General features: G+C 45.1%; 1 protein-coding gene across 7 annotated transcripts; it reads right to left on the bottom strand.

The window, feature by feature from the left end:
• Positions 1 to 44,886: 44,886 nt before the first annotated feature.
• On the bottom strand, positions 44,887 to 60,819 carry atox1 (antioxidant 1 copper chaperone). 7 transcript variants are annotated; one of them, XR_005943779.1, is made up of 6 exons: positions 60,012 to 60,262; positions 57,577 to 57,652; positions 54,389 to 54,545; positions 49,188 to 49,231; positions 48,767 to 48,865; positions 44,887 to 45,364 (listed from the first exon to the last, which is right to left on the bottom strand). XR_005943779.1 is itself a non-coding variant. In XM_041193481.1 (4 exons), exons 1-3 carry the CDS (start codon positions 60,695 to 60,697, stop codon positions 54,421 to 54,423), a joined length of 207 nt encoding a protein of 68 aa, XP_041049415.1. In that variant the 5' UTR covers positions 60,698 to 60,819; the 3' UTR covers positions 44,887 to 45,364; positions 54,389 to 54,420. The 7 variants fall into 7 exon arrangements, 4 of the variants coding, with proteins under 4 accessions (XP_041049415.1, XP_041049414.1, XP_041049411.1 ...); XR_005943778.1 differs by lacking the exon at positions 48,767 to 48,865 and having other exon boundaries at positions 60,012 to 60,261; XR_005943777.1 differs by lacking the exon at positions 49,188 to 49,231 and having other exon boundaries at positions 60,012 to 60,259.
• Between the last annotated feature and the right edge of the window lie 11,270 nt (positions 60,820 to 72,089).

Raw genomic sequence — 72,089 nt, 5'->3', positions numbered from 1 at the left:
ACTCACAAGGCATTCAGTTGCTAATTATCAGTTAGCTAGCTAAGTACTTATTTGAACGTATAAAAGAGAAAACACTGCCTCTTACTTTGTCCCTCATTTTCTTTAATTTAGTTTAATTGGTTGCACTCAAGAGGGTAAAAGAGGAAACAGGTGAGACAAGTTATTTCTCTACAGAGTTTTATGGGCCAAAAATAAAACTCTGTTGGGAGAAGCCAATCTTAGTTTTTCAGGCAGGTATTGTGACTTTATCAGTCCTCATGGCATTAAAGAAAAACAGGAGAGTTCTCCCATTTATCACTTTGCCAACATTATAAAAACACAGATTGTCTAATTATTGTCACATTCTGTTTGTAATGTGCACAAATTGTCAGCCATGTTTCTTACAGAATTACTGCATTTCAGAAACGTCCTTCATTGGCTGTTAAAGCTTTTGGGAATTCCTGAGGTGATGGGAGGTGTGTTCCAATGTATTTTTTTTACACTTAAATTAGTATAAAATTCTGAGAAAAAATGAAAATTAATTATTTTGCATGTATGTTCATTTAAAGTATCTGCTGCAATGTGAGGCCTTCACGAGACAAGCTGAAAATCTGATCGACTTTGACTACTAGATTTGGAGACTGCAACAGCTGATGAATATACTGCATTCCTTCTCATGGAGAAGATTGAATAAACCACCAGGAAATGCTAATTCTTTGGAGTAGGATTGTTGTAGGGGACCTGGGTGTTGGGGGTGCAGTGGGGAGTGCACAACTCAAAAGCAGAAATAATGACTTGAATCTACGTAGTGCCTATAATTTAGTGAAATGTATCAAGGCACTTAACAGGAGTGTTACCTGACAAAAATTAACATGGATCCGAAGGACATATTAGAACAGGTGACCAACATCACGGTCATAGAGATGGGAGTATCTTAAAAGAGTAGAGAGAAATGGAGAGAAAGAGGTCTTCATGGAGTACGTTTGCCAACTGTAGTTAAATGTATTCCTGGAGGTTTCATCACATGACTTGCTTCCATGTTCCTGCCATTTGTTGGCCAACACCATCCATCCTCAGTATAAAAGCAAAAGACTGCAGATGCTGGAAATTTGAAACAAAAACAGAAAATGCTGGAAAAACTCAGCAGGTCTGGCAGCATCTGTGGAGAGAGAAACAGAGTTAATGTATGACTCGAATGGTCATACGGTCAGAGGGGTCAGAAGGGTCAGAATGGTCAGAACGGTCATACGGATTTGAACCGTTAACTCTGTTTCTCTCACCATCCATCCTTGTGATGTACTGCCTTCCTGTATCAACTGGAAAGCAAAAAGACTGATTACCCAATTGTATGATGCTTGATGCCTTGATTATTAGCCAAACAGCCTTTCTTCCCCCTCAATTTTAATTTTTTTATGCCTGGTAAAGATAAATGTTCAAAGAAATTTTTTTTAAAAATACCTTTTTTAATGATCTGATGATGTTTCTCCAGGGTTGCACACAGCAGTGTCCTGGGGCAGAAAATTTCGAATGCGGGTGGGTGCGTGCCCGACCCACTCGAGTGTAAAATGACGTGTGATGATGTTGAGTGAGCGTCCCAATGTCATCACGCACTCGCGCGATATTTCACTTGGTGGGCGCCCGCGGGACTCGGAGCTGCTCCCGCCATTAATTAACAGACCAGTTAAGTCCCTTGACAACCCAATTGATGGCGATTTAAAGTATGCAAGGTTTTGCTCATTGCAAGGGTAAAACGGGCAAGCGGACAGGCCACAATTTTCAAAACCTCATCCACGGGCAGGATGAGAAGGGTCAGCAACATTGTCAACGTGAGTAGTGAGGAGTTTTGGAGATAGCTTGCTGCTGGCGGCTTATTGAGACTTGGCAGATAATTCTTCGATCATGACTTGATTCTTAGCATTTCCAGACTTCACTTCTGGACCCATTGGTGTCTTCCAGGCCACCTGAGAATTTGGTCCACATGGACCCTCCCAAGTATCAGACAGCCTTCCCTTATCCTGGTAATGCGGATTGTGATCTCCGCTGGAGGCAACTCCTCTGAGGAGGAAGAGAGAGGCAGAAGGGAGAAGAGGCCAGTTGTCCCAATGCAGCTTCCAAGGGAGAGACCTGTGGAAGGAGAGGCGCAGGCACAAGGGGTGCAGGGTCAGCAGGAAGTCCAAGGGGGAAGGGACAGCAGAAGACACCACTATCCTGCTGTCAGCCTTTACAGGCGGCGATGCAGCTAACTCAATATGTCCGAGGTGCAATGCTGAAGGAGACTCCGTCTCTCAAGGGAGACAGTGTCAGATGATCATTTGCCAGATGATCAGGCCTGAGATCAGCTCTGAATGTGTGGGTGGACACCCCATGCCAGTGGCTCTGAAGGTCACTGTGACCCTCAACTTCTATGCCTCTGGCTCTTTCCAGGGGTCAGTGGAGATCTGTGTAGAGTCTCCCAATCAGCTGTCCACAGCTGCGTCAAGCTGGTGAGAGAAGATCTGTTCAGGTGGGGATTGACTTTCCTTCATTTCCATTTGGACAGGACCAGCCAGGCAGAGTGAGCCAGAGGCTTTGCAGCGATTGCTGGGATCCCCTGCGTCCAGGGTGCCGTCGACTGCACACATGTAGCCATCAAGGCGCCAGCGGGTGAATCGGGTGCCTTCATCAACAGGAAGGGATTCCACTCCATGAGCGTGCAGATAGTGTGTGATCACAGGTTGCAGATTCTGGCAGCTCCCATGACGCCTACATCCTCAGATACTCCCAGGTGCCAGGGCTCTTCAGTGCTCCAGCTCGACTGGAGGGATGGCTGCCGGGTGACAAGGGCTATCCATTGAAGAGGTGGCTCATGACGCCTCTCTGCTATCCAAGAACAGAGGCGGAACAGCGGTACAATAGGAGCCATGCCTCCACAAGAGCGGTGGTAGAGAGAACCATAGGTCCTCTCAAGATGCGCTTCAGGTGCCTGGACTGTGGTTGTATGCTGTGCTCCACACAATCTGGCACTGACAAGGGGGACCTTCTGGAGGAAGTGGATCTTGATGCAGCTGCACAGGCCACAGATGATGAATCCAGTAGTGAGTCAGAAGAGGAGCATGGGGGGGGGGAGAATGCTGAGGAGGTGCAGCCAGACCTGGGTAACCTCCAGGGAGGCAGGGACACAAGGGATGCCTTGATCCAACGCTCCTTCAGCTAGGCTGCCAAATAAGAACTACCACCTCATGCCAGGGCTGCTGCCTTCAATTGTGGATCACAGAAGTGTCCCTTTCCTTGGCCCCAAGATACACTCAGTGCCTATGCAATAAAGGTTCGAGCCACCCATGTCCAACATTATACTGGCCTACTCTGCACCTACAAAATAAGTGAAGCGTACTCAGGCGAAATACACAAAACAAATTTAATTTTATGTTGGAACAGAGAAAAACCAGTGTTCATAGTCACACCATTAAAAAAAGAAAAACAAAATGGGGGAACAAAAGATTACCTGTGACCAGTCCCTCTTGTGCTTCAGGTGCTTTAAACTTACATTTACGGGTGCAACGTCTAGGTTCTCCCTCCTTGCTGGCACCGGCATTGGAGGCAGCCTGCTGACTGCTCTCTCCTGTAGGCCTTGATGTCCTTGGCCAGTGGAGCCCATGCTGGCCCTGCCTAGGAGGGAGTGGCCAGTGCCATGGCTGGCATCTCCCCAATCACCGCAACCTCATCAGATCCACAGTCACTGGCAGAGGGGTGGAGGAGCTGCTGCTATCATCCAGAGCGCCCTGAGAGGAGCTCGCAGAGATGACAAGCACTCGTGTGCCAAAGTGAGGTCATTCTGGACCTCCCTGCTCACCATTGATGGATGGGCACCTAGCTGGGGTAAGGGATGCCCCAACCATCTCACACACGGACACTTACCAGCTGAGGTCATTGCCTGTGTGAGGGCTTGCAGGTCCGAGCGCAACCCCAGGAATCCCTGATTCTGTTCCTGGAGCAGCCTTTCCATGAGAATCGCCACTCTCTCCAAGGAGGAGGCATTGCACTTGGCCATGAAGGTCAACACAGTGCTCACACTGTGCGGGGACTCCTCCACTACAGAGAACACGGCACCCTTACACTCTTGGATCTCTGCCAGACCCTCCTGCACACCCCACTGGATGTCCAGCATCTGCTGCCTAATGGACAACTCCGGAGGCTCATCATCAGACCTAGACTGAGTATTGCCCTGATCCCTAGCAGTCCTCTGACTGCTGGCACCCTGGGCACTCTCTGCCTCTGCCTACACTTTAAGTGAGTGTGAAGTGGCCTCACCAATGTGCACCGAAATACTATCCGGCAAACTAATGCCCGCCGAGGTGCTGGTATTTGCGTTGGTGCCTGCTTCAGAAAGTGGGTGTGATGCAGGTGTTTGGAAAGCACGGTGGTCTCCGGTGTCAGGGGTGGCCCTTCAGGATCCAGAGAGTGAATGCCTGCTGGTGAGCCTAAAAGGGAGAAGAAGGACATGTCATTAGTTAAAGTCATCACACTGCATGCCAGGCACCCTGGTGAGACAATGGAGACCTGCATCATGGTGCCCTCGTCTTTCAACAACCAATGGGAACACCAGGTTCGAGGCTTACATCAATGAAGAGACTGCATTAGTATGATTGCACAAGCCAAAATTCTCACCACAGTGCACTGCACTCTTACCTTCGGCTGGTACCCCAGCCTCACGATGGCCGCCTCACTGAGGTGTATGGTGCCTCTCGAGCTCCAAGGCCTCCTGCTCATAGCAGGAGAGGATGAAGAGGTGTGAGAGTCCTCCGTCAGTCTGTGACCTCTCAGTATTGTTATGGGATGTCTTCCCCTGAAAGGACAGAGGAGCATTGATTCATCCGCTCTGTATCTGCAGCACCATTGCAGCCTGGCCAACCCCAGCTGAGGAACACCTTGCAGGGCAGATCCGAGTTGTGGCCCTCGAGCTGCAAGGCACTCAGTCAAAGCAGGCAGGGCTCACCATCTTAGCCAGCTGTGGCATCTTTGTCAGTTGGCACTCACACTCCAATGTCCCTGAACTCAACGGGGGGACGGCCAGCCCAAAACAATTGAACACACTGACCTATGTCAACATAGTACTCACCCTTCCTGAGCACAGCAAGGTCATTGAAGTGCTTCCGGCACCGCACCCAGGTGCGCTGTACCATGTTGTGGCTGCTCACCTGGGCTGCCACCTCCTTCCATGCCCTCTTGGTGAGGTACGGTGGTCTCCTCCCCCCATCTCTGTGGACAAGGGTGTCCCTCCTGGCAGCCACCTCCTCCAGGGGGGCAGTGAGGCACTCATTGGAAAAACGGGGCACTAAATGCCCCCCGACCTGCCCTGCTGCCTGGTGTTTGCTGACACACTGGACTCCATCTTTGCAGCAGCAGACAGACGTCCTTCCCTGGGGCTGCCTGGACCATTTATGGGGCTGCCTGGGCCATTTTTAAACAGGCTGCTGGGCCACCATTGGACCCAACAGCTGACAGGTGCCCGTCCCTGCTCAGTCTTTCCCAGCCAGTGACTAACCGCGCTCATTCTGAGCTGGCCAGCATGAAATCGCGGTCGGGCGCTGATCATGGACGGTGGTCAGTTTCTGACCGCCCCCACCAAGCCCGCCTGACGAGGGCAAAATTCTGCCCATGGATTTTAAGGGTGGGATAAAACAGTTGCACCAATTCCGGAGTACAGGATTCAATGTGTTGATTTTGATCAATGTCTTCCAAATTCCTTTCAGTTCTTGTTGATGACACAAGGTGGTCTTCCAGCACTTTCAGTATTTAGTTCACTGGTTGAGAACTTGCTTTTCAATGTCTCTAACAGTGATTTTCCCCTTTGCCTCTTGACACGGGTTTTCTGAGAGAGCAGGCTATAGAGATAAGAGGAGAAAAAGCTAGCTAGCTTATTTTGGAATTACTGGAATCTTCCACACACAGGAGAAAGAGGTTTCAGGCCTTGTTCCTTTCAGGCTAGGAGCTATTCAGCTGCACTGCTTCTCACTCAAAACCTAGGTAAACTGGTCAGAAGCCAATTAAAATGCTGTTGTCAGGCAGCTCCCTTGGTCCAGAATTCCTTTCCGGCACCATCCTGTCTTTCATGGCACACTCTGTTGCAGGGCTGCAACATTGTATATATCTCTCATCCTGTCCCAGTGAACATGTCTTTCAACCATCAGCCATTGTAATTCTACCAGAGTCCAACAGAAAACAAAAAGATATGTTCTTTACAACAGTCCAACAGAAATAAAAAGATATGTACCTTAACCTGAATGTATCAGGACTGCAGAGCTTTGATCTGATATGTTGGTTGTGGGATCGCACATATAGTCCTGTGTTGTAGCTTCACCAGGTTGGCACCTCATTTTAAGTTATGCCTGGTGCTGCTCCTGGCATGCTGTCCTCTACTGCTCATTGAACCGGGGTTGGACTACTGGCTTGATGGTGATGATAGTGTGAGGGATATGCCAGGCCATGAGGTTGCAGGTTGTGGTGGAATACAACTCTGCTGCTGATGGCCTACAGTGCCTCAAGTGTGCTTAGTATTGAGCTGTTAGGTTTATTCTGAATCTATCCTATTTAGTAGTAGTAATGCTACACTACATAATGGAGCGTTTTTTTCAGTATTTTGATGTGACTTTGTCTCTACAAGGGCTGCACGGTAGTCATCCTACAATACAGTCATGGACAGGTGTATCTGGTGCAGGTAAATTGGTGAGGGCAAGGTCAAGTAGGTTTTTAGTTCTTTCATCACTTGTTTCAGGCCCAGTCTGGCACCTATGTCCTTTAGTACTTGGTCAGTTCAGTCAGTAGTGATACAACTGAGCCACTTTTGGTGGTGGACTTCCTCCTGGTTACTCCAACACTGAATCTTCTGAGTCTCTGGATCTCTATTCATTATATTAAGGACCTTCCTGTGTAATACTTTCTATAATTACGATTACTGAGCTTTCTGAGTGACGGTCTAACTGGTCATTCTTTTAGTAAGGTTCTTGGAGAACACCTTGTGGTCACTCTGAACCTCCTGAGAAACGCTTCCTGTTGGCAGGGTATTGACTGTCCTAACTAAATGACAAACCCCATTACTAGTTCCTTAAGAAGCATTCTGTCTGGCCATTCTATGAGTCTGATTCTTCCCTCTAACCAGTCCATCAGTGTGTTTCACTCCTTTATTTATAGCTCCTTTGAGGGATACACTCACTGTAATCACTCACAATTATAGCTTTTATATGTGGTGCCCACACTGTAATTATTCAAAATTTATGGCTCTTTTGAGCTACAGCCATTCCCCTCTTTATAATTGCTGGTCGTTACAAGTACTGTGAAACCTCAGGACCTGAAAAAAATAACAACACTGATCAAACAGAATGTTAAAAGAAAATAAAGCTGTGTTTCGGTTGTGTTTCAAAGTGTTTCAGGAATTTTAAAAAAAGTCTATTCACAAGATTTAGGGACAACAACTTGGGGAAGAAAACAATGTACTTTAGTAAAACATTCAGAAAGAATCGACAAATTGGAAATGTTTAACAGTGAAATAAGAATCACTTGGGACTTGTGCATTGTCAGACTGCAACACGGAAGTTGCAGCCACCTACCCTGTGAACTAGACTGGATGTATAGCCAGTCCAACAACGTGGATTGTGATTAGCCAGAGTTTTATGCCAGCCTCAGGAGCAGGCTGGCAGGCAGTCAGGGGAACGGGGGGAGTTGGGTGTGGGAAGGGCCTTAAATTGGGTGGCATGGCAGTGGTGCCATGTCTATTACCATCTGTCTCCACTGGTATTTTATCAGCGGCAGGGTAGGTGTCGTGTGTTGGGGATCTCTCCTGTTCAGGCATCTTGAGCCCAACGGAATCTCCCAACAATGGAATTCCCTAACGGCACTATGGGTGCACCTCACACAGGGACTGCAGCGGCTCAAGAAGGCAGTTCACCACCACCTTCTCAAAGGCAATTAGGGATGGGCAATAAATGCTGGCCTAGCTAGCGAAGACAACATCCTGTAAATGAATACAAAAAGAACAAGCAGCCTCTGCTAAGCTACCACAAAGATCTTCAAAACCCTTCAGTAAACACGCAAGCTAACACATTGCCATGATTCTTGCAGAAGATTACAGGCACATCAGGGATACTTCCGCTACACTGAAAACACTGACACCAATGAAGGACACGGCCTTCAACATCACCGGCAGAAGGATGACCTGCTTTATTGGGCACAGTGTGGCACAAAGCCTGAGAAGGCATGGCATTTGGGTATTTTTCTTTTCATTTTCCTTTTTTTAAACTTAACTTTCTGTCCCTCCCATTATCATGACTCTCATGTATGATCATTCCAGACACACACGTCACTGCCTCAACTCATCTGCTGCAGAAACCATCATCAACGTCTTTGTTACCTCTAAATTTTTTTCATTCCAATGCTTTCCTGGTCAGCCCCCCATCTTCAACCCTCCAGAAACTTGAGCTCATCCAAAACTGCAGCGGTTCGAGAAGGCAGCTCACCACCACCTTTTCAAGGGCAATTAGGGGTGGGCAGTCAATGCTGGCCTAGCCAGTGGAGCCCACATCCTGTAAATGAATAAAAAACCTTGCCTGCCACCACCCCCATTGCCTTCCCAATTCCAGTCGCCCACCCTGCCTCCCCAGCTTATCTCATTCTCCAGCCTCCTCTTTGCCACCTTATCAGGGTTCCAGCAGTCTCAGGAGTAACCACTCCTCCCAGTGACGATCCTGGGACTAGAGCGATGCCGGCCATCTGAATGGTCAGCAACTCTTGCAGATGGGACATTCTTCCATGTGAGGGTGTAAGAAATGACCTCAAACTGCCGTAAGACCATCAAATATGGTGGTGGTTTCCTGGGCCAGCAGAGGCGGGTTCATGCCCGACTTTTCAGCTCCTGGACAAGGCCATCGCCTCCATAAAATATCTGGCGATTGACTTTGGTCCATTCCAAAAATTTAGTTGCCTAACCCTTCACTGCATCCCTCTCCCTGGCAACTGTTTGAGACTGAACCATCCCATTCCCAACCTTGGTGTCATGTTTGGCCAAGAGATGGGGCACCAAGCACAAATCTGCTCTATCACCAAGATCACTTATCTCCAACTTTGTGACATTGCCTGACTCTAATCTGAGAAACAGTCCATCTGATGCTCAAGCCCACATCCGTGTCTTTGCTGCCTCTAGGCTTGACTAACTGTTGTGACCGATGCAGTTGGTAGAGTGGAGTTATTTAAAAATCCCTTTGGGAAACTTTAAACAACCATCATAATCATCCATTTTAAGTGTTATATTTGAGATGCGACTCTAAACTCAGGAATCAGACTACTAGTTCTCGAGGTTTTACATTAAACTAAATGAAACATTTTATTAATTTACACAGGTTAAAATATATGTACACATGGCTACAAATTACTACTATCATAACTTTTAACAAATTCCCAAACTAATCTCCATTAAGGCAACAGCAACCCATAAACTTAACCAAACAGCAGGCAAAACATTTTCATCTTACAAATTCAAAATGAGGTTCCTTTCACTGTGGAGCCAGTTGAGCCAGTTGGAGGCTTACAGCTGCCTTTTGATCTTACATTGCTTCTGCCTACACTCCCGAAAACTACTGAAGTTATACCTACCAGCTCCATTGAATGTTAATTCTCATTGTATCAACAACCTTTTTGCCTTTTAACAATGAAACCCCATTCATTGTACCAATTTTATTAGTAATATAAACATAAAAGCAAAATACTGCGGATGCTGAAAATCTGAAACAAAAACAAAAATAGCTGGAAAAACTCAGCAGGTCTGACAGCATCTGCAGAGAAGAGCACAGTTAACGTTTCGAGTCTGTATGACTCTTCATCAGAACGAAGGAAAAATAGAAAAGATGTGAAATATAAGCTGGTGAGGGGGGTGGACAGGTAGAGCTGGATAGAGGGCCAGTGATAGTTGGAGACAAAGAAGAGATTGCCAAAGATATCATAGACAAAAGGACAAAGGGGTGTTGACGGTGGTGATATTAGCTAAGGAATGTGCTAATGGCGATATTAAGGGTAGAAAGCAGGACGGGCAAGTGACAGATAGCCCTACTGGGGGTGGGGGTGGGGAGAAGGGATTGAAATAGGCTAAAAGGTGGAGATAAAACAATGGATGGAAATAAATTTAAAAATAATAGAAATAGGTGGGAAAAGAAAAATATATTTAAAAAGTATATATATATTAAAAAAATTATAAATTATTGGAAAAAGGGGGATCGGAAAGGGGGTGGGGATGGAGGAGAGAGTTCATGATCTGAAGTTGTTGAACTTAATGTTAAGTCCGGAAGGCTGCAAAGTGCCTAATCGGAAGATGAGGTGCTGTTCCTCCAGTTTGCATTGAGGTTCACTGGAACTTTGCAGCAGGCCAAAGATGGACATGTGGGCATGAGAGCAGGGTGGCGTGTTGAAATGGCAAGCGACAGGGAGATCTGGGTCATGCTTGCGGACAGACCGAAGGTGTTCCGCAAAGCGGTCACCCAGTCTGCGTTTGGTCTCTCCAACGTAGAGGAGACCGCATTGGGAGCAGCGAATGCAGTAGGCTAAATTGAAGGAAGTGCAAGTGAAATGCTACTTCACTTGAAAGGAGTGTTTGGGCCCTTGGACGGTGAGAAGGGGGGAAGTAAGGGGGCAGGTGTTGCACCTTCTGCGGTTGCATGGGAAGGAGCCGTGGGAGGGGCTAAGGTGTAGGGGGTGATGGAGGTGTGGACCAGCATATCCCGGAGGGAACGGTCCTTACGGAATGCAGACGAGGGGGGTGGTGGTGAAGGGAAGATGTGTTTGGTGGTGGCATTATGCTGGAGTTGGTGGAAATGGCGGAGGATGATCCCTTGAATGCAGAGGCTGGTGGGGTGATAAGTGAAGACAAGAGGGACCCTGTCATGGTTCTGGGAGGGAGAGAAAGGTGTGAGGGCAGATGCGCGGGAGATGGGCTGGTTGCTTGGTAGCTGTTAGAAAGGCGTCAATTTTCACCCCACTTCTTGAATGCTCTATTCAAAAAAAATGCAAATGCACTCTATCTCTGTTTACATCTCAAACTACTACATCAAAGCACCCAGTCTAGCTGTCTTTAATCCAATTAAGACATGCCCATTGACGAACCTCTATTTTAAAAGAAAAACATTTTCCAAAATATTATATGCATTAATAACTTCATGGCACTAACTTAATGCCCTCCTGGAGAGCCTCCCACCTTGTATTCTCCATAAATGTGAGGCCATCCAAGCCTCCACTGCCTGTATCCAAACTTATACCATCAAGCTTATGCTCACTGAGCTACAAAGGCTCCTGGTCCAACAAATACCCAAATTTTAAATTATTATCCTTATTTACAAATCCTTTCATGGTTGCATCCCCCTATATCAATGTAATGCTCTCTAGCCCTATAACACTCTGGGATCTCTGCGCTTCTCCAATTTTGGTCTCTTGAGCATCCCTGATTTTAACCACTCCACCATTGCTGCCCATGCCTCCAACTGCCTAGACCCTAACCTCTAGAATCTCCTCCCCAAACACCTCCACCACTCTACTCTTTTAAGATGCTCCTTATAAGTGACATCTTTACCTGTTCTGATTTCTCCTTGGGTCATTTGGTGTCAAATTCTTGTTTGTTAATGCTCCTGCAAAGTGCCTTGGGATGTTTTACTAGACTGATCATTCATCAATTACTAACAGCTCTCAAGCACTGTCAATAATGGAGCCACTCCTTCATATCTTTTTTATTATTATTTTTCATGCCTCTGAATTCTCTTCCTCTCCAAGGCCAGTTTAGTGAATCAAATTGCTGTGGGTCTGGAGTCATGTGTAGGCTGACCAGGTAAGGACAGGAAATTTCCTTCCCTACATGGCATTAGTGAACCAAATGGGCTTTTATAATAATTGATGTTAGTTTCATGGTTTACATTACTTAGGTGCCAAACTGACAGCATGCAGTACTCAAAAGGAAGGGGATTTAGGAACGTAAGATGGCCTAACTGAGTAGTGCCATCTTATCCCCTCAGATATGGGAGATTGTTATCTCGAGTTCTCAAATGGACTTAAAAGGTCACAGAATCACAGAGTGCAGAAAAGGGCCTTCGGCCCATCCATTCTGCACCAACATCTGAGAAACACCTGACCTACCTAGCTAACCCCATTTACCAGCACTTGGCCCATAGCCTTGAATGTTATGACTTGCCAAGTGCTCATCCGGGTACTTTTTAAAGGATGTGAGGCAATCCGCCTCCATCACCCTCCGAGGCAGCGCATTCCAGACCATCACCTCTGAAAAGGTTTATCTTCACATCCTCCCTAAACCTCTTGCCCCTCACCTTGAACTTAGGTCCCCTTGTGACTGACCCTTCAACTAAGGGGAACAGTTACTTCCTATCCACCCTGTCCATGCCCCTCATAATCTTGTACACCTCGTTCAGGTTGCCCCTCAGTCTTCTCTGCTTTAATGAAAACAACCCAAGTCCATCCAACCTCTCTTCATAACTTTAAGGTTTCATCCCAGGCAACATCCTGGTGAATCTCCTCTGCATCCCCTCCAGTGCAATCACATCCTTCCTATAATGTGGTGACTAGAACTGCACACAGTACTCCAGTTGTGGCCTCACCAAGGTTCTATACAACTCCAACATGACCTCCCGACTTTTGTAATCTATGCCTCGATTGATAAAGGCAAGTGACCCATATGCCTTTTTCACCACCCCACTAACATGCCCCTCTGCCTTCAGAGATCTATGGACACACACGCCAAGGTCCCTTTGTTCCTCAGAACTTCCTAGTATCATGCTGTGCATTGAATATTTCCTTGTAAAATTACTCCTTCCAAAGTGTTTCACCTCACACTTTTCAGGGTTAAATTCCATCTGCCACTTATCAGCCCATTTGACCAGCCCATCTATAGCTTCCTGTAGCCCAAGACACTCAATCTCACTGTTAACCACCCGGCCAATCTTTGTGTCATCCGCAAACATACTAATCCTACCCCCCACATAGTCATCTATGTCATTTATATAAATAACGAAAAATAGGGGACCGAGCACAGATCCCTGTGTTACGCCACTGGACACTGGTTTCTAGTCAATAAAGCATCCTTCTGTCATCACCCTCTGTCTCCTACAACTAAGCCAATTTTGAATCCACCTTATCAAATTACCCTGTATCCCATGTGCATTTGCCTTCTTTATAAGGGACCTTGTCAAAGGCTTTGCTGAAATCCATATAAACTACATCAACAGCACTACCCTCATCTACACACCTGGTCACCTACTCAAAAAATTCAATCAAATTTGTTAGGCATGACCTCCCTCTGACATAGCAATGCTGACTATCCCTGATCAAACCTTGCCTCTCCAAGTGGAGATAGATTCTCTTCTTCAAAATTTCTCCAATAATTTCCCTACCATTGACGTGAGACTCACTGGCCTGTAGTTCCCTGGCTTATCTCTACAATCCTTCTTAAATAGCGGAGACACATTAGCTGTTCTCCAGTCATCTGGCACCACATCTGTGGCCAGAGAGGAATTAAAAATTTGGGTCAGAGCCCCTGCGATCTCCTCCCTTGCCTCCCTCAGCAGTCTGGGACACAAATCATCCGGATCTGGAGATTTGTCCACTTTTAAGCCTGCTAACACCTCCAATAACTTGTCATTCCCTGTATCAATTTGCTCAAGAACCTCACAGTATCTCTCCCCAAGTTCGATACCTTCATCCTCATTCTCTTGGGTGAAGTCAGATGCGAAGTATTCATTCAACACTCTAGTGATGTCCTTAGGTTCCACCCATAGATTGCCCCCTTGGTCCCTAATGGACCCTACTCTTTCCCTGGTTATCCTCTTCCCATTGATATACTTATAGAATATCTTGGGATCTTCCCTACTTTTACTAGCCAGAGCTTTCTTATATCCCCTCTATGGTCTCCTAATTGCTTTCTTAAGCTCCACCCTGCACCGTCTGTACTCCACTAATGCCTCTGCTAATTTGCTTCCCTTCTATCTGCTAAAAGACTCTCTTTTCCTTCTCATCGTAACCTGAATATCCCTGGTCATCCATGGTTCCCTGGGCTTGTTACTCCTTCCTATCACCCTAGAGGGAACATGTTGAGCCTGTACCCTCCCCATTTCCTTTTTGAATGTCCCCCACTGCTTCCCTGTAGATTTCCCCACAAGTAGCTGTTCCCAGTCTACTTTGGCCAGATCCTGCCTTATTTTACTAAAATCCACTCTCCCCCAATCCAAATTTTTTTTTGCAATTTGTCTATTTTCTTGTCCATAACAAGCTTAAATTGTACCATACTGTGGTCACCATCACTAAAATGTTCCCCCACCACCACCTCAAGCACCTGTCCGACTTCATTCCCCAGAATTAGGTCCAGCACTGCGCCGTCCCTTGTTGGACCCTCTGCATATTGACCTAAAATTTCTCCTGTACACCTTTCAAGAAATCCACTCCATCCAAGCCCTTAACACTATGTCTATCCCAATTAATGTTGGGGAAGTTGAAATCACCTAATATAATTACCCTATTGTTATTGCTTTTACACACATCTGCAAATTGTACGCATATTTACTCCTCAATTTCCTGCTGACTTTCTGGGGGTCTATAATAAATACCTTATAACGTGGCTGATCCTTTTTCATTCCTAAGCTCTACCCACAAAGCTTCATTCGATGCCCCCTCCAATATATCATCTCTCCTTACTGCACTAACTGACTCCTTAACTAATAATGCAATGCCTCCTCTTCTTTTACCCCCTCCCCTTTCTCACCTGAAGATTCTATATCCTGGAATGTTGAGCTGCCAATCCTGCCCCTCCCTCAACCACGTCTCAGTGATGGCTACTATATCACAATTCTACGTGTCAATCCTCACCCTTAACTCATCCATTTTACCTGTAACACTCCTGGCATTAAAGTAGGGGCCATCCAACTTTGCCTAACTCCCTTGAAGCTTAATGCAGCTGTATTCTTTCTGACTTGATTGTTTTACTGTATTATGATGTGTCCCTATTCTGCTAACATTCTGTGTCCCCCTCCCCCTGCTGAATTAGTTTAAACTCCTCCCAACAACACTAACAAACCCACCCACAAGAATGTTAGTCCCGCTCTGGTTCAGATGTAGCCCGTTGTGCTTGTACAAGCCCCACCTTCCTTGGAAATGGTTGCGGTGAACCAGGAATCTAAAACCCTCCCTCCTGCACCAACTCTTAAGCCACATATTCATATGCGCTATTCTCCTATTTCTGAGCTCACTAGCATGTGGCACTGGGAGTAATCCAGAGATTACAACACGAGAGGTCTTGCTTTTTAGTCTACTGCCTAACTCCCTGAATTCTTGATGCAAGACCTCATCCCTCTTTCTGCCTATGTCATTGGTACCAACATGTACCATGACCTCTGCCTTATCACCGTCCCCCTTCAGGATGTGCTGTAGCCGTTCAGTGACATCCCAGACCCTGGCACCAGGGAGGCAACATACCATACTGGACTCATGTTGACGGCCACAGTAGTGCCTATCTGTTCCCCTGACTATAGAATCCCCTATTACTATTGCTCTTCCTCCCTTCCTCCCCTCCTTTACAGACAGGCTGCTTGTGGTGCCAGAAGCTTGGCTCTGTCTGCACTGCATGGAGGAACCACCTCCCTCATCAGCCTCCAAAATGGAATACTGATTTGCGAGCGGGACCCCAGGGGATTCCTGAACTACCTGCCTGTTTCTCTTGGACTGCCTGGTGGTCACCTATTCCCTTCCTTCCTCAAGTCCCTTCATCTGCAGTGTGACCACCTCTCTAAATGTGCTATCCATGATGCTCTCCCACTCGTGGATGCTCCACAGTGTCCCCAGCCACCTTTCCAGCATTGAAACCCGAGCTTCCAGGAGCTGCAGCTGGACACACTTCTTACACACATGCTGGTCCCGGGCAATGGAAATGTGCCCGGCTTCCCATATGGAGATATTTATTACTTTTCTTCATCCCAGTTTTAAAGTCAGTGGGAAATATAATGTATTGCTTTTCCCCTGACAAAGAGGCCATTGGTCCCGTTTTACTGCACCTGTGAACTTCAAACTTGTTGATGCAGTTGATGTTCCCAGCAGCAGTGGTACAATGAGTCAGACTTATGCTCACCATGAGGCCATACCCATTCCCAGGTCCAGCAGGCAGCCGGCTCCAGCACTCTTCCTTATATAAGATCATTGACTTGTGAAGGCTGTGTCCTGAGGATAATCTCCTGTGTGCATCCCACCTAAAATCTTTTGTCTTCTGAGAGCCCTAGGTGCTCCTCCCCCTCCTCCTCTACATTTCGTTCCATCTGTAAGAAAGAAGCAGGAATGAAACCCGCTATAAGAAGAGAAAGCTGGCTGGAAGTAACCAAGTGAAAGCTGGAAACTCTTCTGGCAAACCAAACAGCAAAAGATCCTTGGATCTAGTGAACCGCAGCTGAGAGTCCCATATTATACTGTTCCTAGGGCTCTCAGACGTCAATACTGCTAAGTATTATTGGCAGGCTGCAAGGCTAGTATCCCCAATTTCAGGTTAAAATGGGGGCGAGTATGATACTGTTAAGATGTTACTATGGCGTTTTCATTATGATCCTGTTTGTCTGTGGTAAGCGCCTGACAGACACCCAGAAACTGTTGAGCAAAACTGGTGGCAGGGGAGAACAGTGCAGGAGGCCGGCAGACATAACTTTAAATCTCTGCTAGCCCCATTCCCATAGGATGGATTGAGTTAAAATTAGCCGTAAAGTCTCTGACCCTAAAATTGTTCAGAGGTTGCAACAGATTTTCACGATAACTCTGATGGAATAGCTGCAAATTTTGCAAGAATTTGACTAAGTCTGGTGCCCAAAGAACTATGCAAGCAATGTCATGCAGAATGCTCTATGACTGAATATATGTCCAACTGGGAACAAAAATGATATTCTTATTTCCTTTCTGTTGCCTGTTTTAATGAATTGCCCTGTCACAGGCTCTCCAGGGAGAGACTGGTATTCATATTGGATACTGTCCAATTATATGTTAGTATACACACCTGAAAATGGTACTATTCCTACACAGAACCTTACTCCCACATTAAAAATGGATGAAAACAATTTTCCCACTTTTAATTAAAGAAGTTTCAGTCAATTAACAATCCACTTTCCAAATTGTGACTGCATTTGACACCTTTTCTTGGTTTACACATATTTCTGACATTTAAAAATGCATTCTGTAGATAGATAATATGTTAACATGGAATAAATGAATTCTTTTTGCCTAAATGTACACAATTTTGAATTATATAATGAGCTAACCTACCAACTTCCTCTGACTATACTTATCATAGGCTTTATGTACTTTAATGTTATTAATCCATCCAAATCAGTTCAGGAAATATATTTACTGTATATTGCTGTATCTGTCTTTAAATATCGATAAGTCAAGGAAAAACTGATTCGGGACCAGTTTATGAAATATTGTGATTTGATCTGATACTGTATAATGAAATATTTACCTGTCCTAAAAACTGCATCTGACTCCCATCTTGGAACCACTTCTCTGCTGACAGACTCTCCAGTGGTTTATGGTCAATGAGAAGGAAGCTATTTTGTGGTTTATTTGAAAAGGCAGAGCTCCGCCCTTCATCAGCATCCACTCAACCCCACCGTACACTTTACTTTGCCCTTGTGTAACTCCTTGGAGTTTGTCTGAACCTTTTCCTGAAGTTGGCTGCAACAGTTTCTGAAATTAAAGAGAAGAGCAAACACCACACTCCCATAATAGCTCCCCAAGTCTCTCACTGAGTGTGTCATTAACTGTGGATTAATTATGTGGCAATTTATCTGACTCATGGATCTTCTTAAATTTGGCAATAATAAGAAAACAAAATTCCGTACAAGGTGTTCCATGTAACCCAGTGTGTATAATAAAAACCTGAAAAATGCCTACTTGTCAAGTCCTCGCTGGTATTTCCCCTCCCTAACCCTCAGTGGGGAAAATAATCTACCCTGTCCTAAAACGCAACAGGCTAGGAACATAGCTGCAAGTTAAATCCTGCAACTAGAGTACTGCTGTAGAATATGGAATATTCGGATATTACTCCTGTGCCTACAATACACAAATATACCATTAGAGTTTGCCCAAATGTTAATTAGTGTAGCCATAATGCACAGTGCTAACAAGTGTAGAATATGCTATCAACTTACAATATCCAACAAAAATAACCTGTTACTAGTTCACATAATCACAGAATCACAGAATCACACGATGCAGAAGAGGCCCCACGGCCCATTGAGTCTGCACTGACATATGAGAAACACTTGACCTACCTACCTAATCGCATTTCCCAGCACTTGGCCCATAGCCTTGAATATTATGATGTGCCAAGTGCTCATCCAGGTACTTTTTAAAGGATTGAGGCAACCCGCCTCCACCACCCTCCCAGGCAGTGCATTCCAGGCCATCACCAACCTCTGGGTAAAAGTGTTTTTCCTTACATCCCCCCTAAACCTCCTGCCCCTCACCTTGAACTTAGGTCCCCTTGTGACTGACCCTTCAACTAAGGGGAACAGCTGCTCCCTATCCACCCTGTCCATGCCCCTCATAATCTTGTACACCTCGATCAGGTCACCCCTCAATCTTCTCTGCTCCAACAGAAACAACCCAAGTCCGTCCAACCTCTCTTCATAACTTAAATGTTTCATCCCAGGCAACATCCTGGAGAATCTCCTCTGCACCCCCTCCAGTGCAATCACATCCTTCCTATAATGTGGTGACCAGAACTGCACACATTACTCCAGCCATTGGTGAGTGGCCTCACCAATGTTCATACAAGTCCAACATGACCTCTATACTTTTGTAATCTATGCCTCAATTGATAAAGCCAAATGTTCCATATGCCTTTTTCACCACCCCACTAACATGCCCCTCTGCCTTCAGAGATCTATGGACACACACGCCAAGGTCCCTTTGTTCCTCAGAACTTCCTAATGTCATGCTGTGCATTGAATACTTCCTTGTCAAATTACTCCTTCCAAAGTGCATCACCTCACACTTTTCAGGGTTAAATTCCATCTGCCACTTGTCTGCCATCCCATCTACATCTTCCTGGAGCCCAAGGCTCACTGTTAACCACCCGGCCAATCTTTGTGTCACAAACAAACTTACTAATCCTACCCCCCACATAGTCATCTATTTATATAGTCATCATTTATATAAATGACGAAAAACAGGGGACCCAGCACAGATCCCTGTGTTACGCCACTGGACACTGGTTTCCAGTCACTAAAGCATCCTTCTGTCATCACCCTCTGTCTCCTACAACTAAGCCAATGTTGAATGTTTTGGATTTCCAGCATCCGCAGTTTTTTGTTTTTATCCCAATGTTGAATCCACCTTATCAAATTACCCTGTATCCTATGTGCATATGCCTTCTTTATAAGTCTCCCATGTGGGACCTTGTCAAAGGCTTTGCTGAAATCCATATAAACTACATCAAATGCAGTACCCTCATCTACACACCTGGTCACATCCTCAAAAAATTCAATCAAATTTGTTAGGCAAGACCTTCCTCTGACAAAGCCATGCTGACTATCCCTGATCAAACATTGCCTCTCTTTCAGAATTTTCTCCAATAGTTTCCTTACCACTGACGTGAGACTCACTGGCCTGTAGTTCCCTGGCTTATCTCTACAATCCTTCTTAAATAGCGGAGCCACATTAGCTGTTCTCCAGTCATCTGGCATCTCCCCCATGGCCAGAGAGGAATTAAAAATTTGGGTCAGAGCCCTTCCGATCTCCTCCCTTGTCTCCCTCAGCAGTCTGGGACAAAAATCATCCGGACCTGGAGGTTAATCCACTTTTAAGCCCGCCAACACCTCCAATACCTTGCCAGTCCCTATATCAATTTGCTCAAGAATCTCAGTCTCTGTCCCCAAGTTTGATACCTTCACCTTCATTCTCTTGGGTAATGACGGATGTGCAGTATTCATTCAACACTCTAGTGATGTCCTCTGGCTCCACCAATAGATTGCCCCCTTGGTCCCTAATGGGCCCTACTCTTTCCCTGGTTATCCTCTTCCCATCGATATACTTCTAGATTATCTTGGGATTTTCCCTACTTTTACTAGCCAGAACTTTCTTATATCCCCTCTTTGGTCTCCTAATTGCTTTCTTAAGCTCTACCTTCCACTAATGCCACCACCAATTTGCCCCTTGTACCTGCTAAAAGCCTCTCTTTTCCTTCTCATCGTAACCTGAATATCCCTGGTCATCCATGGTTCTCTGGGCTTGTTACTTACTCCTTCCTATCACCCTGGAGGGAACATGTACCCTCCCCATTTCCTTTTCGAACACCCCCCACTGCTCCTCTGTAGATTTCCCCACAAGTAGCTGTTCCCAGTCTACCTTGGCCAGATCCTGCCTTATTTTACTAATATCCACTCTCCCTCAATCCAAAACATTTTTTTGCTACTTGTCTATTTCTTTATCCATAATAAACTTAAACTGTACAATGTTGTGGTTGCCATCACTAAAATGCTTCCGTACCACCACCTCAGCAACTTGTCCGGCTTCATTCCCCAGAATTAGGTCCAGCACTGCGCCATCACTTGTTGGACCCTCTGCATATTGACCTAAAATGTTCCCCTGTACACATTTCAAGATTCCACTCCATCCAAGCTCTTAACACTATGTCTATCCCAATTAATGTTGGGAAAGTTGAAATCACCTAATATAATTACCCTATTGTTATTGCTTTTACACACATCTGCAAATTGTGCACATATTTACTCCTCAATTTCCTGCTGACTATCTAGGGGTTTATAAAAAACACCTAATAATGTGGCTGCTTCTTTTTCATTCCTAAGCTCTACCCACAAAGCTTCATTCGATGCCCCCTCCAAGATATCATCTCTCCTTACTGTACTAACTGACTCCTTGACTAATAATGCAATGCCTCTTCCTCTTTTACCCCCTCCCCTGTCTCACCTGAAGACTCTATATCCTGGAATGTTGAGCTGCCAATCCTGCCCCTCCCTCAACCACGTCTCAGTGGTGGCTACTATATCACAATTCCATGTGTCAATCCTCACCCTTGAAACTTAATGCAGCTGTACTCCCTCTGACTTGATTGTTTTACTGTATTATGATGTGTCCCTATTCTGCTCACATTCTGTGTCCCTCTCCTCCTGCCGAATTAGTTTAAACTCCTTCCAACAGCACTAGCAAACCCGCCCACAAGGATGTTAGTCCCACTCTGGTTCAGATGTAGCCGATTGCACTTGTACAGGTCTCATCTTCCTTAGGAATGGTCGCAGTGAGCCAGGAATCTAAAACTCTCCTTCCTGCACCAACTCTTAAGCCACGTATTCATCTGTGCTATTCTCCTATTTCTGAGCTCGCTAGCACGTGGCACTGGGAGTAATCCAGAGATTACAACCCAAGAGGTCTTGCTTTTTAGTCTACTGCTTAACTCCCTGAATTCTTGATGCAAGACCTCATCCCTCTTTCTACCTTTGTCATTGGTACCAACATGTACCATGACCTCTGCCTTATCACCCTCCCCCTTCAAAGCAAATCATCTTGTACATTGAATAAGTTTATTATATTTGTGTGTGTGTGTGGTAACAACTTTTATTGTTGGCAAGGCAAAATTGCAAACCATGGTTAAACTACCCTCCTGCATTATATGGTATTCGGAATCCAAATTCTCAGTTGGAACAGGTGCACATATTATAGCACAGAATTTAATACTTTACAGCAGATCAAGATCTGTTGTTGCATGAATAACCAGGAGCATGTCAGGTATATACAGCCACTAAATAACTGTTGCACATAATCCATGGAACAACAATATCTTGCATTTATATAGCACCTTTAAAGCAAAACACCCCAAGGCACTTCACAGGAACTCTATAGGAGAAAATTTGACACTGAGTCACATTGAGATATTGGCCAGAATTTTGCATTAAGGATGATGGCAAGGCTATCAATGTTCATCACTATTATGGAGTAAATTGGACAGCAATTTCTGGAATCACATGCTAGTACTTGTGCAGGTAAACATGGAAATCTGGAAGCTGTTGTCTGAATTATCCTGGTCCTCACCAGGTAACGCTGTAACAATACCTCACCAACAGACTTATAGACAATAGCATTGAAATCCATGTAAGGGTTTGATGTTGCTGAAATTATCCACTAGTTACCCATTAAGCATGGCAGAAAAACCTTAAGGCTGGTGCATTCCGATGCAGCTTATTTTTTAACTGCATCATAAGTCATATTTACTGCCAAGCAACCTCGCTGACACTGAAAGTTTATTTTTACAAAGTGGCATTTCATTCCTTCAGGATTTAATTAGTACTGGAGATATTTTTAAAAATAAAATTAAAATATATATTCATTGCACTTTTCTTTTCATCTCTTTTATCTTTATCTCTTGATCCCATATTTCTTTCCCTCTTTTGTTAGCTTTATGTATATGATTTGAATCTAATCCACACCTCCTGGTTTAGACTCTGCATGTCTCAGTGTTGATTATTCCACAACTCTTTCTCCGGTACATCGATGATTACTTCGGTGCCGCTTCATGCTCTCGTCGGGACTTGGAAAAATTTATTAATTTTGCTTCCAATGTCCACCCCTCCATCATTTTCACGTGGTCCATCTCTGACACTTCCCTTCCCTTCCTTGACCTCTCTGTCTCAATCTCTGATGATAGACTGTCCACCAATATCCATTACAAACCCACCGACTCCCACAGCTATCTCGACTACAGCTCCTGACACCCGGCTTCCTGTAAGGACTCCATCCCATTCTCTCAGTTCCTTCGCCTCCGTCGCATCTGTTCCGATGATGCTACATTCAAAAACAGTTCCTCTGACATGTCCTCCTTCTTCCTTAACCGAGGTTTTCCACCCACGGTCGTTGACAGGGCCCCCAACCGTGTCCAGCCCATCTCCCGCGCATCCGCCCTCACGCCTTCTCCTCCCTCCCAGAAACATGATAGGGTCCCCCTTGTCCTCACTTATCACCCCACCAGCCTCCGCATTCAAAGGATCATCCTCCGCCATTTCCGCCAACTCCAGCATGATGCCACCACCAAACACATCTTCCCTTCACCCTCCTTATCGGCATTCCGTAGGGATCGCTCCCTCCGGGACACCCTGGTCCCACTCCTCCATCACCCCCTACTCCTCAACCCCCTCCTATGGCACCACCCCATGCCCACCCAAAAGATGCAACACCTGCCCCTTCACTTCCTCTCTCCTCACCGTCCAAGGACCCAAACACTCCTTTCAAGTGAAGCAGCATTTCACTTGCATTTCCCCCAACTTAGTCTACTGCATTCGTTGCTCCCAATGTGGTCTCCTCTACATTGGAGAGACCAAACGTAAACTGGGCGACTGCTTTGCAGAACACCTGCAGTCTGTCCGCAAGAATGACCCAAACCTCCCTGTCGCTTGCCGTTTTAACACTCCACCCTGCTCTCTTGCCCACATGTCTGTCCTTGGCTTGCTGCATTGTTCCAGTGAAGCCCAACGCAAACTGGAGGAACAACACCTCATCTTCCGACTAGGGACTTTACAGCCTTCCGGACTGAATATTGAATTCAACAACTTTAGGTCGTGAGCTCCCTCCCCCATCCCCACCCCCTTTCTGTTTCCCCCTTCCTTTTTTTTCCAATAAATTATAAAGATTTTCCTTTTCCCACCTATTTCCATTATTTAAAAAAAAACCCCACTAGAGCTATACCTTGAGTGCCCTACCATCCATTCTTAATTAGCACATTCGTTTAGATAATATCACCAACTTTAACTTTAACACCTATGTGTTCTATTGTACTATTGTCGTTGACATCTTTTGATGATCTGCTTCTATCACTGCTTGTTTGTCCCTACAACCACACCCCCCCCTCCACCTCTCTCTCTCTCTGTCTCTCCGCCCCCCACACACACACCTTAAACCAGCTTATATTTCAACTCTTTCTTGGACTCGAACTCAAGTTCTGTCGAAGGGTCATGAGGACTCGAAACGTCAACTCTTTTCTTCTCCGCCGATGCTGCCAGACCTGCTGAGTTTTTCCAGGTAATTCTGTTTTTGTTTTTTTTTGATTATTCTATCTGGTTGAAGAGGCATGGTGTTGTTTGCTCTGCTCATACACACCACAGCTCTTCTGTAGAGGGCATCGTGCTGGATCAGACACAGGACGACAGCAAGTTGTCATTCAAAGGCCCACCATAAGTCTATGGGGAGGTGTCAGCGTAATGAGTGACAAGCATTGTTCCTTCTCTGCTGACTTTGATGGGGTTGAAAACTCAGCTCAGGGTCAAATAGGATGCAGCAGTTGTGAACAATCTAGCTCATCCTCAGACAGCAAACCAGAATACTGTGCTTTAACATTTCCAGTTGTACTTTAATTCAATTTAGAAGAAATTTTTTATGTCATAAAGTTAAAGGTTATGCCTAAAGTGCATGTTATTGTAGACCACGATATAATTATTCACTTCTTAGCGTTTTGTTAAAGTTGGCACAATGTCATACATGGAGATTGCGTGCCAGATTGGAAATGGTCATCCTTGTTCTTGGATCTCAATGGAAAGATGGACCAGACTTTGTAAAGAGAATTTGGTGATGTGCAACAGATGGCAGGTTGATTTATTTTATCTTGGGATATAAATCACAACTTCCATTGAAAGTGGCAAAGCTGCTCATGAGAAAAATGGGTGATCATAAACTGACAACCCATCTTAGACTTCAGTGCAACAGAAATCAGGCAGGGATGTAAAATGAGCTGCCAAATCACTGTCACCCATTTTGCACGCTGCTAAAGACCAATAGCAATCATGGACGCTGTACTGCTCTCTGTACAATCAACACGCCAACAAGAAATGCTTGGAATTGGTTTGAATGCAACGCCAGTCAATTTGAAGAGCTGGGTAGCCAAGTGGTGTTCATGGTTGCGAATGTCAGCTGTAACTCAGTTGGTAACGTTCGCTTTGCCTCTGAGTCAGAAAGTTGTGTGTTCAAGTCCCACACCAGAAAATTAGGCCAAAATATTCCTGTTGGCTTGCGGGGGCGGGCTCCGCATGCCCGCATGTAAAATGACACGCTGTGATGTCAGGCGAGCATCCCGATGTCACTGCGCGCCATCGTGATATTTCATTGGGCGGGCATGTGATGATAGCCAATGCGCACCCATCATAAATTAATGGGCCACTTAAGGCCCTTGAGGTGCCAACTGATGGCAATTTTTTGCCACCCATGCGATCTTTGGGTCGGCATATGGGCGCAACGGGCAGGCGGGTAGATACGTTTGTATAAATCTCATCGGGACAAGAGGGCTCAGTGGGGTTGCGAGTGTTCTCTGTCAAATATTGTTTTTTCAAAGTTACTGATACTTGCCTGTGTGATCTGCAATACTTCAAAACACATACCAGCTGCTTGGTCTGGACTCACAGCCTTCAGGTCAGCACTCTGCAGTGAGGAATCTTTTTTGGACCTGCAGGTTTCAGGAAGCCTTCCCATAGCCTGGGAATGGGAGCTGAACTCTCCACTGGAGGCACTTCCTCTGAGGAGGAAGGGAGGTCTAGAAGGGGGAGGAGGCCAGGAGTGCACATTTGGACAGGTACAGGCACAAGGGGTGCAGGGCCAAGAGGTAGTCCAAGGCAGAAGGGGCCACAGAAGATGCCACTATCCTGCTGCCAGGGTATACAGACGGTGAAGCAGCTGCCTCAATATGTCTGAGGTGCAGTGCCGAAGGAAGCTCCATCTCTCAAGGGAGACACCCCATGTCAATGGCTCTAAAGGTCACAGCTGTCCTCAACTTCTATGCCTCTGGCTCCTTCCAGGGCTTGGTGGGTGATCTTTGCGGTGTCTCCCAATCAGATATCCACACTTGTGTCAAGCAGGTTACAGACGTTCTGTTCAGGCATCCATTGATCTCCATCCACTACCGTTGGGACCAGGCAAGTCAGACACAGCGAGCCAGAGGCTTCGCGACAATTGCTGGCTTCCCCCGTGTCCAGGGTACAATAGACTGTACACGTGGCCATCAAGACGCCAGCAGATGAGCCCGGCGCCTTCATCCACAGGAAGGGCTTCCACTCCATGAACGTGCAGATAGTGTGTGATCACAGGATGGTGATTCTGCAAGTCTGTGCAAGGTACCCAGGCAGCTCCCAGGACGCCTACATCCTCAGACACTCCCAGGTGCCGGGGCTCTTCGGTGCTCCAGCCCAGCTGGATGGATGGCTGCTGGGTGACAAGGGCTATCCCCTCAGAAGGTGGCTCATGACGTCTCTCCGACATCCAAGAACAGAAGCTGAGCAGCGGTACAATAGGAGCCAAACCTCCACAAGGGCTGTGGTGGAGAGAACCATCGGTCTTCTCAAGATGCACTTCCAATGTTTGTATCGCTCAGGGGGTGCACTCCAGTACCCCTCAGACCGTGTGTCACTGATAGTGGTTGCATGCTGCACTCTCCACAATCTTGTGCTGGAAAGGGGGGACGCTGTGGACGATGAAGATGTCGACGCAGTGGCTGCAGCTGCACACGATGAATCCAGCAGTGAGGCCGAGGATGAGCACACACAGGGAAATGCTGAGGGGGTAGACGCTGACCCAGGTACACTCCAGGGAGGCAGGGACACCAGGAGGCTTTAATCCAATGAACCTTCAGCTAGCACACCAGATGTGGACCTCCTGGACAAGCCTGGGCTGCAGACTCTCTACTCGATACCAAAGTGCAAAATCTGCCTGGATAGGAACATTAACTAAGGGCCTTGTTAGTAAAGCTGAATGTCCCACAAATCATTCATAACATTATTGGAAACCATCCACCCGCAAAAGAAAAGAGGCTCCCTCAAGCATGATGACATGTCTGAATTTAATATTACAACCAAAGGAACTTAAGAAAACAAATTGACAAAGGTGTTAAAAATCACACCAACTCATAAAGACCTCATTGCGGGACAACACAAAAGCACCAGTGATAAACCTGTGGTGTGCCTAAGGTGCCTTATGTTTATGTTTCCGGGTGCTACGTCTTGGTGTTGCCCCCTTGCTGAGAGTGGCACCTGAGACAGTCTGCTGACTCTGCTGTCCTGTTGGCCTTGATGATCTTGGTGGCTGTCCTCTGGCCTATGGAGCCTGTGCTGGCCTCGCCTGGGAGGGAGCTGCCAGTTCCACAGCTGGCATCTCCCCAGTCATTGTAGCCTCATCGGACGCAATGGTCACTGGCAGAGGGTGGAGGACCTGCCGCCCTCCTCCGGAGCGCCCTGAGAGAAGCCCGCAGAGATGACAGGCAGCTGCTGCACCGACATGAGGTCGCTTTGGACTTCGCTGCTCACCGTGGATTGTTGGGCATCGAGCTGGCAAACCTGGTGCCCAGACCATCTCCTACGCTGACACTGACCAGCTGAGGTCAATGCCGATGTGAGGGTTTGCTGGTCCGAGCGCATCCCCAGGAAGCCCTGATTGGTCCCTTGGAGGAGCCTCTCCACGAAATTCATCACTCTCTCCATGGAGGACACATGAGGCTCATTGCTTTGGCGATTGTCCGCTTGGACTCCTCCACCACGGACACCAAGCCAAGCATAGCCTCATGTATCTCCACCAGATGCTCCCGCACTCCCTGCCGCATTTCCTGCATTTGCTGCGTCACAGACGACTCTAGAGCGCATCATCAGCCACCGACAGAGCATGTGCCTGGTCCCCTCCAGTCCTCCAACTGCTGCGCCATGGGCACTCTGTCTCTGCCAGCTCTTCCAGCGACTGTGAAGTGCCCTCACCGCTGTGCCCCGGGAAACTAGCCGATGTTCTAATTCCCACCAAGGTGCTAATATCTGCTCTGGTGCCTGCCTGGCAGAGATGGTGTGATGCTGGTGATTCCAAGAATTCAGGGTCCTCAGGTGAGAGAGGGGGTCCCTGCTGCTCCTCCGCCTGGTCCTGCTCCACTGATGCTGAAAGGACATTGGATCAGTTAACGTGGAGACAATGTCAAAGTGCATCCCTGTCCCCCAGATCATTATGCACTCATCCTTCCATAAGCAATGGTCAAGTCATGTTGCAAACTTCAATCACTGAATATTCAGCACTGCCATTGCTGTTGGGAGAACAATGGTAACCTCACTGCTGGGCATACATACCTGCCTGCACCCTAGTCTCACTGACACCAGTGGGCCTGGGCGCATGGCGCCTCTTCAAATCTAGGGTCTCCTGCTCAAAGCAGCCGAGAATTGCCAACTGGGCCAGCCCTCCGCCAGTCCTCATTCACTCGGCGGCATTATGTGCATTCTTCTCCTGAAAATGAGGGAAGAGCGTTGATTAGTGCTACTTGTACCTGGACTCCTTTCGTGGACGGCCCACCCCAACCAGAGTGGGACATTGCTGGGCTCCAGTGCATCCTCACCCCGCTGCTACTGAACACTCACACAAAGATGCTAGGCCTGTCCCCTGCCCAGAACCTCCTTGGCCAAATGCTGCCTACATCAAATTAGGCACCACACGGCCTAACCTTTCATAGCAAGGAGACGCAAGCACATGGAGCGCAGAGGACAGCAGATCAGTCGGTGCCACAGCATATTGAAGCATCCCTCCCAGTATGTCATCACCCTGACTTTAGCATGTCCTGGAGTTCCAGCTGTGCGCCCAGGTGCAGCTCCTCCAGGTTGCCCCCAAAACAGTCATGTGGGACTCAGTGTACAACATGCTGCGGGGGCAGAACCCATCGCTTCACCACCCTCTCAGGGTGACCTTGGCATGTGCAATATCTGCTGGCCCACCCAGCAAAGGACACATGCTGTCAATGATTCAATGCAGTCACTACACTCAGACTTTGGGGGGAAGGGCGCCAGGAGGGAAAGCCTACCTGCTGGGTTAAGTGACCAAAGCCAACATGGCACTCACCCTTCCCGAGCACAACAGGTCATTGAAGCGCTTGAGACACTGGATCCAGGTGTGCCGCACCACGTCACAGGAGCTCACCACCCCTGCCACCTCCTCCCAGGCACGTTTGGTCACGTGGGGGGGCCTTCTCCTCCCATCCTGGGGTACGAGGACCTCCCGCCATGATGCCATTTCCAAGGCAATCATCAGAAAAACAAAGGGCACAGTGCCCCCCCTGCCCTACCCTCCTGCCTGGCCTGCTCACCAGCAGAGCTCTGGGAGGCCCTTCGGCCCTTCCACTGGCCATGATTCACAGCATTTGAAAGGCTCCAGCAGCTTTTTAAAACAGGCCGCCGGGTCGCTATGGGTGGTGCCCACCCACACCCACTCCCGCACCGCCTGCCCGACAGGCGTAAAATTCTGCCCTTGGGTACTGAATCTGAGACAATATTCTACTGCAGTACTGAAAGAGTGTTGCACTGTCAGAGATGTCTTCTTTTTGATAAGGCATTAAACAAGGACCTGTCTGCCCTCTCAGGTGGATGTAAATGATCCCACGGCACTATGTTGAAGAGGAACAGGAGAGTTCTTCCCGGTTTCCTGCCGATATTTATCCCTCGACCAACATCATTAAAAAGAGATTATCTGGTGAAAAACACTTTCGTGTTGTGGAATCTTGCTGTGTACATATTGGCTGTCATGTTTGGGAGGGGAGGGTAAACATCAGGAATGCATGGCTGTAGAATAAAATATTGACAGAATTAGGGAAAGAGCTAGTTGGGTAGGAGGTAAAATAATAGAAACCATCTTTTCTTTCCATTTCCCATGCAACCTGGTCACATCTAGTGGGCAACAACAGAGTCAGATCTACAAGTTTGTTTTTATCTACAAGTAGCTACCTATTCAGCTGGTGACACTAGTGATAAATTCTATCCAGCTGTCAGTTTTACATCCTCTCACAAGTGGATTGTCTCCATTTTTGCGTATTAGTTCAACTATGAAAAAGACTGAAGGACCTAACCCAGCCAAAGGGTGTGGCCAGATGTCCAGCCCCAGATGTTTGAAGAGATGTGCAATGAGTTATCCAGGTTATTATTTCAAAATTACTTCAAAAAAGTGGGATCAGGAGTATTAAATTCGAAGTGGATATCAGGAGAAAAAAAAATCTTTACTTAAGAATGATTAATGTTTGGAATAAGCTGCTAAAAAAGGAAATAGAGGCAAAAATGTCAGCATCATTCAAAATACAATTAAACTGTAAGTGTTCGTGTGCCAGAGAGGTGAGTCTGCAATGGGCTGAATAGCAATTTCTCATCCCTTGACTTTTCTTAATTTCTCAACTCAGCTTCGGGAGAGATGATACTATAGTGGTATTGTCACTGGGCTATAAATCCAGGTGCCCAGGCTAATGATATGGGAACATGGGTTCAAATCCCTCCGCAGCAGGTGGGATTTGAATTCAATTAATAAATCTTCAATATAAAGCTCGGTTCAGTAATGATGGCCATGTAATGATGACACCATCTGGTTCACTAATTTTCTTTAGGGAAGGAAATCTACCACTCTTACCCATCTAGCCTACATGTGACTCCTGATTCACAGCAATGTGGTTGACTCATAACTGCCCTCTGAAATGGCCTGGCAAGCTACTCAGCTCAAGGGCAATTAGGATGGACAACAAATGCTGGCCCATATTCCATGAAAGACTAAAGGGGGAAAAAAACTTAATAATCCATATTCAAGTTATCCCATCTGTGTGTTGTGACGATGCCAAAACTCTTTGTGAGATAACTCATTCTGTGAGTGTGTTAATTGATGAGAGAACAAACCAACATACAAACAATTACAGACCCTCTGGCCCATCCAGCTTGCTCATTGCAAGCTGTGTATCACAAAAAATACCCCATCCAAAATCATGTCATCTTCTGGGAGAGGAGAGAAAACCAGATAAAATAACTCAAGCCAATTTGGAGGAAAAAAATCCTGGAAAATTCCTCTCCTACCCCTTAGGTGATTGAACTGCTCTGGCCCTGGTACATCTATGCAGTATCTACCTTTTGTAAGAGGCAACCGCTGCCCCGGCCAAAATGAGCTATTGCTTCAACAACAACAACCTATATTTGTATAGTGTATATAATGTAATAAAACATCCCAAAGTGATTCACAAGAGCAAAATTTGACACAGCCGCATAAAGTGCTATTAAGGTAGATGACCAAAAGCTTTGTCAAAAAGATAGTTTTTAAGGCGTGTCTTACAGGATGAAATAAAGGTATTGGGATGGGAAGCTTTAGGGAAGGCATTCCATAGCTTAGGACCTTGGCAGCTGAAGGCATAGCCACCAATGTTGGAGCGATTAAAATTGGCCATGCTTAAAAAGCAAGAGTTAGAGTAGCACAGATATCTCAGAAGATTGCAGGGCTGAAAGATTATCGATGTAAGTAGTGGCAAGGATGAGGATTCTAAAACTGAGGCATTGCTTAATCAGGATCCAATGTTAGTCAGCGAGCACAAGGGCGATGAATGAATGGGACCTCATGCAAATTAGGACACAGGCAGCAGATTTGGATGACCTCAAGTTTATGGAGGGCAGAAGATGGGGAGCCAGCCAGGGGTGCATTGGAATCACCAAGTTTCTGGCACTGGCTCTGTTTTCAGGTATGTCACTGAGAAATAGGAGGAGGCCAAGGATAGAGCCTTGGGGGATATCAGATAATGGTGCAGAAAGGAAGTCAGCACAAAAGCATGAACCAGTGGCCTATTCCAGAATATCATAATCACATTTATTGTCTGACCATATTAATTATCAGATACCTGAAAACACATCTTTAACACATCCTTGAAACACCTTCAGACATTTTACTACATTAAGACCCTATGTAAATGCAAGTTGCTGTTGACAACTAGTTTCCAACCTGGCAGAGTCCAATGTTTCTGATCTTAAAAAGTTATAGTAGAATAGGATAGACTGAAAAAAAAACAGGCAGACCATATTTAAAATGATAGAAAGAGGTATAGAATAGGGTAAGAGAAGATACAAAAATACAAATAAAGTAAGACTATACTAGAAAGGAGCTAGTTGCAAGATAAGTGTCTAGGAATAAAAACGGAACACAAGAGGAAATATAAATAAAGTGAAACGTTCTTAACTTTTAATTGAAACATTTTTCTCACTGTTCCTTTCAGATTTATAGGGCTAGAATTATGCGAATTAAGCTACCCCTGGAATTGAGCAGTTTTATTACTGAAACATTAAGCTTTGTTTTGGCTTAAATTTGTCTGGAGCTTCTGGAATTTCACAGGTTTAAGCAATCAGACCACTGCTTAAAACAGCCTATTGCTTAAGTCAGTGCTGTTGCCGATTGAATATTTAAGTGCAACGTCCATCAAACTAAATTAATTTCTGTCAGGATAGAATGCTTTGGCTTTGATCATAGAATGACATGCCATCTAGTGGAGGGAAAAGGTTGCCATGTTTACTGTGCGGAGTCTGATTACTTACAGAATGTCCGGTGTTTGCTGCACTCATTTTACAGAGCTACTAGTCTTTAATGCATCTGGGTACTGGCAGCCATGAGTTTATTTTACTGAGTAATGACGATCTCTGGTGTTGACTGTATTATTTGCATGGTAATTGCTTTGTAATAAATTCAGTTAGCCAACCAAAATTAGTGACCCTTATGTTGTATTCAGACTTTGTCGTTCCATCCAAACCCTATCATTCCTACACCAAGTTCTGAGATTCAAGTTCTGACATCCTACTGAACAGATTTACTGAATGCTACATCTAACCGATACTGTGTTGGAGTACCAGAGGTGGGTCAAGGGGAGAGGGAGGGAATCAGCAAGGGGCCAAAGTCAGAGGGACTGAGAATTCTAGTGGGGAGGTGGTGTCGCTGGAGGGGGTTAGAGTTTGGAAAGGGTGAGGCCATTGAGGAATTTATTCACACAGATGAGACTTCTAAATTTCAGGTGGGCTTGCGAAGAGACGTTTAGATTAGACAAATCATGGAGGTGACAAAGGCATGGATGAGGAGTTCAGTGGTAACTGGACTAAGCTAAACACGGGCAAGTGATGTTTCGGAGGTGGAATTAGATGGTCTTTGTAATGTGGAAGATATGGGGCTGGAAGCTCAGCTCAGTGTCCCATAGGACACCAAGTTTGCAAACAGTGTTTTCAGTTTGAGATGATGAGGGGAATGGAGTTCATGACGAGAGTACAGAGTTTCTGAGGGGTGACATGAAAATATTGATTCCACTGCAAGTACATCCCCAGTTTGGGTATATTTAAGGTATATTTAAAACACCATATAAGATCATAATAAACTTGTGACGATTTTTAGAAAAATTGGGCATTTCTAAACTGCTCCAAATCACTATGTGGTGTTCAGCCATTAACAAGTAGTTGTTACTAACCCTAACCCTAACACTTAGCCAGTGGAGAAAATAGATGTGGAGGGCAGGAACTAGGAACTGGTGTACCAACTCCAAAACCTGGTATTTCAACTACAATCAGTGATTTGTGAAAATATGACATAAAAAATGGAATAACAATCTGTAAAATAAATCGTTAATAGATTTTAGAAGACTGATGTCAGCTAATGTCAACAGGACTCAAAGCACCAGACATTTGGTTGCAGCATAATTGCAACAGAGGAAACGAGAAAGGAAAATAATGGCAGGGCCGAAACTTCACAGACGTTGAATCATGGAGAGCTAAGAATACATGCTTTCATTATTACTTAAGGTACTCAAAGCGTTTCTTTTTCTCAATTGCTACCTACCCCTTTGACCAAGATTTTGGTTAGTATGCAGTTACAGCAAGTAATTAAGAAAGCTAATAGAATTTTATCATTTATTGATAGGGGAATTTAATACAAAAGTAGGGAGGTTATGCTTCAGTTGTACAGGATATTGGTGGAACTGGTGTACTGTGTACAGTATTGGTTTTCTTATTTAAGGAAGGATGTAAATGCGCTGGAAGCAGTTCAGAGAAGGTTTACTTGACTAATACCTGGAATAGGCAAGTTGTCTTATGAGGAAAGGTTGGACAGGCTAGGCTTGTAACCGCAGAGTTCAGAAGAGTAAGAGGTGACTTGATTGAAACATATAAGATCCTGAGGGGTCTTGACAGGGTGGATGCAGAAAGGATGTCTTCTCTTGTGGGAGAATCTAGAACTAGGGGTTACTGTTTAAAAATAAGGGGTCGCTCATTTAAGACAGGGATGAGGAGAAATGTTTTTCTCTGAGGGTACTGAGTCTTTGGAACTCTTCCTCAAAAGGCAGTGGAAGCAAAGACTTTGAATATTTTTAAGGCAGAGTTATCTAGATTCTTAATAAGCAAGCGGGTGAAAGGTTATCAGGGTTGGTAGGAATGTGGAATTGAGGTTACAAACAGATCAGCCATGATCTTATTGAATGGCGGAACAAGCTCGATGGGCTGAGTGGCCCACTCCTGCTCCTAATTTACGTGTTCATATCTGCCCTAATATTGACTTAAGTGGCTCTGTGTCACATTTTGCTCTATAAACACTCCTGTGAAGCACCTTAGAATGTTTTATGATGTTGCAAAGATCAGTTAAGGAGGGGTAAAATGGCTCATCGCTTTTCCCACTGCTCGTTTGACCTCAACACTTTTTTAAAGGATATGCTTCCCAATTCAGCGAGTTGTTAACTGTTTAAGTGCTGTGACCGTAAAAGACACACACAGACTGGCTTCCTTGACTTTTTTTAAAAAGAGGATGGCAGTTATTGTACTTAACTCAATCTAAGTGAAATAATAAAAACGCTCCAACTCTCACACACAAGTGCCAATAAGTTACAGAGTGCGAGGATAGCTTAAACAGGCTTTTTAGAGTCTTTTCTTTCAGAGACAACAGCTGTTGGATTGATTTTTTCTTAAGTCTCTGCCTGTGGCACATGGATAGTCAAACTACAGACAGGGCTCAAACTTGCTAGTTGGTTGGGGAGAGAGGAGGCCCATACTGCCTTACTGGTGTCTTTTCTGCTTCTGTCTTGCATCTTGGAGAAAAAGAGTTTCTTAAATACAAAAGAGGGTTAGGCTGGCTTGTCACATGGTGCTCTCTCAACTGTCCAATGAGGCAAAACTGGTGGTGGCTGGTGGATACAAATGCATGGCTTCAACTTGATTATATTACGGCTGGGTGAATTCCTCTCTCAGCCAGAGCCCTTTGTCTAAGGTGAACACATCTAATAGCTTGTTCCCCACCCAGTTAAGTCTCGATGTCCTGTGACTAGCTCAGAAGATGTGGTTCATTCAGATTTCTTCAGGGTAATTGTCTCTGATAGGGTTTTCCTAGACAGGCTGGATCTAGTTAATGGTTTTGGAATTAGTCATGTACAGTGATGCAAATGTTCAGCCATCTTGAAACTATGGTTTCAAGTCACTAGAATGTTGCTCCATCATTTAAAAATTCAAGGGGGTTTTCAGTACCTTTATGCACTTAGGATCTTTATTCACTTTGGGAATTTCAGTTACATGGCTAGATTGGTGAAGCTTGGGATTGGTCTCCTTCGAGAAGTTGAGGGATAGAATTTTTCTGTCGGTGAGCTGAGGGTGGGGCCTGCTCGTCGATGCGAAACTGATGCGGGATGACATCGGGAGGAACCCCCGACATCATCCCACCCCATTTAAATATTCAGGAAGGCGGGGGGACGGCGAAATCAGCTGTCCGCCCGCTGACTATTCAATGGCCAATTGAGGCCATTGACAGGGTAGTTAAATCAATTAAAGGACCTGCCCGTCCAACCTTAAGGCTGGCGGGCAGGCCAGGAGCCCCAGTGGGCTTCCGAAAAAACAAGAAACCTCATCCACCGGCGGGATGAGGTTTCATGTCGGTTTTTAAAATATTTAATAAAGTTTCTGTGATATTTATTAACACGTCCCATCTCGTGCGACATTGTCACATGAGGGGGACATGTTAATGATTTTTTTATTTTTCTATTTTTAAACTTTCAAACACTGTCAGCGCTCTCCCTGAGGCAGCACTTAGTCTCAAGGAGCAGTGCGCTCTTTCACGCGCATGTGCGAAAGAGCGCACTCTGACAGTTGGGGAATCCCCCCCACCCTGCACAGGAAGCTCATGGCGCTTCCCGTTGGGTGACCCGCCCACTTAAAATGGTGGCGGTGCCCGTTTCGGTGGCGGCGATCGGCTGTCCGCCCACCGCCGAGCTGGTGGGGCCCTCCCGCCCATCCACCCATCAAGGGCAAAATTCTGCCTGAGAGATTTGATAGATACGTTCAAAATCATGAAGGATCTAGGCAGAGCAGAGAGGGAGAAACTGTTTCCATTGGTGGGAGGATTGAGAATCAAAGAAACAGAAATTTAAAGTGATTAGAAGAGACAACATGAGGAAAAGCTTTGTTATGCAGCAAGTGGTTAGGAGCTGAACGCACTACCTGAGAGTGTGGTGGAAATAGATTAAATTGTGGCTTTGAAAAGAAAATTGGATAATTATCTGAAGAGAAAGGATTTGCTGGGCTACAGGTAAAAGGCAGGAGAATGGGACTGGCTGAGGTGCTCTCACAGAGAGTCAGCACTGACAGGACTGAATGGCCTCCCTGTGTGCTTTAACCATTCTATGCTTCTTTCCACACCATTATACGTTCCAAGCGATTAATGCTTGCTGGCTCGGTACATTCACATTCAATTAATTTTCATTTAACGACACGTACTATTGAGGCATTTATAAATATCAAGTTGTATTTATTTTGTTGTGCATCCATATTCTGGATAATAATTTTAAAATGCCATAAAAGTGAATTTAGTTCAAGCTCAACTGAAATTCTCAGTTCACTTTCATTTTTTTCAAGTCCCGGAGTTAGATTTCTAAGGTTATCTGTAATGGATTCCTTTGTGACAAACGGATGCATGAAACATAGTGAAAGTGTTGCGTCTCTGGAGTGCGCTATTTGTAAACTTAACACAGCTTCAAATTATAGCTGAAGGTGATTCTAATTAGTCTGAACAGAAGAGGTCAGTCAGCATTCACATCATGTACAAGCAGGAATCCCTGGTAATGTTAATGTCAGCATTTCATTAACTGGATTGAAATTAACTTTGCTACAGTAAAGCTTACAAGCAGCATGTTAACAGATAGGACACAATGTACATGATTTTATTAAGTTTCATCTTGAGTCAATATAGGTGCACTCATGAAAGAACTGAAAAATGGAACACAGTAGCTATTGCATGTACAGAATAGATTATAAACTAATATTGATTATATAATATAGATCATGCTGAATAGCAATAGAATTCATATATACACAAAATATCAAGCTAGATACAATGACACAAACTGATAATTGTCTGAAGCAGTTAATGGGCTTCAAATGGATATAATTTATATATTTTTTTTCCATTTCTCTCTTCCAATGTTTAATTGACTTTCTTCCCTAAATTCCTGTTCTTCTCAATGCATTCCAAGGGGTGCAGGGTTCTTGGCAATCTTATTCGCCTTCGAGGGAAAGGAACAGGAAGAAAGCGCTGTGGGGTGAATGCCCAGCTGCCATGGCTGAAACTTCAGATCAGCTTTGTAGAATTTGGCAAAGATACAGCTAAGAGGTGTTTAAAGTTAACGACAAAGATATGAGGCAATAAAGATAAGCCACAGTGGGGTAAATGACAGAACGCCAAATTGTTATTGATAACACTATGAATAGCACAGTTCATAATTACTCTGTGCCACATCACATCAAAGGCCATAATATCCCAGGTTCTTTTTGTTTCTTCCCTTCACCCACCTGACAACTGACTCATAAGGTTCCATAGACGCTAACCAATCCTCAGTACCTCACCTAACTGCCATTCAGGCCTCAGACGTCAATGCTCGGGAGATATTTAACTACAGGCCATCACAGCTGAGCCCCCTCTTACCCTCAATTGACATCAACCCACTTATCCTAAATTGACATCAGCCCACTCTAACCATGTCACTGGATAGCAATCAGGGATGGGAACCCTGATTTTTTTTTCTCCTCATCCATTGTCCATGGACCCTGCAGCTACTTAAAGGACAAATCGAACAATTTTTGAAAAACCTTTTAGCCGATATCTTGATTTCATCATTAAACAGAGAAGTAATGACCGGAGATAAACTTTGAGAGATAATGGGACTGAACCTCTGTAGAGTGGCAATTAGAAACGGATTGCCACTCCGTTTTAAGTTACTTACCTCTAAATCCAGCCACTCCTTTCTTGCGCGACATTCTGACCTAGGCCAGGCGAGAACTGCGTAGGGCAGAGCACTCCTGAGGCCTTCAGCCAAGGACTAGAGTCGGATGTAAGGAAGCCTCACAACCTTTTTTTTAACAGCACTAGCTTCCGTAAAGCAGGTAAGTTTAAAGGTCCAGCAACTTTCAGATGCCAGGAATAAGATAGGTTTTTAAGGTAAGTTGGTAGGATGGGTGGAATGGGTGGTCAGTGTGGGAAGAGGATGGTCAATTGTTCGGTCGGCGGAGGGTGTCGGCCAGTCGGGGGTGGGGGCGTGGGAGGTTGGGAGAGATGTTGGTTGCGGTGGGGGGGCGCATGTCAGTTTTTCGGGTGGAGGGGGTTGCGTCAGTTAGCCGGGGAGTAGAGGAGGGGAGGCATATAGGCTGTTCAGGGGTGTTGGGTGGTCAGTAGAGGGGGTCGGGAGAGAGTCCTGTGGGGGGTCAGTACTATAGTTACCCAGACTTAGAGCTTGTTTTAGTTCTAACTTTTCCTGGGTTATTATTACTATAAGACAATTGGAACCATCCGAAGTTTGTGATTTAAATTATACCTTAGGATGGTTCTGATTTCAGGGCAATTGCCCAATGGAGGTTTGAACTTCCATTGGGCAATTGCTGGGAATCCTTACCTTTGGATATCTGGGGGGTGTTTCCCAGTGCATCTTTGGGGTATCCCCTGTTATGACGCTTAGACGTTATGGGCCATTCACTTTATAAAAATTAAGATATGATTCAGCATTTTCTGGATTTGAAACAGCTGTAGCGTGTGTTTTCCTTAGAGCCTCATGAAAAGCCTGAGCCTCAAGTTTCAAAATGCATTGCTTTCAGCTGAAAAGCCTCACTATCTAACATGCTATAGCTTGCATATGCAGCAGAGACTAATTTTATTTTGTTATGGGCAGCAAAACTGACTATTCATGAGCATGCCTAAACTCGCTGCTTATAATCTTAACTGAAGGTTATGAAAAATGAGAAACCCTGGGGAAAACCATTGATGGTAAAAATTTATTTTTTTGTTAAAAATATCAGGACAAAGTGAAGCGTTGCTAACTTTTCCTTGAGCCAACTTCATGAGCAAACAGATTCATACCCCTGCAAATAATTCTGTAAGTTCAGTGCAAAATGAATAGATACAGCTTAAGAGAAGCTGTATCTCCTCTGTATCTCCTCATCTCCTCTGGGGATCTTCCTCCCACAGCTTCCAACCTGATAGTCGCCCAACCTCAGATGGCCTACCCAAAATCCACAAACAGAACTGTCCTGGTAGACCGATCGTGTCAGCTTGCTCCTGCCCCACAAAACTCATTTCTCGTTATCTTGACTCCCTCCTCTCTCCCCTTGTCCAGTCCCTTCCCACCTATGTCCATGATTCCTCTGACACCTTACGTCACATCAACAATTTTCAGTTCCCTGGCCCCGACCGCTTCCTCTTCACCATGGACGTCCAATCCTTCTACACCTCCATCCCCCACCGGGATGGTCTGAGGGCCCTTAGCTTCTTCCTCGAACAGAGGCCCAAACAATCCCCATCCACCACTACTGTCCTCCGTCTGGGTGAACTTGTTCTCATACTGAACAATTTCTCCTTCAACTCCTCTCACTTTCTCCAAATAAAATGTGTGGCTATGGGTACCCGCATGGGCCCCAGCTATGCCTGTCTCTTTATGGGGTATGTGGAAAATTCCTTGTTCCATTCCTACTCCGGCCCCCTTCCACAACTCTTTCTCCGGTACATCGATGACTACTTCGGTGCTGCTTCATGCTCTCGTCGGGACTTGGAAAAATTTATTAATTTTGCTTCCAATCTCCACCCCTCCATCATTTTCATGTGGTCCATCTCTGACACTTCCCTTCCCTTCCTTGACCTCTCTGTCTCAATCTCTGGTGATAGACTGTCCACCAATATCCATTACAAGCCTACCGACTCCCAAAGCTATCTCGACTACAGCTTCTCACACCCCGCTTCCTGTAAGCACTCCATCCCATTCTCTCAGTTCCTTCGCCTCCGTCGCATCTGTTCCAATGATGCTACCTTCAAAAACAGTTCATCTGAAATGTCCTCCTCCTTCCTTAACCGAGGTTTTCCACCCACGGTCGTTGACAGGGCCCTAAACCGTGTCTGGCCCATCTCCCGCGCATCCGCCCTCATACCTTCTCCTCCATCCCAGAAACATGATAGGGTCCCCCTTGTCCTCACTTATCACCCCACCAGCCTCCGCATTCAAAGGATCATCCTCCGCCATTTCCATTTCCGCCAACTCCAGCATGATGCCACTACCAAACCCATCTTCCCTTCACCACCACCGCCGCCCCCCCCCCCCCCCCGTCGGCATTCCGTAGGGATCGTTCCCTCCAGGACACCCTGGTCCACTCCTCCATCACCCCCTACTCCTCAACCCCCACCTATGGCACCACCCCATGCCCACCCAAAAGATGTAACACCTGCCCCTTCACTTCCTCTCTCCTCACCATCCAAGGGCCCAAACACTCCTTTCAAGTGAAGCAGCATTTCACTTGCATTTCCCCCAACTTAGTCTACTGTATTTGTTGCTTCCAATGTGGTCTCCTCTACATTGGAAAGACCAAACGTAAACTGGGCGACCGCTTTGCAGAACACCTGCGGTCTGTCTGCAAGAATGACCCAAACCTCCCTGTCACTTGCCATTTTAACACTCCACCCTGCTCTCTTGCCCACATGTCTGTCCTTGGCTTGCTGCATTGTTCCAGTGAAGCCCAACACAAATTGGAGGAACAACACCTCATCTTTCGACTAGGCACTTTACAGCCTGGAGAACTGAATATTGAATTCAACAATCTTAGGTCTTGAACTCCCTTCTCCATCCCCACCCCCTTTCTGTTTCTTCCCCCTTCCTTTTGTTTTTTCCAATAAATTATATAGATTTTTCTTTTCCCACCTATTTCCATTATTTTAAAATATTTTTAAATCTTTTATGCTCCCCCCACTCCCACTAGAGCTATACCTTGAGTGCCCTACCACCCATTCTTAATTAGCACATTCGTTTAGATAATATCACCAACTTCAACACCTATGTGTTCTTTTGTTCTGTTGTCTGTGACATCTTTTGATGATCTGCTTCTATCACTGCTTGCTTGTCCCTACAACCACACGACCCCCCTCCACTTCTCTCGCCCCACCCAAACCCCCCCCCAACCTTAAACCAGCTTATATTTCACCCCTTCCTCGGATTCACCTAGTTCTGTTGAAGGGTCATGAGGACTCGAAACGTCAACTCTTTTCTTCTCCGCCGATGCTGTCAGACCTGCTGAGTTTTTCCAGGTAATTCTGTTTTTGTTTTACAGCTTAAGAGAATACAGACGAGTGAATAAAGATACAACTGGGAGCAGCAGTAGGCCATATGGCCCCTCAAATCCGATCCATCGCCATTCAATAGGTCATATCTGGTCTACTTCAGCTCAACCTTTCTATCCTATCTGCATATCCAATGATCCCCCTAGTGTCCAACAACTCAGCCCTCTGGGATAGAGAATTCCAAGGAGTCACAACCCTATGAAAAAATTTCTGATCTCAGTCCTAAATGGCTGACCCTTTATTCTGAGACTATGATCCTGAGTTCTGGACTTTCTAACTCGGGGAAATCGAAACAGCCATTCAATATCTATCCTGTCAAGCCCTCTAAGCATCTTATACGTTTCAATAAGATTACCACTCATTCTTCTAAACTCCAGAGAATACAGGCCCATTCTTCTCAAAGCTCAATAGCAATTACTCAAAAGTGGTTCTTCATATTCTCATGTATTTTAAATGATATGCTAGCTGCATTTCTCTTACACTCAAAACTCAAAAAACTCAGAACAATAGCACTTTCTAGGAAGATTGCACCATTATTCAAGTTTGCAGAAAACTGAATTCAAACATTACACTTTTGGTAATACTTATTATTGCAGAAATATTTGGTAGAGGGGAATGATGCAAACTACTATTGCTTTCTAATGTTTATATATTTTTTGAACTTTATTATAAAAACCCACACCATAAACAGTTGGCGAATTATGGTAGAGTTGCTCCTCCATATTATATAGGGAGTTTACATACTTACTAGTGTGGGCTGTAAGGAAACCAATTCACTTATCAGCACTAAGTGGAATACAATGGGGTAGAGAATTCACCAACATTGAGCTTTTGTGCTGGTTTAGCCAAAGTTCAGATGCAAGGTATGTCCACAGCAAATTGAGAGAATTGTGCACTCAGTGATCCTTCTCCCACCTAGGATATTATTGTACAGAAGATGACTCTCCGTGGACATGAATACACATTCACCCTCTGCTTCTGCAGTACTGTTTAGTCACCACAGGGGGTTCTAGTGTGAGGCAGAGACCTGAGGGACGTGCTTGTCACGAGGGCCATGAAGGATTCTGAATGTTGCTGGACAGGCCATCGACTTGTACACTTGGTGATGAACATCTACCTAGTGTCAAGACACTGGAGGACCCAAAAAGCTACATGGAGAAAGCTGAATGCTGCAGCGTTGAAGGACCGGGGACTGCAGGAAGAGTTTCAGGCCCAGTTGCACAGAGCCTGGGAACAAGTGCCCACCACTGTTTCTATTTCCATCCAGGCACACTGGTAGCAACTCAAGTCCACTGTTCTAGATATCTGCGCACAGAATGTGGGGTTCGTACCACAATGGAGCCAAGACTGGTTTGACGCCAATGACACTGCAATCACAATTGGAAGCAAGCAACCTTCATCACCTGGCAGCCTCCCACGTACCTGGCGAATGACGGCAGTGTACCACCAACTGAAGGCCGAGGTCCAGTGACGCATTTGAGACATGAAGAACAACTGGTGGATGGAGAAGGAACATGAGATTCAGGCCTACACCGACAAGCACGACATGCACAACTTCTTCCAGGCTATCAAGACGATCTATGGACACTGCCTGACTGGCCAAAACCCTCTCCAATCACAGGATGGCTCCCAGCTACTCAAGGACGATGTCATCCACCAGCATTGGAAGGAGCACTTCAAACTACTCCTGAATCGGAAATCCACAATATTGGAGGAGACCCTCTGAGCCATTCCACACCCTGTAGAGAAATCCCTTGGTGATCCACTAACCTTAAGCAGATCATCCAACAGATGAAAACCAACTAAACTTGTGGATTAGACAGGATACCCACAGAGGTCTACTATGCTGGCAGCTCTCAGCTCACATCACGACTCCACCAGTTCATCCTCCACCTCTGGGATGAATAGGACATTCCCTGGGATCTCAAGAACCATCATTACTATCTACAAGAAGGGTGACAAATCTGACTGTGAAAACTACAGCGGGATTTCCCCCAGTCCATTGCGGGTAAGATCCTGGTCTGCATCCTCCTGAACCGCTGAGGAGATCCTCCCGGAAACCCAGTGTGGCTTCTGACCATCCTGGGGTACTGCAGACATTGTCTTTCTGGCTACACGGACCCATTGAAATTTGTCACCATCCTAAGACTCCTGCAAGACAACAGGATCGCCACCGTCCTGAGTGGAGGATCTGAAACTGACACCCCTTACATCCGGATCGGGTTCAAACAAGGCTGAGAGATCGTCCCCACCTTGTTCACCATTTACCTGACCGTCATCGTCCACCTCATCTGAGATGATCTACAACCTGGTGTCAGCATTCAGTATCATCTGGACAGGAAGCTCTTCAACCTTGGTTGCTTAGGCAAAAACAAAACTCATCCACCACGGACATCCACGGCCTTCAGTTTTCAGATGATTGCTGTGATGGCTCACTCTGTACAGGACATGCAAAGCATGCTTGACCTCTTCAACACCGCGTATAAGAGGCTTGGCCCGTCCTTAAACATCACCAATTCAAAGGTCCTTCACCAACCTTCCCCTGGCCAGTTGAGCATCCCCCGCACCAGCCACTTAGATGGGTGGCTCTGGAGTATGTGCAGCACTTCCCTTATCTTGGTAGCCACCTCTCCCAAGGTACTACCATTGATGAGTCGAACACTGAGTTGACTGTGCCAGCGCTGCCTTCAAGCTGTCAACATGTCTTTGACAACAAGGAACTTTGCAAGTCAACAACGGTTCTGGTTTATAAGGCTATTGTGTTGACCACCCTCCTCTACTGCAGCGAAACCTAGACCATCTACTAATGCCACATTAAGATTCTTGAGAACTTCCATCAGCTGTGCTTGCGTTGAAACCTGGGGATCAGATGGGAGGACTGTCGGACTATTGCGAACGTCCTCCATGAAGCTATGTCTACCAGCATTGAAGCCCTGCTCCTGCAGAACTCTGATGGATGGGTCATTGCATCTGGATGCCTGAAAAACGCCTCAAAGGACGGCCAAAGGAAAAGGTATAAGGAGAGCCTCCAGGTCACCCTAAAGCACGCAGATATTAACACCACTGACTGGGACAATGCTGCCAATCACTCAGCATGGCACCACCTAGTCCATCAAGGCGCAAGCCACTTCGAGGTTCAGCAACTCAACAGTGAGGCAGAACGCTGACGGCAGAGGAAGAAACAAGCCAATCCGGGGCTGTGATTTCCACTCCACAACAATGTGCCTCCCCAACTGCTGAAGAACATATGGATACAGAATTGGGCGCCTCAGTCATCTGAAGTCTCACAAAGCCTGACAGGCATCATCCCCGATTTGGAGGGACTGCTGACGACGACTGTTTAGTGAATCCAGGAGATTCCAGTGCGACTTTTCATTTTCAATTTGTAGTTTGTGTACATTATTATCCTATTCATTTTTTTTAAAAAGTGCAAATGATGGAAAATATATCTAAAATCAAAACACAGTTCAGTCAGCATATGTAGAAAGTTTTACTCTGAATCAGAACTGATTTCATGTAAGAACTTGCTGATCATGACATCAGGCAGGCAACACAGAAACAACATTTTGCCACGTCTCCAGTTACAGGATATTCAGAACTGCGGCAACCTTACTAATTAAATATGTAAATTAAGACTAATGTAAGGAGGGGAAAAGGCTGTAAGCAACTGCTTTTGCAGCTATTAAGACAGACATTTATTTTATTTATGTACATAATTATAGATACATTTTAAACAAATTACAAATGAAGGCATTTTCAGGGAGACAACCATTCAAACAACTACATGAAAAGCACTTTTGTTCCCCCATTCAATAAGTGGCTAATAATTATCAGAGTTAAAACTTTTCATTATGTTCACAAAATATCCAGCTGTTGCTGCTCTGTAATTTGGTTCCATTGATTCGACTGTCAAAATAGCTCTTTGAATTCACCCAACAGGTTGGTGATTCTGAAAGGGAAGGAAATTTAATAGCTATTACAGAGTCCATTTACAACAGTGCAATTTAAAACTACTGTGACAGCAGCAAATGAGCAGAAGCACCTTACAGCAGTGCAGTCAGCGGCTTTGATCTGAAAAGGGGCCCAAATGACATTATTGTCCTTTCATGTGGGGCTGAACTCAGCTGAGGTTTACCCTTAGAAATTTCAGCACAGGAGATAGTTCAGCCAATTATGCCTACCCCACTGCTAGTTCACATTGGCACCGTCTATTCTATCTCATTTTTTGCTTTTGTCCCACCTCTTGTAATATTTTTTAAGTACTCATCTAACTCCCTCTGAAAAATATTGTGATTGACTTGATTTCAATAGCATGTGTGGAACTGCAGTGGGCCAGCATCTCAGGTTACGAGTTCAAACCTCACCAAGGAAAACTATGAAACTAAATTCAAGAACTATGGTAATTTGCAGACTAACACCAAGAACAAAGGTGACCATTAATGCTGCCAGAGTACCTTTAAAAACCCAGCTGGTTCATTATTACGCTTCAGGAAGGAAACCTAAGCAATCCCGCCCAGTTGGCCCAACTTGCCTCAGGTTCCACACTAGGTGCCCTCGCAAATTTATCATACAACAAATCACAACAAAGGTGGCCAATTACTTTCTTGTGGCAACTAGAAACAAGCAATTAAAGTGGTCTACCTAATATTGTATATCCAGAGGATGAACTTAAAAATATCATATTCTAATGTTAAAGAAATACCCAGATATGATGATACCTAGCTCTACGTCACCACCTCATCTCTTGGCCAATCCACTGTCTTTGATTTGTCATGCTGTCTTTTTGATATCGGTATGAGTAGAAATTTCCTCCAACTAAATATTGGGAAGACTGAAGCCATTATCCTTGGTCCCTGCTACAATCTCTGTCCCCTAGCCACTGAAGTTGGGATGGTTTTCCTTAAAGAGGAAAAGATTTGAGAGAAGATCTGATGGAACTATTCAAAATCATGAGGGGTCTGGACAGAGTAGGTAGGGAAAGACCGTTCCCACTGGTGGAAGGATCGAGAATGACGGCACAGATTAAAGATAATTGGCAAAGGAAGCAATGGAGACATGCAAAGACACTTTTTCATGCTGTGAGCAGTTAAGATCTGGAATGCACAGCCTGAGGGTGTGGTAAAGATAGAGTCAATTGAGGCATTCAGGCAGTGTTTGGATTATTATTTGAAAAGGGTTATGGGGAGATGGCAGGAGAATGGCATTAGGTGCATTGTTCATTTGGAGAGCCAGTGCAGACACAACATGCTGAATTGTGTTGAAAAAATTCTGTGGTCCCTATCTATTGCAACTGTCTGAGGCTGAACCAGAGCGTTCGCAACTTTGGTATCTGGCCCAAGGATGAACTTCCAACCACATATTCATTGCATCACCAAAACTGTCTACTTTCACCTCCATAATGTTACCCAGCTCTGCCCCACCTCAGCTGCTGAAACACTCATTCATGCCTTTATTATCCCTAGACTTGACTATTCCAATGCATTCCTTATTGGTCTCCCATCTTCCACCCGACATAAACATGAGCTCATCCAAATGCTCTGCTGCCCATATCCTAATCCGCACTTTCTCACCCAAGGCCTACATTGAGCCTGGTCTGATAACGCTTAGTCCAGTAATGCCTTGATTTTAAAATTATCATTGTTTTCAAATCCCTCCACAACCTAACCCCTTCCTAACTCTGCAACCTCCTTCAGCCCTACAATTCTCCGAGCTATCTGTACTCTTCCAATTCTGACCTCGAGGTTTTAATCACTTCACCACTGGCTGTCCTGCCTGCAACTGCCTAAGCCCAAACCCAAACCCCTATGTCTCTCTCTGCTCCTTATGATGTTTATTAAAACCTGCCACTGACCAAGCTTTGGTCACTTGCCCTAAGAAATGCTTACATGGTTTGGTGTCAAATTTTATTTGAAAACGTTTCTATGAAGTGCTTTAGATATCTTGATACAGTGGAGGTGCTATATAAATGAAAGTTATTGTTGTTTCTAGGCATTCACCAATGAAAATGATCTTACACCATTTACCTTTGTAAACACTTTCAACTTGGGGGATGTAAGCTCCTGGCTGTAAGAGTTCACTGTGGCCACAACAAGAGTTTGCAATGGGCATCAGATCATGACATAAAACTGTAATAGGTGCTCTCACTTGGAGAAGCCACAAAAACAGCTGGTATGAACAATGGAATTGATGTCTACACACAAATTGTGTTCGTACCTGTGTGTGTGCATGTGTGTGTGTGTGTGTGTGTGGGGAGAAAGAGGGTGTAATCTTTGAGACTGGAATTGAGTACCTCATTGTTGCAGTGCAGAAGCAGCTCTATTTGACCTGGAAACACCTCACATTGACTGCAAAGAATTTTATTTCCAATAAGGGCATTTTCAAGCACACAAACAATTTGTTGTCCAACCAGTACCCAAAATGAAGTTGCATAACCTGATGTTACAGGGTCAGATGTCTTTGTGATGTTCCACCTCTACAACTTCCAAAAGAATTAAAAATCATCAAGAAATTCTCAATGTAACACAGTGTCACCTAATCTTTTTGAAAAAGAGATAATTCTGAAGGGGGAACCAGACTTTAAAAATATCAATAGCATCTGTATGATTTACTACAATATTTCCTGCCCTCATCTTTCGAAAAACCTTCTTCTGCCGGGTTTCACCACAAAGGAGCTCATTTTGTGACACAGAATAGGGTTCCTTTCCAGTTAATAATCCATTAACAGTAATGAAGGCCCAGAAGGAAAAGAAAATCAGAGGTGGAGTTTCAGTTCTTCATTCTGCTGTGACTCCTGGCACGGAGCTTAAGCCCGAAATGGGCTTTTAGTTGGAGAATCATAAGGAGTGCAGACTTGATGGGTGGAAAGAAATAAAATCAGAAAAAGAATAAATGTGGATTAATTGGGGAAGGAGCAGTCACAGCCACAGGCTGGTTTGGGTTGCCAGGTATTATATCATCTTCTGCACTGAGGAGCATTTACGTCTCCAAGACTGATGCGTAACGTACGAAAAGTTACTACTGCAAGAAAACATGTACAAGTCAAAAACACACACCAGCAATAATTATCAAAAGGACTGCGTAAGGTAATGCATTTAATCTTTCCAGGTTCGTTAGCCCAAAATATCAGCTGTAGCCATCATTCCTACATGGTATGTAATGCCATGACCAATAACATCTTTATAACATTTGATTTCATGAACCAGATACAACACCTTTTTAAAGTATTATATTAATTAATACTCTGCCAAATGCCATAGGCTCAGTCATTTTGGGACATGTTGATGCTATGATTATGTAGTTTAGTTCAGCTGTTTGAATTTGACATATTGCATAATGTCAGGCATGTGATCACCTTCAGGGTCTTTACACAGAAGGAAAGCCTCCATTTGTTCATTCTTTCTAAGAGCCCAAGTAGAACTGCACTGTGAGAGACTGTCCCCGAACTTCATTCCTATAGTCAAACACAATGTGTAACACATCCAAGACAAATAAACAAAATCTCCAGGCTATTAATCTTATGGTAATGTGATAACTTATAGGAATTAATAAGCTTAGATTTAGCCATTTGTGATAAGAGCCAGTCTCAAATATCTACTTAATTGGGAAAAAGATTCTTATAATCTCCAGCCTTGCTTTAGATATGTCAATTTATCACTGTCAATTAAATGACCTGGTGACAATCAATGCATAGGTCTTGCTTGACCACAAGCATTTGTTTTAAAATAAAGGCAGCAGAAATTTAAACTCTTTTCATATTTAAAAAAATAACTTGCCTGCTAAAATGTTTTTGTGGCATCCCCAAATTAAGAGCCCTAGGCTAGGGAGAACAAAACAAAAAGATAAATACCCAAGATGTACAGACAAGACTGGGCTGAGCCATAAGACTTCACAATATTAGACAACGTTCCAAACTTTACTCGCAAAACTGGCACTTAAACAGTAGTTACCTTTATGAAGAGACAAAAAAGCAGTAAAAAAGCAGTTAACCAAAGTATTTGATCTTTTGTCGTCACCAGCAATACTACCATTTAAACTGTAACCTAGAGTTTACATAAGCAAGATGAGGCAACAGAGGTTATTGTGAGTGAACATTATCTTAAAAGATTACATGATGCACACCTTTGATTGTGATGCTTATTAGAGTAAGTGTTTCACCTGACATATTTCTGCCCTAGGGTTAATTATACAATATACATAGTTCCTTAAAGCCACCTGAAAGCTAGAAATCCACACTTTTTTATTTATTCATGGGATGTGGGCTTTGCTGGCTAGGCCAGTAAATATTGCCCATCCCTAGTTGCCCTTGAGAAGGTGCTGGTGAGTTGCCTTCTTGAACCGCTGCAGTCCATGTGGTGTAGGTACACCAACAGGCTGTTAGGAAGGGAGTCTCATGACTTTTACCCAAATACAGTGAAGGAAATGGCGATATATTTCCAAGTCAGGATGGTGGGTGGCTTGGAGAACTTCCAGGCAGTAGTGTTCCCATCTATCTGCTGCTCTCGTCCTTCTAGATGGTAGTGGTCGTGGGCTTGGAAGGTGCTGTCTCAGGAGCCTTGGTGAATCCCTGCAGTGCACCTTGTAGATGGTACACACTGCTACTACTGTGTGTCGGTGGGTGGGGGGAGTGAATGTTTGTGGATGCGGTGCCAATCAAGGGGCTGCTTTGTCCTGGATGGTGTCAAGCTTCCAGTGTTTTGGGAGCTGCATTCATTCAGGCAAATGGGGAGTATTCCATCACACTCATGACTAGTGCCTTGTAGGTGGTGGACAGGCTTTGGGGAGTCAAGAAGTGGGTTACTTATCGTACGATTGCTAGCCTCTGACCTGCTCTTGTAGCCACAGTATTTATATGGCTAGTCCAGTTCAGTTTCCACCAGGGTGTTGATAGTGGGGGGGGGGGGATTCAGTGATGGTAATGCCATTGAACATCAAGAAGCGATGGTTGGATTCTCTCTTGTTGGAGATGATCATTGCCTGACACTTGTGTGGCACAAATGTTACTTGCCACTTGTCAGCCCAAGCCTGGATATTGTCCAGGTCTTGCTGCATTTGGACATGGACTGCTTCAGTATCTGAATCGTTGCGAATGGTGCTGCACATTGTGCAATCATCAGCGAACATCCCCACTTCTGAACTTGTGATGGAAGGAAGGTCATTGATGAAGCAGCTGAAGATGGTTGGGCCGAAGACACAATCCTGAGGAACTCCTGCGGTGATGTCCTGGAGCTGAGCTGACTGACCTCCAACAACCATAACCATCTTCCTTTGTGCTAGGTATGACTCCAACCAGCGGAGAGTTCCCTCCCCTCCAAATGCCATCGAGTCCAGTTTTGCTAGGGCTCCTCGATACCACATTCTGGCGTTGATGTCAAGGGCAGTCACTTTCACCTCACCTCAGGAGTTCAGCTCTTTTGTCCATGCTTGAACCACAGCTATAATGAGGTCAGGAGCTGAGTGGCCCTGGTGGAACCCAAACTGGGTGTCAGTGAGCAGGTTATTGCTAAGCAAGTGCCACCTGATAGCAGTGTTGATGACCCCTTCCATTACTTTACTGATAGGGTAAGCTGATGGGTCGGTAAATGGCCGGGTTGGATTTGCCCTGCCTTTTCTGTACAGGACATACCTGGGCAATTTTCCACGTAGCTGGGTAGATGCCAGCTGAACTGAAACAGTTTGGCTAGGGGCTCAGCAAGTTTTGGAACACAAGTCTTCAGTGCTATTGCCAAAATATTGTCAGGCCTCATAGTCTTTGCAGTATCCAGTGCCTTCAGCTGTTTCTTGATATCACGTGGAGTGAATCAAATTTGCTGAAGACTGGCATCTGTAATGCTGGGAATCTCTGGAGGAGGCAGAGATGGATCATCCACTCAAAACTTCTGACTGAAGATTGTAGCAAATGCTTCAGCCTTATCTTTTGCACTGCTCTGCTGGGCTCCTCCATCATTGAGGATGGGCTTATTTGTGGAGCCTCTTCCTCCAGTGAGTTGTTTAATTGTCCACCATCATTTATGACTGGATGTGGCAGAACTGCAGAGCTTAGATCTGATCCGTTCATTGTGGGATCATTTAGCTCCGTTTATCACTTGCTGCTTATGCTGTTTGGCACACAAGTAATCCTGTGTTCTAGTTTCACCAGGTTGACACCTCATTTTTAGGTATGCCTGGTGCTGCTCCTGGCATGCTCTCCTGCACTCTTCATTGATCTAGGGTTGATCCCCTGGTTTGATGGTAATGGTAGAGCTGGGGATATACCAGGCCATGAGGTTACAGACTGTGTTTGAGTACAATTCTGATGCTGCCGCCAATGGCCCACAGAGCCTCATGGATGCCCAGTCCTGAGTTTCTAGATCTGTTCTAAATCTACCCCATTTAGCATGGTGGTAGTGCCACACTACATGATGGAGGGTATCCTCAATGTGAAAGCAGGACTTAGTCCTCACAACGACTGTGCGGTGGTCACTCCTACTGATACTGTCATGGACAGAAGCATCTGCGGAAGGCAGGTTGGAGAGGATGAGGTCAAGTATGTTTTTCCCTTTGGTTGGTTCTCTCAACACCTGCCGCAGACCCAGTCTAGTAGCTACGTCATTTAGGACTTGGCCAACTCCGTCAGTACTGGTACTACTGAGCCACTCCTGGTAATGGACATTAAAGTCCCCCACCGAGAGTTCATTCTGCACCCTTGCCACTCTCAGTGCTTCCTTCAAGTGGTTTTCAACATCAGCTGAAGGAGGATGGTACATAGTAATCAACAGGATGTTTCCTTGCCCATGTTTGACTTGATGCCGTGAGACGTCATAGGGTCTGGAGTTGATGTTGGGGACTCGCAAGGCAACTTCCTCCCGACTGTATACACTGTGCCGCCAACTCTTCTGAGTCGGTCCTGCTGGTGGGACAGGACATTCCCAGGGATGGTGATGGTGGTGTCCGGGACAATATCTGTAAGGTATGATTCCATGAGAATAACTATGTCAGGCAGGCTGTTGTTGACTAGTCTGTGAGATAGCTCTCCCAATTTTGGCACTAAGCCTCAGATATTAGTAAGGAGGACTTTGCAGGGTTGATAAGGCTGAGATTACAGCTGTCATTTCTGGTGCCTAGGTCGATGCCAGGTGGTTTCATTCCTTTTTTGAGTGTTTGTAGCGATTTGGAGTGGCTTGCTAAGGCCATTTCAGAGGGCATTTAAGAGTCAACCACATTGCTGTGGGTTACATGTACGATGACAGGCTTCCTTCCCTAAAGGACATTAGTGAAACAGATGGGTTTTTACAACAATTGTCATCATCAGACTTTTAATTCCAGATTTTTATTGAATTCAAGTTCCACTATCTGCCGTGGCAGGATTCAAAACCAGGCCCCCAGAGCATTACCCTGGGTCTCTGGATTACAAGTCCAGCGACAATACCACTATGCCATTGCCTCCCCTCTTTAAACCTCTTTCTATCACCTCCTTATCCTAGTTTTTCAGCACCACTCCCCAGCCAGGCAGATGGCCTAATTCATAGGTCTGTGCCCATACCACCTCCTAGAATGTGTCTGTTAAGGCACTTTGTAGCACCTCAATCATTGCCCCAGCTAACTAATTGCAGACCAAGTTTTTTTTATATATATATATTTTAACATAAAAGGGGTTTTTATTTCTACAGCTGCAGGTCTGAGGGCAGCACTTTCTGACCATGCAAATCAGTCTGTTCTTGCCACCCCCTTAATTTGTCCTTCCCACTGTCACCCACTGTGAGAAATTCCTCACCTCTAGTTGGTATTTCTGTGACATGTTTAATGCAAGTTAACAGTGGAGAGAAACACTCTGGGATGGCAATGTATTGCACCACCCTTCAGAATTACATTTTGTACATGGTCTAAACCATTGTCCTCATTTTATTTACTTATCAATGAAACCAATTCCTTTCAAATGCACCATTAAAGAACTCCTATAAAAGGGCTCACGGCATGGTATTCCAATTATGAGTTCTACTAGATTATTATATTTTGGGACTGTAACTTTAAATTTAATGTAAATGAAGGGGGTCATGTGACCTGTTCCAAAACATGCCTGACAGAAAGCCTGGATGGTTTGATTTTTAGAGGTCAAAGAAAGGCTTAGATTGTTTTACTGAGAAGGTGGTTTAAGTTATTTATGCTTGGAGACAATGACAGGAGTTGAGTTCGCAATGAATAGACCCAGAAGTCTCCCAAGTCCCAGAGAGATGTTATAGGCATTAGGTTGTAAACCGTCCATGTACTTCTAAGATGAAAGGGTGTTGGGATCAAGGATAGCTAATTAGTATTTTACCTATAAGATTCATGTGTTTCATGTTGCCATGGGGAAGAGAGCAGGGGAAGCCATTTTTTGAGATCAAGTTACAGGCTTCCCTACAAATCAATGAATATCATAGACAGACAGCAGAAGTGCTGTGCAGTCAGCCGAGAGAAAGGCTGCTTGGCTGTGCAAGCTACTACAGCTGAATGCAGTAGGGAGACGGTCTCTAGTCGAAGAGGTGCATCCCTTAGCTTTCTAAAGATTCTGGGAGATTCATCTTGGCATGGTGGTGGTGGATTTAAAAAACACTCCGAAAACTGAGGAAAGTGTCTGGAGACTGCCACTCTAAGTTACTACTCAGTGAAATGGGCATATAGGAACCCACTGGAGGCTGGTGGCAACTTTGGACTGCTTCCTACAAGGATCGTTATTCCATGGGGAGTGCAACGTTTGATACATATAAGTGGAATAAATAGTGCTTAATCAATAGTGCTTTCAATCATTTGTTACACTGGAAGTTCAGATTTCTTTTTAAATGTTATCAGTCTCTACAGAGACTAATAGGTTTTAAAGACAAGAGATGCGAAAATACTGGTTGAAAGTCCAAAGACAGCTGGGCAGAAATTTCAAGCATCAAGTATTTGTGCAAAAACATGGACAGAGTATTGTGTTCAGTCACGATGTTGCAGAATTCTTGCAGTGACATGTAGTTACCTTTTCTGTTTACAACAGCTACCACACATGCTCTACTTTTCTCCGACGTACTGCACACCTTTTCCGGTCTTTTTCAAGCATTCTGTAAGTACCTCCACACTGTGCTTTGATTCAATGAAAACTTTTTTGTTAGGAAGATCGATGTCAAACTGCATCTCTGGAAATAAAATCAGGACAGGTCATTTTACTTTAGCTATATAAAAATCTTTAGATGAAATCAAAAAGCCGAAATGAGCACTGTGAAATTGGAATGTACAAATCTTCCTATTGGCTCGGTGGGCTAAGTGAACCATAAAGTACTATACCAAGATATATAGACCAGCGGTTTAAATTGCTGGCCTTTGTTAAATCTCTCTGGCAGTGGTGGCAGCTTGAGTAAAGGAGGACAAAATCCTGCTCCTATGACTCATTATGCTTCATCTTTTTATGAAGATTGTGCCCAGTGTCCATTAAGCCTATTTCAACAATACCTCCCAGCCCTCCAACCTCTACCACCAAAATCATGGGAATATCATCATCCACCACATACCCTCGAAGTCACACATGATTCCTGACTTGAACATACACCACCATCCCTTCACTGTTGCTGATTCAAATTCAACCAATTCCTTACTCGACCCCATTGACAGCATCCTCAGCCGAAGGGCTGTCAGGATTCAGAACAGGAGCCTATCATTTTCTCTGAGCAATTAAGGTTGGACAACATTTACAGCCTTATCAGCGCTGACCATATCCCCAGAACATGGGTGGAATTTTAGAGTCCCGCCAAAGTCAATGGATTTTTGAACAGCTCGCCACATCTTACGGCCCCATCCCTGCCATGAAGGGATGTAAAATTCCACCCCATATTTAAAAAATGCATGCATGAATGTTTGTTAAACACTCAATGGGATGGATGACTGGATGGTATTTAGTGTGTAGATTCACTTGTGAAGAATGATCCATCAGAGTTTAAGTATATACTCATCCCGCCTCCCAGCAACCCTCTTTTTTATTAACACACCCTAGCAATGACACAGCACTACAGACAGGCTCCACCTCATGACTGAACTACGTATCTCAACAAGGGCAAACAGTCCTGGGGCTTAAATTAGAGATAATTATTTTTATAACTGTATTTTCAACATTAAAGCACAATGAAGGACTTAAGCTGGCCCTAAAGAAAATTAAAACCATTAAGCACAGGGCAGGCACAATGGCAAAAATAAAATGCTTTGCTATTTAGTAGCAAACTATTTGGGTTTCTTCAATGGCTTGCTGGACAATTGTATCTTTTGAAGTGGCGCTCCACCATACAGACAATAAATAAAACCCAAGTTCAGTACCCTGGTGTCAGTTGAGTAAACAACTTGCAACAACCACATAGAGTGTTGTCAAACAAAAAATTGACGCTGAACCACAAAAAGAGATAACAGCTGATTAAAAGCTTGGTCAATGAAGTAAATTTTAACAAGTGTCTTAAAGGAGAGAGAGGAGCAGAGGGGCTTAGGGAGGGAATTCCAGAGCGCAAAACCCAGACAACTGTAGGCAGAAGCGCCATTAATAGAGCGATAACTATCAGGGAGGTGCAAGTGGCCAGAATTAGAGGAACAGAGATATCTGAGCATTAAGGGGGTTACAGAAATAAAGAGGGGCAAAGCCACAGAAGGATTGAAAATGAGGACAGGAATCTTAAAATCAAGATTTTGCTGCACTGAGAGCCAATGTGGGTCAGCAAGAATGGGGTGAGAACAACACTTGGTGCAAGCCGCAGGGTTTTGGATAAGGATGATGAAAGGCAAATTTAACAAGGCTGACAATGGAGGCACCACATTAGACCTCAGTGCCTTCGGCTGCTGAAAAAGGGCGAGGTCTGTCTCTTAAATCTGGACTCTCTCAAAGCGGGGACTGTTACCACTGAACCAAGATGAAATTTAGCTAACAAAATGTCAATCCTTTAGTTCCACACACTCCCAGAGTCATTCTTGATTGTGGGGGCCAAAGGCATATACTACCAAGATGCGTCCTACACCAGCTACAACCACAGGATTCAAGGGTAATGGATATAGGGGCTAGTAAAGCTATCCTCAGCTAACAAATTCCGTGCAGTTAGTAATTACGAGCTGGAAACAAAGGTCTGCTTGTGAGATTTTTTTCAAACTAGGCTCTTGGCCAGAAATGTACACACATTAATCCACAAAGATCATTTTGCGTAATGCTTTTGTCAATGTTTTCATACTCACTGACCCTCCACATCAGTGCAGCCATGCTCTTTGTACCTCCAGCTCAATCAGCACTTCAGTTAGTCCACTGACACTTTGCCCTTTGACATGTCAGTCTCACCCATGAAAGTGGACAAAAGCTTAATATGTTTATTTCGCTCTTCTTTGTTGCAACGCTTTAGATGCAGAGGCTGTTTTAGATGAAGAGAGGTTACTTACCTGCCTGGAGATCTAGAACTAAGAACATACTCTCAGGATAAAGAATCAGACATTTAAGAATGAGCAGAAATGTCTTAACTCTGAGGATTGTGAATTTTTGATATTCTCTATCCCAGAGGGCTGTGGTTACTCAGTCATTGCGTTTATTCAAAACAATGACTGATAGATCTTTGGACATAAGAGAATCAAGGGATAGGGAGAGAGGATGTGAAAGTGAAGATCAGTGTCTGGAAACAATGCAGGAAGGCTAGCTGCAAAGCTTGTCCCTACTATTAAGAAACTAGAATTATGAAAAAAATCAGTTCTTCCAGCCTTGGAAGGAAGTATCTGACGCCAATCTTATAAGTAATAAAAGATAAGTCTGTAAAATTAAATTAAATTGCAAGACTAAAACTGAGGGCTACCGACTCAAACTAGTGAAAGACAAATTTAGGACTGATGTCAAGATGTCCTTTCTCATGTTAAGGACCGATGACTGGACAGATTGGAAGTGAAAAGAAATTGGAATTTTTAAAGGACCGAACAGTTGCTATAATTGGGGGGACTTTCGGGCCATAGAGGATGGATGAATTAAAATGGGTCAAATGGCCTTCTTCATCTGATATTGTCTATAAAGAATATCAGAAGATAAAATCAGAATGTGTAGTAATCTTGAAAATCTGTTTAATTTCACTATTAGAACATGGAATAAAATGCACGAACGGGATCAAGGTCAGAGAATCATTTATTACACTAAAACCAGCTCTCGTACAAAACTTTAAAGCTCACCTCCTAGCTTATTCAGCACCCGGGTCACAGCGTTAGAACAGCCTTCACATGTCATATCGACGAAGAACTCATGTTTCTGCAAAAGATTAAGTTATTTAAAAACTCTCATTTTAAAATGCTCATCCTTATTTTCAAATTTAGCCACAGCTGTGCCCCTCACTATCTGTAATTTCCTCCACCCCTACAATCCTCAGAGATATGTGCATGCCTCCAATTCTGGTCTCTTGAATATCCCCAATTTTCATTGTGCCACCATTGCTGGCCAAGACCCTAAGTTCTGGAATTCCTTAACTTAATATTGCCGCATCTCCTTTAAAACATTCCTGCAACATCTCTCTTTAACCAAGCTTTTGACCGTCTGACCTAATATGTGGCTTGGTGTCAAAATTTGTATCATAATGCTCCGATGAAGTACCTTGGGATTTTAAACATGCTGTAGAAATACAAATTAATGTTGTTTTGACTCATTAGTTCTCAAATTTTGCACGAGATGAGAACGTTAGACAAAATATATCCATATATGCTGTTTCATGTACGCAAGCCTGAGGTGGACCAACATAGAATCATAGAAAAGAAAAGCACAAAAGGTGGCCACCCATCACATTGCAGTGTGCCAGCTCTTTTAGAGAGCCACCCAGTTACTCCGTTTCCCATACCCCTGCAATTCTTTTCTCCTTCAAGCATTCATCCAGTTCCCAACTGGAAGTTACCATTGAACCTGTATCCATTACACAATCAGGCAGTGCATTTCAAATCCGAATCACTCAATGTGTAAAAAATCTTCTCTGGCTCTGTAACCCAATTAATAAATCTATGCCCTAGGACACTACCCTGAGGGACTCCTGCAGCGATGTCCCGAAACTGAGATGATGGATCTTTTATTTTAGATTACTTCTTGTCCTTCTCCATAACTCTGTCCTTAATACAATCGTCCCTATTCAAAACTGAGGTAGTTAAAGTCTCTTAATACAATTGCTCCACAGTTTTTGCACCCCTCGGTAATTCCTTTGCTCCTCTATCTGCTTTGCATACTTGGGTGAACTATAAAATAGAACATGTAGCATAAAAGCTTTTTCACTGTTCTTTACTCCAACCAAATCGATTCTATCTTTGACCCCTCAAGGACATTCTTTCTAGCGTTGCAAGATTTTCCCTAATCAAAACTGCTACCTCTCCTTTTATCCTTCCTGTTCATTCCTGAATAACTTATACTCAGGAATATTAAGCATCTAATCCTTCCCATTTTGTGTCAGGTATAAATTATTGCCACCAATTATTCCTTTTGAAATTGATTCTGAAGTCAATTTTTAAGAAAACGAATTACATTCTACTCTTAATTCTAAATTACATAATTTTAATGATCTAAATCGGCCATAAGAACATAATGCAAAAAATAGGAGGGGATAGTCAGACGGCCTCTTCAGTCTGCTCCACCATTCAATAAGACTATAGTTATTCTTGTACTTCAATTCCACTTTCCGCACGAGTACGCTTTCACTACACCCCACTAACATTCAACTTAATCTCTTCCTATCTCCCAAAGAGACTGCATCCTCTGCCAGATCAAAACTCCCATTCTAAAATTAACTACCAAACTTGTCCAACCTGAAACTCTGCATCTCCTCTGAGCTAACAGCCTCTCACACAAAAACTATTCAGACGCAGCACACAATCTACTGTTAATTCAAAAGCTTTTCCAATACGAAAAATCAAGTTATCTAGTAATTCAAATTAAGCCTTTTTGCTCAAAACGTTGAATGAGATAATTCAAATTAGACAACTTAGAATTAACAACAGATGTAGTTCATTTTATAAAAATTGACCGTTGCAGAACCAATTTCAAAATCACTTTAGAGACAGGTTTCTGAATCAGAAGTTTATAAATCCCTCCATGTCCTCACACATCCCTATAACCTTCCAAGGTCTCACCACTCCTCCAATTCTGGCCTCTTGAACATTTCCAATTTTAATACCTCCACCACTGCTGGCTGCACTTTCAGCTGCCTCAGCAATAAGCTCTGGAATTCCCTTCCTAAACTTCACCACCTCTCACTCTCCCTTTAAGATGCAATTTAAAACCCATTATTTTGGCAAAGCTTTTGATTGTCTATCTTGCTATCTCCTTAAGTGAATCAGTGTCTAATTTTGATTAATGCTCCTGTTTTACTGTATTAAGAGGTGCTATATAAATGTGCTATGTAAACACGAGATGCTGGAAATGCCATCCCTTGGTTGAGACATTTAATCGCGGTCCAGTCTCAGGTGGATGTAAAAGATCCCATACCACTATTTATGAGGGTTATTTATCCCCTGGTCAACAACACAAACAGATGAGGTTATAGTTATCCTGCTGTCTATGGGATCTTGCTATGCACAAACCACAATAAAATGAATGACCATCAGCTAAAGCAGTTGGTTGAGAAGAAATTACTGACCTGGTCAATGAAAAAAAAGCCTGCCTCCTCTTTATCATATAGTGCCATGGGATCGAAGTGGGCTTTGGTTTAACACCTCACCTGAAAAACCAGCATCTCCAACACTGCGGCTTTCCCTCAGTGCTGCAGTGGAGTTGCCAGCCTAGACTCTGCGCTCAAGTCTCTGGAGCAGGACTTGAAACCACCACCCTCGTGATTCACATGCTCGGCTCACCAAGAACCCAGGCCCACATCAGCTTCAATGTAACTCGGCCACGGGGGGGGGGGGGGGGGGGGTAAATAAGGCCCAGTCTTCGCTCTTTAGGACGTGGCTCCTCCTTGTTCTCAGCCTTACCGAGAGGGCTCTGACCTAACGAAATGTACCTAAAACATCTCAGCTAATAGGAAGAGCTCCAGCAGTGATTTGTAGAGCCGGTCCGCCCAGCCTGAAGCCTGCAGCCTGGGACAGAGCCCGCCTCCTATAGCCGACCAGCCAGCCCGAGGCGGGGGGAGGGGGGGGGGGGTAGGGGGGGGACTCGGCTAAGCGGCCGGGGTCCAAACATGATCCAGGCCCCGGGAAACCAAGCCCTGCTCCTCCCGCCCCCGCCGCCGCCTCCGCACCCTCCCGGGTCACTATCTCGCAACAAGCGCGGTCCCCACAGGAGATGCCGGGGTCTCCGGTCCCCGGGCCCCCTCCTCACCGTCATGATGACTCCCGGATCGGCACCGCTCCAGGCCTCCGGCTCTTGCACAACAATACGCCCACTGTCACCTCAGCGCATGCGCGAGCCTCCCTTACATAGACCTGCACCGGCCGCTAGGGGAACCCGCGGACTGGAGCCGGGCTGTAACGCAAACACCTCACCGCTAGGGGAGCCGGCGAACTGCACCCGGACTGTAACGCAATACCTCACCGCCAGGGGAGCCCGCGGACTGGACCGGGACTGTAACGCAATACCTCACCGCCAGGGAAGCCCGCCGGCTGGAGTGGGGCTGTAACTCAATATCTCACCATGAGGGGAGCCCGCGGGCTGCACCCGGGCTGCAACTCAAATGTCTCACCGCCAGGGGAGCCCGCGGACTGCACCCGGACCGTAACGCAATACCTCATTGCCAGGGGTGCCCGCGGACTGCACCCGGACTGCCTCACCACGAGGGGAACCCGCGGGCTGCATCCGGGCTGTAACTCAAATGTCTCACCGCCAGGGGTGCCCGCGGACTGCACCCGGGCTGTAACTCAATATCTCACCGCCAGGGGAGCCCGCCGGCTGGAGTGGGGCTGTAATTCAATGTCTCACCATGAGGGGAGCCCGCGGGCTGCACCCAGGCTGTCACTCAATCCCTCACCGCGAGGGGAGCCCGCGGGCTGCACCCGGGCTGTAACTCAATGTCTCACCATGAGGGGAGCCCGCGGGCTGCACCCGGGCTGTCAATCAATGCCTCACCGCGAGGGGAGCCCGCGGGCTGGAGCCTGGCTGTAACTAATTACTTCACCGCCAGGGGCGCTCGCGGGTTGCACCCGGGCTGTAACTCATTACCTCACCGCTAGGTGAGCCCGCTGGCTGCACCCGGACTGTAACTCAAACAACGGCCACTAAGAGGAGCCCGCGAGCTATACCCGGACTGTAAATCAATCACCTGCCGCATGGGGAGCCCGGAATTGTATCTGTGCTGTAACGCATTCAAGGGCCGCTAGGGGAGCCCGTTAGCTGCACCTGGGCTGTTACTCAATAACTCGCCGCTAAAGGAGCCCGTGGGCTGCACCCGGACTGTAACTCAATCACAGGCCGCTAGGGGAAGCCGCGGGCTGTACTCGAGCTGTAAATTAATAACTGGCCGCTTGGGGAGACCGCGGGCTTCACTCCAACTTCAACTCAAAAGTCCACCGCTAGGGGGGCGCGCGGGCTACACTCTGGCTACAACTCAATAACCTGCCGCCGGATGGCTTCAACCTGGCAAGCGGCTGCTAGGCTGCAGTACAGCGAATGCCCGCTAAGGAGGAGCCCGCGATTCAGTTCGGAGAACGCTGTGACATTGACAGCATTTTCATCAAGTGTCATAGCTGATGTCAAGTGAGCAAAATATTGGGTTAAGAGCTGTTAATGTTTCATGACCCTTTGTCTGAATTAGAAACTACAAAGTAAGCAAACTATTTAATCTAATTTCTTAATCCAAAAGGATACCTTTTTTCCCCCTATGACAGGTGGTGTCTTGCTGCTCCAGACCCTTCCAGAGCTTTGCTGTTCTATTTGACTGTGAGCTGAGATTCTGACTCCATATTCTCTCCATCACCAAAGCTACCTATTTCCACCTCCATAACACCACCCGCCTCCACCGCTGCCTCAGCTCATCTGCTGTTGAAATCCTCAACCCATGACTTGGTTAACTTTAGACGTGACAACCTTTATAAACTTAGGCTTATTCAAAACTCTGCTGCCTGTATCCTAACTCCCACCGAGTCCCATTCACCCACCACTGCTGTGATTGCTGACAAACACAAATTCCTGCTCCAACAATGTCTCAAATTTAAGATTCTCCTCCTTGTTTGCAAATCCCTCCATGACCTCACCCAGCCCCCCACCCCCATTTCTGTAACCTCCACCAGTCTTATAGCTCTCCTAGCTCTCTGTGCTCCTTCAGTTATGACCACTTGCGAATTCCCATTTTTCACCACTCCTCCACTGGCAGCCATCCTTCAGTTGCCTGGGCCTTAAGTTCTGAAATTCCCTCCCTACACCTCTCCACCTCGCTACCTCTTTTTCCCTCTTTAAGATGCACCTAGCACTTTGATGAAGTGTAGATTGGCAGGTAAAATGTTACCTTGATGCATTTCTAATAACAGGGGAAGCCTCAAGACTGCAACAGAAAGAATCCCATCATACGCCAGTCATTGGCTGTTTTTAAGACCACCAATTTCTGTGGCTCTGTCTACCTATAGATGGATGCCTTCACTCTGGCTCATTTGCTTTCTTGGTGGTATCAGAGGCACATTCACTGTTCACTTTGATGAAGCTTTTGCTGACCGAATATCTCCTCATGTGGCTTGATGTCACGTTTTGATTATTAATGTCCCTGTGAAGCACCTTGGGATGATTTGCTATGCTAATGGTGCTACATAAATGCAAGTTGTTGTTGTTATGAATCTTGTGTCGGTGAGCATGGCTCTGGCCCTGGCTGCCCTTAGTTCATTGGTGTGTTGCATTTTTATCCTCCAAACAGTGATGCAGCAGCTTGCATGCATTCCGCTAATTCTGCTGCAGCTGATCTAGTCCTCACGACTTTGAAAACCTCTCACACTAGAGGTCCCAATATATTGCTGCTAACTCAAGGAATTGGTTGGTCCTTTCTCCAGTTTTGGCATTGGACTTTGTTTCCATTGATGGGTTTGCATTCCAATTTGAAGCTGTCTGGTTTTCATAATTCACCACAACCCTACAAAAAAACCACATGGAACAAAAGACCACAAGACATTAATCTGCCAAAAAGGTATTTTTTTGTATCAATAGTAAAATAAATTACATGTAGGTGAAGTAAATGTTCATTAGCCATTATTTCATCTTATTTTATCTCCGCATTCCTGGCATGATCCTCAGTGCAAAATTTGAGCACCCACCCACTCCCCACACCACAACTTCGCAGCCCACTAAAACTGTGCAGAAAAGCTGCAGGAGAACAGTGAATGTACTTCTTATAGCACCAAGAAAACAAATGAGCCAGAGTGAAGGCATCCATTATAGGTAGACAGAGCCACAGAAATTGGTGGTCTTAAAAACAGCCAATGACTGGCGTATGATGGGATTCTTTCTGTTGCAGTCTTGAGGCTTCCCCTGTTATTAGAAATGCATCAAGGCAACATTTTTACCTGCCAATCTACACTGGCCCTTGACTCCATCTCGAATCTCAGAGTCAGGACCATTGACATAGAAGGGGCAGCCTAAAGGGTTAACAGATAGGATATGCAAATGTATGACATGGATGATGATGTACCGCTGACATCAGTCAGTCATGTGTTCAACTCGCTGTCGAGAAAGAGGTTGCAACCATGCCTAGGAACAATGTGCCTACTCAGTAACCTGTTTAGATGTAGTATTAATAAACAAATGTTAAGCAAATACCAGAGAATGTCTACAGTCTGCCTAAGTACCAAGTCCCATGCCTAGCGCCCAAGATAGTAGGACCATCTCAGAACAACTACTACATTATTTTTGATACAATAACAGAATTACCTGGAAAAACTCAGCAGGTCTGGCAGCATCAGCGGAGAAAAGCAAAGTTGACATTTTGAGTCCTCATGGAGGGGTGGAGGGGGGGCCCACCTATCTCCACCTATCACTGGCCCTCTATCCAGCTCTATCTGTCCCACCCCACCCCCTTAAACCAGCTTAAATTTCACTCCTTTCCTATTGCTACTTAGTTCTGTTGAAGGGTCATAAGGACTTGAAACGTCAACTCTTTTCTTCTCCGCCGATGCTGCCAGACCTGCTGAGTTTTTCCAGGTAATTCTGTTTTTGTTTTGGATTTCCAGCATCCGCAGTTTTTTGTTTTTAACATTATTTTTGATGTTCCTGTCAATCATATCTTTGATTAATATCTGACCTTGCAAGAAACAACATTATGAACTGTTGAACTTTACTCTTCACATATATATCTATTTAAATGGAAGATTTATTGCTGAAATTTGAAAATAGATCAGTTATAAATAATAAGATTAAATGTCAACAGAAAAATTTTGGATACATGGTTGATAATATTTGCCAATGATCTTGGAGGTGAGACATGTTCGAAAAGTTTGGCCAGTTTATTGGGCAAGGACTAATTGGACCAAAAGGCCTGTTTTGTCTTGTACCTTATAATTCCCTGACTCACCAAAGTGTTCCAGAATGGAGTTCCAGAATCCCATAACATGGGAAATATGATCAGTCATAAAGCATCCATGTCAAAAATCATACTGTCATGTATTAGGCTGAAACACTAAGGGCGATTGATGACTTGAGAACAGACAACAGCTTCCACATTTTTTGAAATTACAGGTGGATGGACAAGCAGTGGGTTGAAAGGTGTAAGGGAATCAGCTGTCCAGGTTAGGACAGACACATACAAATCTCCAAGGAGAGGGAGAAGAAAAACTTAATGGGAGAAAAAAAGGGATTGAAGAGACACGTGAGATGTTGTCTTTCTTAGGACATATTGGCGGGGATTTTCAGGCTTCGTTACAGGTGGGACCCACTGTGGGCGAGGCAGCGTTCCAGCCAGAAGTCCAGCGATTGCAGTGGGTCTAGAAGATCCCGGCGGCACTAGGTGCGGAAAATCCCACCCATTGGGTGGTATTTCATGGAAGTGGTGGGAATCTGACCCACCAACTGGAGAGCTGGCAAGAGCTGGCTCGTTGCCCCCTTTTGGACAATCCAACATTGAACTGGGCAGCGGCTGGCCTTCCCGCTAGGGGCCAGAAATCTCACTCCCCGAGAGCTGCTGGCCAATCACAGGTTGGCAGCTGTGCAATGTTCAGCAGTGCCACCGGGGGAGTGGTGGCTGCTGCCAGTAATGCACCCACTGGAGGCCCAGGATCACTGAAGGAACCAGGCCACAAGTGGGTGATATGGGCTGAGGGTCACAGGGAGGAGTGTCAGCAACAAAGGCAGAAGGATGGCTCTCAGTGGGACCCCCACCTCCCTGATTTTGGATCATTCAATCAGGCACTGAGCGCCTGACAATGTGTGACCTACCCCTGCACCACCCCGGTCTGCCCCCCTGCCCACCAGAAGGCCGTAAGTAACTCCAACAGATTTTGATTTTCAGGCTTCACACATGCTGGATCCCCCATTGCCACTTGTTGAATACCAGCGGTGGTGGGATGCGGCCCTTAAGCGGACATTAGTTGACAACTTCATGGCCTCAATTGGTGGCAGGGAAGGAATGCTGCCCATGGGCCTTGCCACCCCGAACTTAATCGGGGCAGAGGCAGGGGGTTGGTGGGGTTTCCACTTGATTAAATGTCCCTCCCACCACCAAATTCACTTTGGGGAGGGCATTCAATTCCGCCCATTGTCACAGCTCAGTTATTTCATACTAAATATAATCTGACCTCTGTTAGTCCAGGACAGTAGCACAAGAATTATTCTCCTTGAGGAAGGGACTGTGGATGATCCCAAGGAACCTGAGCACCCTGACATAGAAATGGAGTCACACTGCTTTAATTGGATTGTACAAAGCAGACTTGTGAGTTCAGTGAAAGTTGAAATCGACCAGAAGTATTTTCTGCCTTTAATTTGCTGACTACTTCTTGCTTTATCACTTCCATTGTACTTATACCTTTCCTTATTAACACTTACCCAGGAATGGGTGGGCTGGAAGGAAGGAGATGTTAGGAGAATAGAGAAGAATTGCCCTGGTTGTTTCCTGTTGTCACCATCATCATAAATCTCTCGAAACAGGATGACGTCTGCCAGGCTTCATGATTTGTGTAAATTTGTTTCAAGTAATGAGTTGATGAATATATTCAAAAAGAGCTTTTGTCTGGTATTGCTTGGCTCAGTGACACACTCTAGCTTTTGAACCACAAGTTGTTGGATTCAGGCCCTACATTGGGTTCAAGCACATAATGGAGGCTGATACTACAATGCAGTATATGGCATTGCTGAAGGTGCTGGGTGTTTGAATAAGATGTCAACCAAGGTCCTGTTCTGATAGATGTAAATGATCCCTTGGCATTAATCAGAGAGGCCAGAGGATTTCTCCAGGTGTCCCAATCAATATTTATCCCTTAACTAATACCACTAAAGCAGACTAACTGGATGTTTTTCTCACTATTGTTCATGTGATCTTGCTGTACACAAATTGACCAGCACATTTGCCCACGTAACAACAGTAATTATTAATTCATTGCTTTGGAAGTGCTTCGCAACATCCTGTGGATGCGAAAGGCACTATATAAATGCAAGTTCTTCCTGTTTTCCCATTAGATGTGACCTGAGCAATTCAACCCCTGAGGTTTGTGTCAATACAGGGTGTGATGAGGTGACAGATTTATAAAGGTTGTTAGGTCAGAGTCACAAAAAGACAGGTTAAGTTAATAAAGTCTCCATTCAGAGATCTCAACAGAATGAGATTTGGTGGGCTTGTTGCCATAAATCACTGCAAATATCTGAGGATCAGCAACGCCACGAAACATTAAGATTTTAACTCTCTCGGTACTATACTGTTAGGCAGATATTTTAAATAATAATTTATACTCTTAATAGCGCAGATATAATGAAGGCGTTACCCTTTGTTGGGCAAGTCTAAAACTAGGGAGTGTAAGTTAAAGATAGCCAATCAAGACTGATTAATCGAATAAGGAATTCAGAGAAACCTCTTTGCCCAGAGAATGGTTAGAATGTGGAACTTGCTACTACACGGTGGTAGTCAGTTTTTATTTATTCTTGGGATCTGGGCAATGTTGGCAAAGCCAGTATTTATTTCTCATCCCTATATATCTGAGTGGCATGCCAGACCGTTTCAGAGGGCAGCTAAGAGTCAACAACATTGCTGTGGGTCTGGAGTCACATATAATCCAGACTGTGTAAAGAAAGCACATTTCCTTCCCTAAAGGGCATTAGTAAATCAACAACAACAATAACTTATATTCATTTAGCAACTTTAATGTAATAAAATGTCCCAAGATGCTTCATGGAGAGTATAAAACTAAATATGATCCTGAGCCACACATTAGGGCAGATGGCCAAAAGCTTGGTCAAAGAGGTAGGCCTTAAGGAGTGTCTTAAAGGAGGAAAGCAGGTAGAGAGGAGAGAGGTTTAGAGAAGGAATTCCAGAGCTTGGGGCCTAGACAACTGAAGGCTTATGCAGCAATGGTGGCATGATTAAAATGGGGGATGCCCCAGAGGCCAGAATTAAGAGCAGATATCTCGGAAGGCTGTAGGGTTGGAAGAGATTGCAGAGATAGGGATGGAGCAAGGGATGGAGAGACTTGGAAAGAAGGATGAGAATTTGAAAGTTGAGGCTTTGTTTAATCGGGAACCAATCTAGGTCAGTGGGCACAGGAGTGATGGGTGAACAGCATTTAGTGCAAGTTCGGGCATGGACAGCAGAGTTTTGGATGGCCTCAAATTTTCGAGGGTTGATCTTGAGAGGCAGACTAGGAGTGTGCTAGAATAGCTAAGTCTGGAGCTAATAAAAGCACGGATGAGGGTTTCAGTAACAGGTGAGCTGAGGCTGGGCAGAGACGGGGATATGTTTTTGACATACGAACATATTAACTAGGAACAGGAGTAGGCCAATCGGTCCTTCAAGCCTGCTCTGCCATTCAATAAGATCATCACTGATTTGATTATAACCTCCTGCCTACCGCTAATAACCTTTCACCCCCTTGTTAATCAAGAATCTATCTAGCTTTGCTTTAAAAATATTCAAAGTTTCTGCTTCCACCACCTTTTGAGGAAGAGAGTTCCAAAGACTCATGGCCCTCTGAGAGAAATTTTTTTTCCTCATCTCTGTCTTAAATGAGTGATCTCTTATTTTCAAACCGTGACACCTAGTTTCAGATCCTCCCATGAGAGGAAACATCCTCTCCACATCCACACTGTCAAGACCGCTCAGAATCTTAAAGGTTTCAATCAATTGACCTCTTATTCTTCTAAACTCCAGTGGATACAAGCCTAACCTGCCCAACCTTTCCTCATAAGACAATCTGTTCATTCCTGGTATTAGACTAGTAAACCTTCTCTGACTGCTTCTAATGCATTTACATCTTTACTTCAATAAGGAGACTAATACTGTACACAGTACTCCAGATGTGGTCTCACCAGTGCCCTGTACAACTGAAGCCACCTCCTTACTTTTGTATTCAATTCCCTTCACAATAAATGATAATATTCTATTAGCTTTCCTAATTATTTGCTGTACCTCCATACTAACCTTTTGTGATTCATGCACTAGGACACCCAGATTCCTCTGAATCCCAGAGCCCAGCAACCTCTCACCATTTAGATAATAAGCTTCCTTTTTATTCTTCCTGCCAAAATGGAAAATTTCACATTTGCCCACATTATACTCCATTTGTCCACTCACTAACCTATCTATGTCACTTCGTAGCCTCCTTACGTCCTCTTCACAACTAACTTTCCTGCTAACTTTGTGTTGTCTGCAAATTTAGCAACCATTCCATCAATCCCTTCATCCAAAGCATTTATATAAATTATAAAAAGTTGAGGCCCCATCACTGATCCCCGTGGTACACCACCCATTGCATCCCGCCAACCGGAAAAAGACCCATTTAAGGTTACCCTCTGCTTCCTGTCAGCCAGGCCATTCTATCCATGCCAATATGTTACCCCCTACACCATGAGCTTTTATTTTCTGCAATGACCTTTGATGTGGCACCTTATCAAATGCCTTCTGGAAATCTAAGTACAGCACATCCACCAGTTCCCCTTTATTCACAGCGTATGTGACTCCTTCAAAGAACTCCAATAAATAGGTTAAGCATAATGTCCCTTTCACAAAACCATGTTGCCTCTGCTTGATTGCCTTAAACTTTTCTAAATGCCCTGCTATTTAATAATAGCTTCTAACATTTTCCCTTTGACGGATGTTAAGCTAAATGGCCTGTAGTTTCCTGCTTCCTGTCTCGCCCCCCTTTTTGAATAAAGGAGTTACATTTGCTATTTTCCAATCTAATGGAACCTTCCTGAATCTAGGGAATTTTGGAAAATTAAAAACCAATGCATCAATTATTTCACTAGCTATTTCTTGCAAGTCCCTAGGATGAAGTCCATCAGGATCTGAGGATTTGTCATCCCACAGCTTCACCGCTTTGCTTAATACCACTTCACTGGTGATTGTAATTTTCCTGAGTTCCTTCCTCTCTTATGACCATTTGGTAGCTTCATGGTCTCCGTTACTAACACCAGCTTTTTTGAAATTTGAGCTACATTTAATTAACTGAATTTAAATGCCCCACGAATTGTGTTGGGATTTACTTTACGTTTTTAGGTTATTAGTCCAGGCCCTTGATTTATTCCTAAAATAAAAGCAAAATACTGCAGATACTGGAGATCAGAAATCAAAACAGAAAGTGCTGGAAAGACTCAGCCGATCAGGCAGCATCTGTGGAGAGAGAAACAGAGTTAACGTTTCAAGTCCAATATGACTCTTTTATTGAACTGAAGAAGGAACCATATTGGTCTCGAAACATTAACTCTGTTTTTGTCTCCACAGATGCTCCCTGACCAATTAAGTTTTTCTAGCACTTTCTGTTTTTGTCACTGATTTATTGGTTCACTAACATAATCACTATACTACTTTTGAGTGTTAAAATGTGGAAATCTGCTCTATACAGCTACACCCAGTATGACAACTAGACAATGTGAAATTACCACATCGAGACCAGCTAAAGGACAGTGAACCGCATATGTATTTGAATGTTTAACTTTTCACGAACTATAAAAAATCTTTAAGTTTATTCTTGTATTCTACCATCTGTACTATTGTATATGGGGCCCAAGAAATGTGTATGACACAAGAACGAAGGTTGCAATTTTCCTAGTTTTTTTTTTAATTCAGAAAGTAGGATCAATAAACTTACCTTGTTTTTTGATCTAAACTCAGAAAGCCTGTCTGATTAATTATTTACTATCTGAAAGTGTACATAATGGGACTTCTGCAGTATTGGCAAAGCTCATCCTCATTAAAATCACGACCAAACCCTTCTACAGCCAGACCTGAAGTGATAAAGTAGGGGACTCAATTTTAACCCTCCCTCATGTAGTCATAAAACACTGTGCAGAAGAGTCTTCTGGGATTGGCTGCAGAACGAATGGTTAGGGATTTAAAGATCAGCATTGACCCAAAGGCACTGACTCTCCCTGGGTTACTTTTTTGAGGGGTGCTAGTCACCCTTCTTTACCTCTCCCAGGTGAGCTGAGATAGTAGGCGTTGAAAAGGCTGTTCAACACTGAGTGGCAGGAAAATAGCAGTGAATGAATAGATTTTTCTTTGAGAAAATACAGAGACTGACAAACAAGAAAGCCAATTGGGCAAGAGTATTTGAGAAATGTGGGAAATGGGAGATGTTGCAGAAAATGGGAATGGATGGGATTGGAGGCAATGTGACACGGGTTGGTAATTTTTTTGGGAGCTGGGAGACGGGAAGTAAAGATGAAGGGAATGTTCTCTGAGTATCCACTGGAGTATCAGCCTTTATTTCGTGCACATGTCTCTGGAGCGGGACTTAAAAAACACCAGCAAGAGTGCGACCACGGAGTCATTGCTGACACTAATAAATTAGTGCACAGTAGCAGTAATCAGAAAGACTAATGGAATGTTTGCCTTTAATTCAAGAGGGTTGGAATACTAAAGTGAAGGTTGTCGCCTGTAGCTTGGTGAAGCCATGTGAACTATGGAGATGGGATTCGTCAGGAGACCAGACAATAAGAACCAACTAGGCTGAATTTTAAAGGGCCTCTGGAACAGGCTTGGAGGCAGGAGGGCTGGCAAAATGGCATGGAAAGGTGTCTGGAGATGGGGTGCCTGGTCCCCTCCTGCAGTCATACCATTTTTCCTGTAGCGGGGGGGGGGGGTGCCAGAAGGTCTGCCCACTTGGAGTTAAATTGAGCCACTTAAGTGGATAATTAAGGGCCTCTTCCTGCTGCTGCTGGCATTTTACCAGCGGTGGAGGAAGGCCCTCAGCCACGTGGGGGAACTGCTAGTGCCTTCCAGGTGGCCCCGAGTGGGGCCCTCCTTTCTGGGCACTCTTGGCCCACCGGAGGGACTCAGGCTGGCAACGGCCACCCCCACTTCATCAGTGCCACCTGCCCTCACTGACCCCCACCACCTCTCGCTTGGGCCTGCCTGACTGATCCCGCTACCCCCAAACCTCAGCTACTTTGCTGTAAGGGTACATGTGTCCTCTTCCTCCAGGTGGAACCCCAGCAGTGGCCACTGCCCCTGGTGGCTCTGCTAAGCTGCTGGGCCTCTGATTGGGTTGGCAGCTCTTGGGGGCAGACAGCCATCCTCAGTAGGGTGGCAGGCCCTGTGGCAGCCATTTAATTGGCTGCTATCTTTAAAATGCAGCCCTGGGTCCAAAGCAGGTCGCAAACGCAT

The sequence above is a fragment of the Carcharodon carcharias genome, chromosome 8, assembly GCF_017639515.1.
Source record: "Carcharodon carcharias isolate sCarCar2 chromosome 8, sCarCar2.pri, whole genome shotgun sequence".
NCBI classification, from domain to species: domain Eukaryota; kingdom Metazoa; phylum Chordata; class Chondrichthyes; order Lamniformes; family Lamnidae; genus Carcharodon; species Carcharodon carcharias.
Note: the sequence above shows the minus strand (reverse complement) of the source record. Positions and strands in the feature narration are given on the sequence as shown.

Excerpts from the sequence above, each read along its gene's own strand:
- atox1 (XM_041193479.1), bottom strand. The coding sequence starts at position 60,059 with ATGGCACTATATGATAAAGAGGAGGCAGGCTTTTTTTTCATTGACCAG. Across the intron at positions 57,653-60,011 it reads GCTTTTTTTTCATTGACCAG|AAACATGAGTTCTTCGTCGA; the intron begins GTCAGTAATTTC and ends AATCTTTTGCAG. Across the intron at positions 54,546-57,576 it reads GGTGCTGAATAAGCTAGGAG|AGATGCAGTTTGACATCGAT; the intron begins GTGAGCTTTAAA and ends TTTTATTTCCAG.